General features: G+C 40.9%; 1 protein-coding gene and 1 long non-coding RNA gene across 3 annotated transcripts; one reads left to right on the top strand and one right to left on the bottom strand.

Moving 5' to 3' along the window:
• The first annotated feature begins 25197 nt into the window (after positions 1-25197).
• Positions 25198-61236, top strand: LOC131225834 (superoxide dismutase [Cu-Zn]). 2 transcript variants are annotated; one of them, XM_058221431.1, is made up of 9 exons: positions 25244-25262; positions 25427-25514; positions 47896-47984; positions 49877-49978; positions 50107-50202; positions 50724-50755; positions 50849-50924; positions 60783-60836; positions 60969-61236. In XM_058221431.1, exons 3-9 carry the CDS (start codon positions 47909-47911, stop codon positions 60989-60991), a joined length of 459 nt encoding a protein of 152 aa, XP_058077414.1. In that variant the 5' UTR covers positions 25244-25262; positions 25427-25514; positions 47896-47908; the 3' UTR covers positions 60992-61236. The 2 variants fall into 2 exon arrangements, with proteins under 2 accessions (XP_058077413.1, XP_058077414.1); XM_058221430.1 differs by lacking the exon at positions 25427-25514 and having other exon boundaries at positions 25198-25262.
• On the bottom strand, positions 40034-45987 carry LOC131225835 (uncharacterized). Its single transcript, XR_009161582.1, has 3 exons — positions 45665-45987; positions 40187-40260; positions 40034-40155 (listed from the first exon to the last, which is right to left on the bottom strand). It is a non-coding gene; the product is annotated as an uncharacterized LOC131225835 (long non-coding RNA).
• Positions 61237-72089: the final 10853 nt, after the last annotated feature.

Here is a 72089-nt window from a genome sequence, read left to right as displayed (position 1 = left end):
TGTGTCAGTTAATTGTCTAAAAATAGATAACTCACACACATCATGAGAGTTTGGGAAAAATATTATGATTGTCTATGCACTTTCATACTTGATCAATAATAACATTAGAATGAATCTAAAAAGTAGTGTCCTTGCACAATATACGGTGGTCTGATAGGGGATCCCCTGCTGACTAGTTTTGGAATGTCCTTAGTTTTTTACGATCACCCCGGGAGTACTTTCTTTTCTTGGTCGTTAAAGTGCTTAGCTATGCTATGCTCTCTGCAGCCTTACATGGAATTCTGCTCTCTGTAGCCTTACAAGGAATTCACTAAGTCACCTTGTACTCGATCAAGTTCCTCAGGTATTCAGGGTTACATATGTGTGAGTGACATTTTTCATGCGATCTCCTAATTTTGACTCGTAGGTTACAATTCTTCTTTTCCACCTTTCAAGTGGTTTATTCTGATTAGGACTTGGGCTTATCATTCATTCTTTATATCAAGCATGTCGTACAATCATCTTCACAATGAAGTTTAGGGGACCATATTATGTGCATATGGATTCGGTCACACTGGAAAAACCATAAACCATCGAAGCCTATTTACGTCTCGTGTTGTCCCCCACCCAACGGTATAGAAGACATTTTTAGTACTTTAGATAACTGATGCTTATTTTTTCAAATGCTTTTGGATGGACAGCATGGATAAAACCCATACATCATGGTAGGCCCAGAGAGTCCTACTTGGATGGATTATCGTCCACGACAGGGCTGGTAGCAATTGGCTTCCTACACGAGGTAGGCCTAAGTTATGGGGTATTTTATCAATCAAATAGAAATATTTGAGTCATGTAAGCCATATGGCCATGTGATCCAATGTTAGGCTGTTTGAGTCTTTTGATCAGATGTGGGTCTAATACTTGGAGTGACGATGCAGGGCGGTTTAGCATCCATCAGTGACAACAGTTGGATCTAGCCCATTGATTAGGTAGCTAGCAACGTCAAAACGCCATGTTAAAGATCTAGATGGTATGCTCATCAAGTGAAAATTTCACATCAAATTTTTCATTATTTTGCGGAAGTGCGGACTCGGATTTAGCAGTGACCCCTCCAGTACCACCTAGGCAGTGGTTGGTGTTCGAAAAGGCCCACTGTAATGCGTGTTTTATCCATGCCACCAATCCACTCTCCCCATTTGAGGACATAAGCCAAAAAATAAGGGAGATTCAAATCTCAGATTGACCACGACATAGGAAACAGTGGTAATTGAGCGCAGAATATTATTAAAAACTTCTTCAGGTACATAAAAGTTTTGGGTCAAGATGATGTTTGTATTTCCCTTCATCCAGCTGGTTTTCGTGACCTAATCAACAAGTTAGATAAAAAATGAAATCGGATTGCGTATTAAGTTACTGAGTTAGATAAAAAATGAAATCGGATTGCGTATTGAGTCACTCAGTACGTTTTTTGGTACCGAGTAAACTCAATTGGGCCTACCATTAATGTGTGTGGGTTATCCACACCGTCCATCCGTTTTTCCAGCTCATTTTACTGGTTGAACCGAAAATTGAAGCATGCCCAAAGCTCAACTGGAGCACACCACAGGAAACAGTGGTAATAATGACTTCCACTTTGAAACCTTGGTAGGGCCCACAGTGATGTTTATTTGTCCTCCAACCCGTTCATAAGATCACAAAGACATGGAAAAAAGGAAAAGCAAATATAACAGATTGATCCAGAACTTCTATGGCCCCCGAGGAATTTTACACGGTCTAATTTCAATTCACACTGTTTCCATTGTGAGGTCCACTTGAGATTTGGATATACTTTGTTTTCGGGATAAAGCCCTCAAAGTATATGTTAAAATGGATGGACGGAGTGGATAAAATATGTAAATCACAATGGACCCCACAGAATTTACAATGTACGCAATTTGCATCCATAAAAAAGACACAATACAATGGGCCATAAAAAGTTTTTAATGGTCACCACTATTTCTTGTGATATGGTCCACCTGAGATTTGAATGAAGACACAATACAATGGGCCATAAAAAGTTTTTAATGGTCACCACTATTTCTTGTGATATGGTCCACCTGAGATTTGAATGAAGACACAATACAATGGGCCATAAAAAGTTTTTAATGGTCACCACTATTTCTTGTGATATGGTCCACCTGAGATTTGAATGCCTGGTCTTCTTGCTCATGTCCTAAAATGAGGGGCAAAATGAATGGACGGCATGAATCAAATACAAACTTCATGGCAGGGAGAGCTTTTACAGCACCCACGGGTACCGGCAAAGGCTTCCAGGGGTCACCATGATGCATGGGTTTAATCCGTAACATCCACCCATTCATTTTGCAATATCATTTTAAGGCAGAAGCTCAAAAGAGGCAGATTCAAGGCTCAAGTGGACCACACCACAGGAAGTACCGGTTATAATGATACCTACTATTGAAACTTTCCCAAGGCTCACCATGATCGTTAATTCCCATCTAACCTGCTCATAAGGTCTCATGACCGCTATAAGATATTAGCTGGATCGAAAACTTCTGTGGCTCTCAAAAAGGTTTTCATGGTAGATGTTTTATCCTTACTTTGTGGTCCACTTGAACATTGGATCTTCCTCATTTTCAAGCCTGTATCATAAAATGATATTTCAAAATGAATGGATGGTTTGGATAAAAACCATACACCACAGTGGCCCCTCAAATCCCCTATCAGTTCCTATCTAGGGACAGATGGAGGCAGTAGACTTGGATTCCCATGCTGACCCCTCCAGTACCTAGATCGGTGCTGGTCTGATCAAACGTCTGTGGGCCCACCATGATGCATCTGTTTTATCCCCTCTTCATCCATTTTGACATCTCATTTTAGGGCATCATCTGAGATGAGGCAGATTCAAGGTTCAAGTGGACCATGCCACAAGAAACCTTGGTGATTGAATGCTTACCTTGAAAACGTCCAGTGGGCCACATAATTTTGGATTAAGCTGATTTTTATGGGAAACGGATTATCTTCCTGGTGTGTTGACGTGGTGTGTTGACGTCACCATGTTTTGTGGTCCTCACAATGATATATATATGTTATATCCACACCATTCATCCATTTTAGAATATCATTTTAGGGCATTGTCCAAAAAATGAGGTAGATACAAAGCTCAAGTGGACCACACCACATAAAGCAGTGGAGATTGAATGTCTGCCATTGAAAACTTCACGGGGGTCACAAAAGTTTCGGATCAGTCTGATATTTGTTTTTCCATTTATCCAAGTCTGTGTGGCGTGGTAAACAGGTAGGATGCCTAATAAACATCACATTTGGTCACAGTAAAGTTACAACGAGGGAATCATTGTCTCCACTTTTTCCTGTGGTGTAGTCCACTTGAGCTATGAATCTGTCTAACTTTTAAGCTCATGACCTAAAATGATATTGTCAAATGAATGGATGGCGTGGATATAAGACATTGATCATGGTGGGCCCACGGAACGTGGCGGCATCAACACACCACCAAGATCAGTGGTGGCACACCACGCGATTCACTTTCATTTCTATGTTTTCCTTTCGCCAAGGTTCTCGTGACTACATGATCAGGTTGGATGATATACAAACATTGTGCTGGTCCCAAGAAGTTTTCAATGTGGCATCACTATCCCATTACTTCCTCTATTATGGCCCGCTTGAGCTTTGGATGTACCTCATTTTCCACATATCCTAAAATAAGCCCCTGGCATGAATGGACGGCGTGGATAAAACACATACATCGTGGTAAGATGACAGAGCTTTTTCAATACCCACTTAGTACCAAAGTACGGGCTCGGTACTGGAGGGGTTACTACTGAATCCGAGTCGGATGGTAGTACCCAATCCGGTCCGTCATCTACTTGGTCAGTATACAAGTATTATATTTTTGGTCCCGTAAAACCTGATGAGCGGCCTGGATCTTTGACAAGAATGCCATATGGCACTGGTCTTGTTGAATAAAGGAATAAATAAAGGTGGATTCTAATCTGGTAAACCACGAATCAGTGAGGTGCATGGCATATACATTCACTTTAATTTCAAGTTCTTCCTCTCTTTTTTTCCTCACCGAATCTTCTTCCTGAATCAAAATTCAAGTCTCCATTATATGCATGGTGTAAAAACGACGTATGCTGGTACGATTTGAAGGAATCCAGATATCTTGTTCAATCGGTATACTGTAAGAGATGCGTGTGCACCGAATATTCTTATCAAGGAGGAAATCAAAATATTAAGTAAAATCGCATTTCCAAATCTACGAAATCCGTGTAATGATGAGCACTAGTGAGAATATTTTGTTGGAGGCGGATTGCTGGCCAAAGGTAGGGGTGCATATCGAACCGGTAGAACTATGGAACTGGACCGGAACAGACCAAACGGTCCGGTTTGGTCCGGTTCTAGAGTGCACCGGTTCCGGTTTCAAAAATCAAAGAACCGATTACAACAATTCGGTTCTCGGTTTGGAGGTATGTAGAACTGAACCAAACCGTAAATCGATCCATAAAACCAAACCGTGGATCCAAACAGCGAAACTGAACCGTGGAACCGAACCTAAAACCGAACTTGGAACTGAACCAAGAACACTTTGATTATTTCCATAAATGTATTTTTGCACACCTTATACAATATCTAAACCATTCATCAAATGGATCACAACATGAATGGACATGGGCTAGATTATAAAATAAAATATGCAATTGGGCTGGATTATAAAAAACCCAGAACCGTAGAACCGATACGGAACCGAACTGATTTTAACGGTCCGATTTTGGTTTGGTTTTAGGGTGCTAACCGTCCGGTTTCGGTTCCGAATATCCTAGAACCGTTAGGAATGGTTCGGTTTTGATTTCACCCCAGAACCGAACCGAACCAACCTGTGTGCACCTGTAACGCCCCGGATTTCGAGGGTCGAGCAAAGCTCTACTCTTGAGATCCAACGCATCACTTATGCAACATAGATAATGATGTTTAAATATTGTCCATATTAGTGCATTAAACATGAGAGGGATTATAGTAAAACAGCATGTAATACTCCAAAGATAATGCAATTAAGTAAGCGGAAGACTAAAATGGATATATAAAGTATATACGTGTTTCACAACCTCCAAAGTATGATCATATAACCAGGCTGAAATTTATACATGTACTAGTTCAAACTAAACAAAATATCAAAATATGGAGTATTCAGCTAATCCATGTATCCCTGTAATCCCATCAAAGTAGCACGAGGTCTACATACACCTGCCAGAGAGTTAGACATAAGAGAACTCCTCCTCGTCCAAGAAATCCGGCTCCATCGCGTAAGCATCATCGTCATCTGCCACTAAAATAGAATCTGGTTGGTGTTTTAAAACATCATCCCAAAGTGGGAGTGAGTGATCAATTCAGTGATACTATACGGCAAAGGTTAACATGTTATCAATTCAATCAAGCAGTAATGATAAAGCAATACAACAAGCATTTCCTAACTACTCTAGTTAATGCAAGGATTATATGCAGTAATAATGCATGCCCCTGCCAACACTCCCTCAGCGACTACATCAACCATCGCGCATGGCAAACTCCTTAAACGTGCACTTCTTCGCCAAAGCACATGCAATACCGTGCATGGTCATGTTAGCCAAGTACTTAATTAGACTTATTCATAAGGCAAATTTGGGAAGCTAAAGTACTTCCCTTTATATCATTAACCCAAGCGAAGATCCATTTAGGGTCTTCAATCCTAGTTAATCACATACGATAGGCAAGTTGTAAGGCATCACCCCTAATGAAAGCAGTGGATAGGTAAATTCAAGTGTTTATACTTGAGGTCACTACAAGAGGCTCGTCACCTGAACGTAGGTCGAGAGCTCAAATACAGTGTCTCATACCACCATATTCGACTCACAAGTTTGGGTTGCTTACTGGACACTACAGGGAGGCTCGTCACTCCAGCGTAGGCCGACAGCTCGACCACGGTGTCCCATACCACCATGCACGGCTTATGAGTCTTAGCGGATCGTGGTACCATGGTTGAAATGGGCTTTTCATTGGTAAGTGGTACCTTAGATTCAGGCAGTAGTGTCCATACATGGTAAACACACAATAGGTCAATCGATTTAGTAGACAAGTTCAATTGGTATAAGCACACGCTGAACTAATCAACATGGAGCGCATAAGCACCCCACGTATCCTAACCACTGTCGACAATCGTCATACGGATTAGATTTATCGAATGTATCCAATGTGGCGAGACTAATTTGGCCACTCAATCGAGAACCGTTACCGATTGCCTGGACTACATTGTAGTCCAATCATACTCAAATGCAACATGTAGATACATGTGACAATCATATAAGCATTTAACAACGATCCAAGTACAACATTCATTTGAGCATTTTATTAAACATATTGAACATGTTACTGAACATTACAATTCATCCTTAACTTGCGTAGTTGAAATTAAGGTCACATAGAGGAAATCATACATATAATTAAGGTAATTGAGAATCCTATCTCAACACCCTTATTAAATACAATTCATTAAATAATTTCTCATTCAGACTTTTTATCAAACACTTAGCCTACATATTACCAAATACATAGACTAGATTAGTTATGACATGAACTATAGTAATTTTCTATGCATCATAGGCTATAACGCATATAACAAATATGGATCTTATATTAGATATCATGACAAGCACAAAATCATAATTTCAAGTTCATTCAAACATTTCAACAAACACATGGAATACATATTTGTCCAACATAGTTCATACATGTATAATATATGGAAAATGTCGTAACTAAGATCATATGGCGGCAATCAAGTCAGACATAAATCATTGCCGACAATTGAAAGCCTTGAAAACCATAACCTAAACGTTTATAGTCCGCACCTTTCGTCAGAATACCCGATTTGAACTCGGTTCCAACACAACGTTTTCGAAAATGAAATGACGACACATATACGATGAAATAGGTTAGTTATTTCGTCGATTATTCTATTTGGATTTCTAAATCAGATAAAAGTTAGGATTTCTTACCCAAATCGTAATCGGAGACGATCATGTAGCGAGGTGGGGAGGTGAATTGAGGCGTGGAGTTGTGGGAGAGAATCCCAGCAACGATCTCCCACTCTTTCTCTTCTCTCCTCACACTTTTCTCTTCTTTTCTCTCTTCTCTCTCCGAGGGTTAGAGAATTTCGTATGGAATAGGAATGGGGTGGTTTAAGGTCTTTAAATAGGCCCAGAACTGATGTCAATGGCCTCAGGGCTATAGTATACTTAGGTTATAGCCAAAGGGTACCTGTTTTTTACGAATGGGGCTCATCTGGAGGTCCATTACCTGTCTATGTCACAGAGTAAGTTCCTTGACGATGGATCTACGTCAAGATGCGATTTCAGCGCGTTTGGATAGGCCGATCAACCGTGATGGATCGGTATCAGATCAACGGTTGTTGTCACTCGATCAGGGCCACAAGTATATGGATATGTGCAAGAAAATTTCCTTGATCCATGGGTGAAGTTTAGTCAGAAACTGACAGTCTAAAGTCTTCAATTTTGCTCGCAAGCGAATGGTCCAATTCAATTAAGTTTGGGTTCATTTTCTAAAGATATTCGTGTTTCTCACATACTTTGCTCAGGGCTTAAGTTGTGCGTTTCCTGATACTATTTGGGCTCGATTCCCGCGATGGTTGTCAAGCTCAATAAATCAGTCATAACCCTATAGTTTCATGGTCGTCGACTTTCGACGCGCGGTCCAGGTCCGATACGGAGCTTCAATGTGCTCCCAAGAGCAACTGGGTTTTGGAATTTCCCTGAGGTTTTCAAGTAATGTTGAGTTAGCGATTTTAATGGTTTTGTGTCTTGCAATTTGTATAGATTGTGGTTCAAGCTAATCCACCAATTAATTTAGTTTAGTACTTAATTAATTTTTGTCTAATTTCCACAGTATACGGTCTTTAGGGATTTCTGCCTGAGGTAGTACTCGAGTCTTTGTACGAATTTTTCCGAGACGTTACAGCACCCCTAGCCATAGGATACCCCTGTGGCATGACGTGGATCAAGCTTTGTAACCCTCACCGTAATGTATGTGTTTTATCCCTGTTGTCCATCTGCTTTGATAGCCTAAAATTGATGTAGATCCAGTTCAAGTATACCATGCCAGGGAAAACAATTGGGAATTGAGCGGCCACTGTTGAAAACTTCTTGGGGCTATAAAATAATACTGGTCCTAATCGATCACAATTTACTAAGAAAATGGACGATTTGGAAAAAAAAAAACTATAACAGTCAAAAGTTCAACTTATATATGTGGCTCACTTGGCGAGTGTACCACGCCCTGGTTTTTTCCAAGCGTCCATTACCTGATAAACCGCCATACCGTCGGTAAGTGGGATGCGAATTAGCTACTGACAGGTTGAGTAGCGAGACTGGCTACTAAAGTGACATCACCAAGTTATGTGGGACCCACCATGATGTATGTGTTGTATCCACACCGTCCATCCATTTGGAGTTTTCAATTTATGGGATGATACAAAGAATGAGTCAGATCAAAAACTCGAGTGAACCCCACCACAGAAAATAGTGGAGAGAGTGACGCCCACCATTAAAAATTTCTAAGGTCCACAAAAGTTTTCGATCAAGCTAAAATTTCTGTTTTCCCTTATTTCATGTCTGTCTCAACTTATGAACACATTGGATCTCAGATAAATATTATATTGAACCTTAGGAAGGTTTCGATGGTGGGCGTCACTCTTCCCACTGTTTTCTGTGGTGGGGTCCAATCTAGATTTAGATCTGACTCATTCTTTGTCTCATGCCTTAAAATGATCTCTTCATATGGATGGATGGATGGTGTGGATTCAACACATACATTATGGTGGGTCCCACAAAACTTGGTGATGTAACTTCAGTAGCAAGTCTCGCTACTCAACCTATCAGTATATAATCCGCGTCCTGGTAAGTGTTACATTTGAGGGTGTGAACTAGGGCTGTACATCGATCCGAGTCGAGTCGAGGTGGGCCAAAGCTCGGCTTGACTCGTCCATGCTATACTCGAGTTCGAGCTCAAGCTCGCCCTCGAGCTCAACATTGAAAATTGGCTTATTTGCCAAAGCTTTCGAGTCGAGTTCGAGTCGAGCTAGTGGTTCAAGTCGAGTCAAGTCGAGTTTACCTCAGTAGGGTAAGGGAAAGAAAAAGAGGGAATGGGGACAGGTAGGGTCGGGTAGGGTTTTTTAGTAAAAATTTCTAAGTTTTAACTTCTTTTTTTTTTACTTAAATATATATATATATATATATATATATATATATATTATATATTTAATATTAATATAATATATATTATTAAAATATATTACTCAAGCCGAGTCGAGCTCGAGCTCGAGCTTCTAGTCGAGTTGAAATACACCATGGTCGAACTTGGCTTGAACTCAACTCGAGCTTTAGTAAACAAGCTTGACTTGCCTTGAGTCGGCCTTTCAAGCCGAGTCAATCCGAGCTGAGTCAAGCCGAGTCGAGCGAGCTTGACTCGTGTACAGACCTAGTGTGGACGAGGCCAAGCATGCATGCAGCATTAAAGCAAAGACCAAATACATGGGAATTGACGTAAAGAAAGATAACATGCGAAACCATGCAATGAAGGGAGGCTGAAACCATGCGTATATGAAACGAAGACATTCCAAAAATGTAAAGCGCCTTAATTCAGTCTTCAGATTTTACGTTGTCTGACTGTTTATGTATACATGGCATATTTTGCCTGAGAGTACATTATCCATTCACCTTCTCTCCCATACTAGTATAGAAATCATAGCAATGGCATCTTCTCGGCTTCCCGTTGTTGCTGCATTTCTTCTCTATCTACTCCTTTTCAATGAATTCGGACCCACTGGTTTCTCCTCTTGACATTTTGTTATTTAGGGTCTGTTTGGGTGAATTCTAAATCACAATTAAAGCATCCATAAAAAGATTTTATCCAATCGAACTTGTGATTTGAAGTAGAAATAGGCCTAGCCGTGTCCTGCCTATTTCACAACAGACTCAATCTTACCATCGAAAATATTGAACAACCATCCAAAAACCTTCAAATTTACATGGTGGCTCATATGATTGTTGGATCTACCTGACTTATGGGGCATCCAACCTTAATGGTTGAGTAACCCTATTGAGCAGGTTAGGTCCATTGGATTGGCCATGCCTTACACTTGAAAGATATTCATATTGTAGGAGTCTTTGCAGAGGAGTCACCCTCACTAATCTATCTACAATTTAATATTTAAATTTTCTGAAGTCCATTAAAATGCATATTAAGATATTCTCCTATCTCTTATGATATAAGATGCCATATGAGCTCAACAACAATGGTGGAAATTTGGTAAGAACATGGACAAAAGAGAATTCACAATATTAACACTAATCCTTGAGTTTGACATCTAAACCGTTTATTAAGGGGCCATTATTTTTAGCGTGTGACCATTAACGATGGGCCCGGTAGATGAATAGTCCCAACTTTTGAGTTGTCGATGACTACATAGTAACATTTTGCACTAAGATGATGATATCAGGTATTTACTTTGTTAGCAGATGGATGCAAATGCAGGAAGCGTGGAAGCAGATGACGACTGCAACTACATTAGACCATGCACTGTTAATGCGGATTGCAGCAATCAGCGTGCCAAATGTTGGAATATTTGGTTGAATTAAATAGACTATTAAAATCGAGAACCAAAAAAAGAAAATAAAATTTTAAGAAAGAAGAACTTATTGAATTGAGTTAAGGCGTGACTGAGTTACTCGGCTTGAAATCGAATTTGCTCCCCTTGGACAGCGTCCCAAGTACAACAGGTTTCCAGAGCAATCGACCTCCAGGATACAACGAATCTGATTTAGTCCCAGCGGTGGACTCACTATATGCGAACTCAAACCACTTGCAGTTTAACCCGAAAGTACTGAGTTGACTTAGCGATGAACTCAGCAATCAAAATGCTTAAAACCGAATATCAGAGTGTTTTATAAGAGAAGGATTTTCGTATTTGCAAACATAAATCGGAAGTCTTTATATAGACTCCGAAGTGGTGCATAAGCACCCTTTACAAAGGGTTAAGTCCGTTGGGTTTAAACCCAGCAGGTGCGACCAACTAGAACAGACACATCTCTCTGCTAAAAAACGAAAAGGCACAAATGCGATTACACTCTCACAATTGAAGTCCCGTGAATACCCATACACACATGCGCGAGTACACTCACACCGCACCCGCACCCATGCCCATGCCCAGCCCAGCTCGTCCTGTCCCGTCGCGCACGCGGACACGGACTCGAACTCGTGCGCGCGTGTATGGTCAATGACATATATTAGAGCTATTGTCATAACCCCCCACAGGACCAAATTCACATGTCCCTTGAATGAGGTTCAAGCCCAAGGCAAAAAGCCTATCTTATATACAAGAGAATTTACTTTGTCAAATCTGATGTGGGACAAAACCGACAATCCAAAAACACCAAAACTTTTAAATGTGGAGGGAAACCAAAAATTTGAAAATCAAATTTTTAATAATTATTTTGAAACAAAATGCAACACCAAACAGAACTTTGATCCTCATGGAGCATTATGTGTACATGATCTTCCTCCAAGTACAGGCCTCCGTTGCTGCTGCATCGTACATGGTGCTTAGGAAAGAGGAATGCCATTTGCAGTGGCACATCTGACATAGAAAAAATAAACAAGTTCAGGTGTGACAAATGTATATAAAATAAGCTCTGTCCAGTTAAACAGGTGGACCACACAATAAATGTTCCATAGCTCAATAGTCATGCATCTCCACCCATAGGTGGGTTAAAAGCATAAGGAGACAGACAGTCAAATGAAAGGCCATCCTAGTGTACACAGAAGGTACATCTGCAACTCATATGGCTATTAGCCTACACAGACTGAGGGCCTGCCTGACCAACATGGTCTATATCACCACAACTTAGGTACTTGTTTTGTCACACCAGGGCATCTGCATGTCACAGCTGCAAATGGCAATCTCAACTAGGAAACATTGCTTAATAAAGACATGATCCGTCTACAGCAGCTCTACTTTTTTTTCTTTTTTCTTTTTCTGCGATTGTATTTATGATTTCAAATGGAAAGTAATAATGAAAATATTTTCATTGTTCTTCATGTGCTATTCACTCTAATATGAATTTTTTTTCCTGTCTTTTATAATTTTAAGTCCTCCCTGTGAAGGGAGAGATTCATTTCGTTGATTTTAAATGGCCACTAAGTGTGTCCCTATTGAGTCAACATGCTATTTTGTCAAATGATTTGAACCACATACATGTTCATTTCTATCATGTATAAGATATAGTCCAATGACCATATTTCAGTGTTGATCTTGATCTTTAGGAGCCCCATTTGGATAGCTTATTATGGACTCGATTATATTGTTGGAAATTGAATTTTGAAAAACTATTTAAATTATATAAAATTAAAATAAAAAAGTTAAAAAACTTATCAATTTGTATAAGTTGAGGCGTGACGTAAGTCACTCGACTTGAAATCGAATTTGCTCCCCTTGGACAGCGTCCCAAGTGCAACAGGTTTCCAGAGCAATCGACCTCCAGGATACAACGACTATGACCCGGTCCCAGCGGTGCACTCACTGTACACGGACTCGAACCACTTGTAGTCTTAACCCGAACTAGAAAATACTTGAACACATTTTTAAGAGGAAATCTGATTTTGCTAATCCATTTAAAAACTTAATATTAGAAGTCTATTTATAGACTTTGTGAAAACACCCTTTCACAAAGGGTTGTGACTATTGGGTTTAAACCCAAGTGGTGTGACCCTTAGGTTTCAAAAGACACAACTTTTCAAAACAAAATTTGAAAGGATATAACCTTTTAGTTAAAAGACACATCCGTAGGATATTTTAAAACACTAAATTATTTTAAAATAATTTAAAATACAATAATCCCCCACATGTTTCAAAATTTTTGACATTTCAGGTTAAGATGGAAGAGTTGTGCAATGGTGCCGGTGTTACCATAGACTTGAACCGACATTAGAGTAAACATGACAGGTCTACAGGAATCAGGTGACACCATAGTCTTGAACCTGATTCCTTTTGATGTAGATTGCAAGTACATGTCACTCACACAACTTTTCCGCTATAAGTGATTCTGCGGTTCGGTGTGTTTCGGTCATGCACCATTACCTGGATTTCATGAGTGCTCTAGAGAATTCGCCTAGATTCTCATAGGAAGCGGCCTCCACCTCCACACCCATATAGGTGAATTCCATCAAGTGTATGCAGCAACTGTATATACCACCAAATATATGGCTATGGATTCATTAAGAGTTCTAAAAACTCATCCTTCTGCGTTACTGCTCGCACTGTACATCATAGAAGGGGCTCATTTACATTAGTGCAATCGTCTACCTCGTGTCTTGTTGTTTACCCATTGAACCTATCTAATAGGATCTCTACTCGTATAGGTTGGGTTGCCAACATTGGTAGCTCATATATTAGGCTCAACCCCATTCCCTTCGATGTATCATTGACTAATCTTTTAAATAGTCACTTGGTTAGAGGATTTATGACCCGTAGGCCTTTTACCTCCACCTGTCATTGTTCCATCAGGCTTCCTTCTCATACGAGTTTGGCCATGTCTTAGTCTCATTGTAGCTAATCATCCTTTCAGATCAGTTAGGGATCATCGTATTGGCAAGCTATTGCCTCACCAACTAGCTACTCATAAATGAGCCTCTACCAAGGCTGATTCCTCCTTTTGCTCTTCAATCAAGTCTTCGGTAGTCAGCCGCATCCTCTTTATTAATTCATATCTCAAGTCAACGTGTACATTTCTAACCTCACAGAGTCAACAATTATGACTCCATCAAGTAACAGATACTGAGCATCACTTTTATTATGATAGTTGTTGTATCACCGGCTCTGAATACAACTAACTTTCTTAGCCTTGAATGTACTCTTACAATTCAAGCAACTTCACTAGCCCACCATTCAACTAACTGGTGGTAAAGTCAATCGACCTTATTGTATCTGCAATACAAAGAGGCTGGAGTAATCTGTCATGCATAAACATATGACAACTAAAATAGAGTATAACTTTCATGTAATCATATCGCAACATTATCATGTTATCATATGTTCCCTAACACATGAAAGGTTGGCCAATTTATCAATTAGTGATTAAAATTCAATACAATCAATGGATATTTGGCTACTGAATATGGAGGAGAAATGTTCAAGTTCATTATCAAGTATCTTGATCGATGGATTGAACAATGGGCTCCATAGGTGCATAAATTTGGCCAATAGATACATTTGTTGATGGTAAAATAACATAGTTCATTAAATGAACTTATAGTCTCATATGAATACCAATCCTAAATGTCCAAATCCAGCCTCCAATGAGAATAAAATATAGCCTGAAAATCCCATTGACCCAACAATCATCTTTTGAATTCAAAACACTAACAATTTTCTTTCTGACCATTTATTCGATGGCTACCAATTAGATCATCAAAACATGTAATCAGTTTGATTCCAGATATCTTGTTTCAAAAACCTACATGATGTCAATGTAACACATGTGCATATTGATCCATAACATTCATCATATACCTTTCTTGGTACAAACCTTCATGTCAACCCATTTATCAAATATTTATTGACTAAACTTGTACTCTATGAGTTAAGTGGTTTATCTAAATGCATTCAAGTGCACCCCCACAATTTCAGATTTAGCCTAGATAGATATATCTATGGCCTACCTGATAAACCTATTAACCAAATTTTGAGTTTGAGGATTTCATAGGAACTATCATATGAATTGACTAGATCTAACACATGTGTCCTAGATTGGCATATGATCGGATGAAAATAATATTTTCTTAAAAAGTATTAGATCTTACAATAGAACGATGTTGATGATGGATGTGATTACAAGCTAATTTACTCGTATAAGAAGAAAATGTGACTATTTTTATTTTTATTTTTACTATTCACCTTTTGCCTTCACATGATGCTACTTCCATCAATGACTAGTATTGATGCATCATCTACATGTGTCATGTATCCGCTATAAATACCCCTCCATTTAGGTTATTAAAGGTAAAACCCACTAAATAATATTTTCACTCTTACATGTACCATATGAATATGACTTGATTAAGATTGATATTCTGAATCATGGATTCTATGCATGCAGTAAGCACCCTAGATGACATAAACATGATCTAAAGTTATAATTCCAAATAAGGATGAAATCATGTGACAGATAACTATTCAACAATGAAAAGTGTTATGCCTACTTCACATGACTTGCAACACGTGTGAGAGATCCGATCTAAACAATATATGCATTTGATTATAGACAATGCCCTGTCCCATTTGGCCAATCCACTTATCATATATACTTGTAAGAGAATGCCTTTCTTATCAGTGTTCATGTTTGGCTTTTAGACAGAGCCTGTTTATCTATAGCCCTACTTGGTAGATGGTCGGGATCTCTCACACATGCACCGTACTAACATGAGAACTTTTAGAATCTTTCCCTATTTGAGAGTATTGCATTTCTCAATTAATCAACAAAGAAAATTGTTGAGTTATGAGTAACATCACCCAACTGCATGTTAACATCAACATAACTTAAATTATACTAAATTAAACAGGATGTGCACTACTCATGTAGCAGTTTATAACAACAATACTAGAGATATTGCTTTTAAAGGATTAGCTCCTTCTGCCCACAAAGAGATGATCGTGACCGCTTATTTGGAAATTCTTAGGATAAAAGTTTAATAAACTTTGTGCCTAATATACAGTCTCGGCGAGAATCAACACCGTTTCCTGATCAAGACAGCATTACATTATAAAGATGGAGCATCACCCCAGTGATCCAGATGGTTCATCTAGTGGACTCTTAGGGGTGGACAGTAGAGAATAATTTCAGCCATCGATTGATAAACCTTTTTTTTTACATGAACCGTTTCTTATTATATAGTAACCAGAGATCCAAACATGACATTTTGACCCCATAACATGACATCAAAGAACACATTTGATGTATGTAACGAATATTAAGCATCAAGAATTTTGGTGCATACAAAAGTTCAACAATAAACACAACTAGAGGATAGACATTAGAATAATCCTAACCGTACAGAACCTTGGAGATGAAAATAGAAATGAGAAAATCTTTTATTTTTTCTTTAAAATCTTAGGGCCTTGAAGCCATTAGATCCCCCCACATTCACAACTGTCATCCATTCTCACAACGTTACAAATCTGGAATCCGGGTCAGGATTTATACATACAAACAACAACAACAACAACAAGCCCAAGATGAACAGTTTGGATCATCATGTGTGTTTGGCATAAGCAAGCAACGACTTGAGGGAGGATGACTAGCCAGTTTTATAACATGAAATAATCATGATGTTCTTTACTTCTGGTTTGCACATGTATAATAATGTTCGTGTGTATAGTACCATCATTGGTTCACATGGTTCCCATCATTTATATTTTAAAGATTCTATGTGAAAGTGGCCTCCTTTGTTTATGCATACATGGTGATTGAAAAAGTTCTTAATACTTGTGTCCTACCCTGATATCTTAGTTTTATATACATCGCAGATCAATCCTCATTGTACACAAATGGTGAATATTAGTGGATACCTACTTGGTATGGCATCACATATGACTTGATCTTGTTGTGTGTGATAGACTGGCATTGTCAATGACATAAATATAAAAACAATCAATGGGCTATAACATCAGTGCATAACTTTAAGCCTTTTAGATGATTTACACAGGTGGTCCAAAAAATATGACACCAAATATGTATAAGATCCTAACTATTAGATGGTATATGATGGTTCCAGATTATATAGGTTGATCTTTATTGTATAGGGATGTTAAGATCAGTGTATATCTTACTTAGTCGGTGCATACATTCACTTTTGTACATGTGGTCCAAAGAACTTACAAATAAGTATCTATAAGATCTTGACTATTTATGTGAGATATGACAACTCTAGATTATATGAGTCATGGCCCACAAATCGGGTTAGTGTGGTTTCATTTTGGGCTATTCCAACCAAATAAATGCAACCATAATTCTTAAATAGTTTTCCAAACCAAATTCGATTTCAAGATTGTTGGAAATTGGATTTTAGAAAACTATTTAAATTATATAAAATTAAAATAAGAAAGTTAAAAAACTTATCAATTTGTATAAGTTGAGGCGTGACGTGAGTCACTCGGCTTGAAATCGAATTTGCTCCCCTTGGACAGCGTCCCAAGTACAACAGGTTTCCAGAGCAATCGACCTCCAGGATACAAAGACTATGACCCGGTCCCAGTGGTGCACTCACTGTACACGGACTCGAACCACTTCTAATTTTAACCCGAACTAGAAAATACTTGAACACATTTTTAAGAAGAAATCTGATTTTGCTAATCCATTTAAAAACTTAAAATTAGAAGTCTATTTGTCACGCCCCAAACTCGGAAACCGGGCTCACAAAATTTTCGATCGTCGAATCCAGCGCCGACAGCCTCCGTAGAACCCCATTCTCGACTCCCAGCGCCCATTCACCAGGTTTCGATCCTGGGATGTTATGAGGAGGATTTTTTAACTTCCGTTTGATTCGTAATAAGCATAGCCAAAGGCATAACCCACAACAACAACCAAAAACTCTATCACATTTTCACTATGATAAAAAACTTTACAAGTACAATGAGCATAAAGGGAAATACAATGAAGATGCACAAAAACTCCAAAATGTTCTGCCACGCGCCCAAGCCTCAGCGCTGCTACGATCCAACGTCACCTGCACGTAACGGTTGTGCATAAGCTTATAAAAAGCTTAGAGGGTGGTGAAAGTGTATGCTCAAGATGGTAATGCAGTTATGCAGTATCAGAGTAATGCGGAACATGCTGATGAATGCCGAGAATACCATTAGCCGTACCAAGGCCATGCGGTGTAAAGAATGATGTCGGCCATACCAAGGCCATGCAATGTGAAATGCAACTCAAGCATACAAATCCTCATCTAAGTCCACATCAATACAGCTCAAAATCTGGAATATCATCGGAGTCTAGTACACTCCAAGCCAGATTGCCGCCCCATCGCGCACAATAAGGTGAGTGAAAAAGACCTCATTATCCACCTGCCAATATCGGGCTCGGCTCGTCAATAGCGGACCCATTCCTCGAGCTGGTCAGACTCAGCCTAGCTTTGCCCCCTCCTCTCGGGCGGGTAAGGCCGCACCCCCTTCCAACCGACCACGACACAGTGGAAAGCGCAACCGTCTGGTAATCGGCACTCGGCCCTCATGCACCCACTCGGTCTAGACGTTGGAGCAACCTCTTGGTACCATAAGGGTTTAGGGACTTTCACCCAGGGATATCTATAGCACCCCATGTAGAACAGTATTTTCGGTATCCAATCCTGCCAACCACGATACGTCTGTAGAGGCTACGGCCCTGATGTCGCTAGGGCGTACAGTAACCATATCACACAATGCGAATGCATAAATCACATTATCTAGTCATACAGCAATCCTGCGCGTATCGTGCGCTCATGTAGGGCAACACCCCCTGTACGGGAGCCCCTAAACAATCTGCCCGAAGGCATATGCTATGATCAGTCATTTCTCATATCAAGCATACGTATGATGCATATGATCATGAATCATGGAACTAAACATGTTATATGCGATGGATGATGTTCATAACGAAGATGGGCCTAGACGTCCTACACATTACACGTATGGGCCCTAGGGGAAGTCATAATGCAGACATTTAACCAACACTATACTTGCAATGGGGACGTCAAACCGCCATTGCTCCCAATGTATAGCCCGTCATAAACATCATTACATAAATCATGTTGGGACTGCACATTGCAATGGACCTTAGGTATATCCCATTGGGCCTTCAATACATCAAATGGGCCGTATCATATGGGCCTCATATTCATCAAGTGAGCCACATCAATGAGCCGCACCAATGGGCCTTATGTGCATTGCAATGGGCCATAACCCGTGGGCTTTAGAATGCATCAAATGGGCCTAATCTTATGGGCCTTATGTGTATAAAAGGGGCCTCACCAATTGGGCCTTATATGTACATCAAATGGCCTCAACCCTTAGGCCCCAATACATTTTAATGGGTCTTAACCCATGGGCCCCTAATACATCAAATGGGCCTCGACCCATGTGCCTTACATATATATCAAAGTGGGCCTCAACCATGGGCCACAAGTAAACTGAGATGGGCCTCCCACCACCAGTATACTATATATAGTATAATATATAATATATGTATATATAGTACATACAATATTATATATAATATAATATTATATATATATATATATATATATATAAATATATATACACACACGTACACACCCACACACGCACGCACATGATCACACCCACCGTCCAGGACGGTGGGGTTACAACACATTCACAGTGGGCTCCACCACAGCCCACCATTCGCCTGAACAGTGGCAATAGAACACATAAATCACTGTGGGCTCCATGTGGGGCCCACCATAATGTTTGCTTTCCATCCAACCTGTTGAGAAGGTCACACAAACCTGGATTGAAGTGGAAAAACAAATTTCATATTGATCCTAAACTTCTGTGGACCCAAAAGGGGTTTCAATGGTAGAGTTCACTTCACACTGCTTCCTATAATGTGGGCCACCTGAGTCTTGGATGGACCCGAAATTTGGAGGGTGGTCCACTGCCTTGAGGGCCCACCATATGAATGGATTGGATGACAAATAAACATCAAGGTGGGGCCCACGGCTGGAGCCGTGGGATCCTATCTGCCCGCCCGTCCGAGCGCTGGTGTGCAGGCAGTGCCTGCTACCTTTCTGACACAGCAGCAACAGCTGCTATGATATGAATTTTATTTTTTTTTATTTCAGTATTTTCTTGGTTTTCACAGGTGGGGTCCACATCTAGGCAATCCACTCCATCCAATGGCCCTCCATGGCTCCAGACAAGCAAAACAAGCCCAATATTGGGCATATTTCTTCGTATAAACAATCAGGGAAGGTTTCAATGGTGAAAACCACCATTTGGTATGGTATGACCCGCCAGGACCTCGGGTTGACACCATTTTTTGGTTCAACGCCTAAAAGGAGGTTGGGAACAGAATGGACAGCATGGATTGAAGACATTCATCAAGGTGGGGCCTGCATGAGTGGGCCACCCCAAAGCTTGGGAACAAGCTGATATTTGCGTTTTTCCTTTTGTTCAGCGTTCAGAGACTGGACGCTGGATGGTTTGGTCTGGCACAAGTATTGAGGTGGGCCCTGCTCAGGTGGGCCACCAAATGGGGTATGGTGTGGGTACAATACACACAAAGTGGGCCCCACTTGTAAATGGTTTGGATAGAATACATACCTCGTGGTGGGGTCCATTCAAGTGGGCCACAACCTCATTATCATCACACAAAAAAAAAGGAAAAAGAGAGAGAGAGAGAGAGGGATAGAGAGTGGGACTCGCGTAATGGAGGGACCCCGGCACTATGGGCCCTCCCTTGTACTAAATCATACATCAAGTGGGTCCCATTACACATAGGCCCATTAAATCAAAATCCAACAGTGGAGATCCATTCTCCACTAAATTAGACGGTCTAGGTGACCCTAAATATGCAAGAAAAACAAACATCATGATGGGGTCCATGGAGAATGGCCCCATCATGGAATGATCATGATGATCCAAGTGGGCCATCGACCGCATCTTAGGGTCCAAAGTGAGATCCAAACCATTGATCGGTTGGCCTCACTTGGCCCATCATAAAAACATTAAAAACTATCATATCAAAGCACCCACCGCTTGATCTTCTTGCTCCCTTGGCTTTCTTAGCTCCTTGTGCTTCTCTTTGATGGAGGAATATGAGAAATGAATGGCTAGGATGAGAGATATAGGGATGAAAAAGTGGGCCACACTTGTAGCTTGGAAGAGTTGGAGAGCTCATACGTATGGATTTTTTTCTTGCATTGGAAGAGTTTGAAAATGAGAGAGAGACTTGTAAAGGGAGAGAGAGAGAGAGAGGGAGTGATGGGTGATGGAGTGATGGATGTGGTGGTGATGGGTGTAAGAGGCTTTTTTGACATTTGTGGCAAAAGTTGTAAGAAAAGTATGGCTTGTGCAAGAACTTTTTGACTTTGGGGCTTGCTTGGGAAAGGATGAAAGGTGATGTGTACTTGACATGATGAGATTGATGGGTTGATTGATTAATGTGACATCTTGTAGAGATTCTCTCGGGTTTTACAACGAGCGGCGTTTTCCTTGTACTGAACGCTGGCCCACATCTCCCAACCAGGGTATCGCCTCGGCGCGTGAGTCGCGGCATTGGAACCGCGGCGACGACGCGGTCGCTAAGGTACAAGTCCTGGGTTGAGTCGACTCGGGTTGACGGCATGAGAATCAGGGTCGCACGCAAATACCGGTTAAGGGTCGAAGGTTATCGGAATTCGACTGAGAAGACCGCAGAAGTCTAAGGAACGGTACGGTCTAGGATACGGGGCTTACACTATTTATAGACTTTGTGAAGACACCCTTTCACAAAGGGTTGTGACTATTGGGTTTAAACCCAAGTTGTGTGACCCTTAGGTTTCAAAAGACACAACTTTTCAAAACAAAATTTGAAAGGATATAACTTTTTAGTGAAAAGACACATCCGTAGGATATTTTGAAACACTAAATTATTTTAAAATAATTTAAAATACAACACATATATTGTAAAAATAATGTGTAGTATAATACATTATGCTAATGGAAGAGATTTGGACTGTTAATTATGATTACTAGGGTATGGCATGCATGATGCTATATTCGAGGCTTGTTACATGTGAAGAGAGAAGGGAACAATGGGCAACCCATCCTCACGTTTTCCCTTGTGACCACATGAGCCTTCAACCCACCTTTTTTCTTTTGTTGATATCATGCATGATGCGGATTACAAAAGATATATGGAGTGCATGTCACAAAAATTGCAACATACACCTCATGCCTCATCTTACTGTCTCTCCGATTAGATGCTTCATATGTCTAATTAGGTAAGAGGAAATGTGTGTAGCTACACCAATTAAAGGAAGTGGATGCAATATACGTCGTTCTTTGTATATTACTCTTTAACCATTCTCTACCAAGCAACTACATTTTTAGGAGGACTTTATCCTCTCTTAAACAATGTTATAAGGGCAGATTGTGAAGCAAAAAAATGTCCAAAGCTGTGGACATCACTTGAAGTAAGATATTTTGGACACATTATATATGTTTGCGTTTGAATTACTTTCTTATATTTGAAGAGCCTATTTATATTTATAATCTTAAGATGTTAAAGTTTTAACAATGAATCTCCCAAATTCCAACGTCTCTATTTAAATCTCTCAACTCATCTAACAAACCTTAATCTCATGCGATGTACAGTACAAATCAATGGTTGAATATATTTTTTTGTAATCAAAATTCACCTTTCACTCTCTTGTAGACGATTGGCTAGTCAAGGCGAACAACTATAGTGTCTGTTAAGAGGGATCGGGCAGACTGATATTGAAGAATAACTTCTTCTTTTCTTTTTTTTTTTTTGGATTAAATTAGAGATGAATGGTTCAATTCCATCAATACTGTGGATAACGGTTTGATTAGACCGATGTTGTAGCTAAATGGTCTTGTTCTAACATCACTAAAGATAACTGATTGGACTAATATGAAAGATAAACGACCTAATTTAGGGAGAGTAAAGGATTACACTATAGAATGTAAATTGACTGTTAAATTGAAAGGTAAATTTAGTTTGCTTGGCTTGGTATGAGATAATTTTTCTTATTGAATTTTTTTGCTATTTATAACCTTAATTAGGCTATCCAAATCTTTCTCACGTTTTGATAGTGACTTTAATTATTTAGCACTATTTGACTTCATATGTTTCTCCTCTTGCCACTTATCCTGTAATCACTTACACACGATTGCTTATTTATCAGTTTCTCAAACAACAGAGGACACTGTTTGATATGCTCCAGAGAAATCTGCTCCATACTTGTATACATTCAAATACACCCAACGGATCCGTACAAATAACACCTAATTCTCCCTGGTTGGCTCTAGCAGGGAAAGGGATAATGAGGATAAGCACAATTTAATAATTTTTTTTATATATTGTATATCAAACGTACAAGCTGAGAATCTTGATACGAACGGTTTGAATAATTGGAAGAAGATTGACATTTAAAGGCCGACGTTGGGACGCATCACGTTACAATAGTTTTGGCATGCACATGCGATGCGCGTGGGATGTAAACACAACAAACGCAACTCGAGCGGCCTGACTTCTAGACGCGGATTGCCCGTGCCAGGGGCACATTAAGTTACTGTAATAGGAAGCTACGTGGGACCTCAGAGATTCCAATGAAAAATCCACACTGTTCATCAGTTTGCCAGAGAATAATCCATAGAATTCAAAAAATCAGACGGATCCAAGACTCATGTGTGCCACATGACACGAAGGAGCGTGGTTTGAACGCTCACCATTGGAAACTTTGTGGGGGCCACTGGACTTCTGCGTGAGGATGATATTTATGCCAACAATTTTTCTGACCGATAATGACCCTATGAACAACAGTTTGGAAAGCATATAAACATATGGTCGGCTCCAGAAAGGTTTCAACGATGGAAGTTAAAGTTTCCACTGTTTCGTGTGGTGTCGCCCACATGAGTCTTGGATCAGTCTGATTTTTAGGGTGTGTTTGGCCGGGCGTTGGATGTGGGATTAGGTGGGATTAGGAGGGATGGGATCGGCTATATCCTGGGATCGGGATGACGAGCCAAATAGATCCGGTGAACTTTGTCCCGGGATACGAGCAATCCCATGGATCTCAAGACAATCCACTGACATCACCATCATTACCTTAAAATTGATCATATCCCTTAGTTGGATGGATTGGAAGGTACAATCCCAGGATATGCAGGGCGTGCCAAACAGACCCAGCGAACTTGTTCGGGATCTAAGCAATCCCATTGATCTCAAGACCATCCACTGACACCACCATCATTACCTTATCCCATCCCACCAAATCCCATGGGATTGGTCCGGCCAAACACGCCCTTAGAGTCCTTTATTATTGGGATCTTGCAAAACTGATGGACGAAGTGGATTTGCCACGGACATCTCTGTGGTCTCACACAACTTTTTGACTGCAGGAACTTCCATGTGTGCGGTGGGTCCCACCGGATGGATGGTTGAAATTCTAGCACGCATGTCACATCACCAAATTTGGGGAGCGATTCTAGAAGTCACTACCACTTAAAAGAGGTTTTCTCAAACTCACAGTAGAGAGTAAATGGTGGGTGCGGTGCGTGAATTCATAATTTAATTACATAATCCTTTTCGTCACCGAAAAAACGTATACAGCTGGACAGTGCATGATACCGTACATGCGGGGTCTCCTTCGGTAATTCAAACCGTTGATCTGATAGGTCCCACCTGAGAAAGGATTTCTTTTGAAAATCACTCAGTTCTCACTATTCTTCATACACGAGTAAGGTGAAAATATAGCCATGGTATACACAGAATATAAATAATTGAAAAATGAAGGTTTATAATCTCTAATCAGAGATAATTTCTAATTATTCTCGCATCCAAAATGAGGCCCATCAAATCAATGGTCTGGATGACAGAACTTACCCACGACATGTACATGTAATCCTGCAGGTCACCAAACTGTCCGTTTGCGCAGGATCTTATAATATATCGCGAGTTCGGAATGCGAATTCCACCCGCGTGTGGGAGCCATACACAATTACACGTGGTACCATAAATCATGTATGATATCTGAGCTTTCCATAAGGTGAGATGCACTGTTTAGATCTTCCAAAATAAAAGTCAGACTATTTCATAGCTCAGGTGGGCCACAACATATCTGAAAAAAATGAATTGCTAGAAAGGAAGTTTTAACTTAAATTTATTTTACATGTTTTGGCCCACATAAAAAGTGAAACTGCATCTATGATTTTTTTTTTCGACGTTATGAAATCTCAGATGTCACGTAGTTGTTTAATATTTGCACGTGTTTGCACGTGTGGATGTAGACACGCGCGAGGAATTTGAAGACCGTAGATATAGATGGTCGGTCAGACGAGGGTGGTTGTGTTGTCATTTATACCCTCCAATAGATGAAAGAAGGATCATATTTCAGTCCCAAAACTAGCTTCTCTCTCTCGGAAGGGGTGTTCTGAGGTGACTGATTTTCGTTTCTCTCTTCCCCTTTTTACTTTATTTGTATGAAATAGAGATTTTGAGGTTTAAGGGTCTTATATTGATGCGACATAACTGATGGTTTTGATGTGATTTATGCCATGACTGGGACCATTTCTTGTGCGATCTGACGGTTCTGATCGGAGTTATTTGAGCTGTGTAATCTCGATTGACACTCTATTCGACTGACAAATAGACCCATCTTTTTTAGTATTGGTCGTCCAAATCGTACAGGTTTGTGCTATTTTTCTGACCAAAAGTATAACTATGGGTGTATGTTTCAGTCTATGTGGGTGCAGTTGATAGTTCTTCTTCAGTTGCTGCCATCTTGGTCTTTGATTCTTTGCTTACTGCAGAGATCGAATACCTGGTGCATCGATTATGGCAATCTGGACCTTTCATCCGGTTGGAATAATCGTGGATTGGCCATGATCTTGAGAGCATTTGATTTGGACAATCCTAGCGGTCTTACTGTTGGGCTCATTCCTCTTGAATGCAGATATTCCTTTTTCCGTTCATCTGCTGGTTGTCGATAAGATTGTTTAGGTTGTTTGATTTGATAAGTTTTTGGGCTGTCAGCAGTCCTCAGTGGGTTCCTCTGGATGGATGGTCTAGATTACTGGGTCTGATGTGTCATTGTAGGATTTTTGTGGGAGATCATGGTATGTGATGAAGTGGAGGGTGCGCCAAATAGATAAACTTTCTATGCATTAATTATAGTTGGTTTTCTCTACGAAGTTTTCTGTATTCATTTTATAAGCGCTTCTAGTGTTGAAGATATAATGTGAGAGTGAGATGCCTGTGGAGGTGGTTCAATGTGGGTGAATTTTGTTATTGTTGGATTGTGTTGGGAAGTGGGGCCCCATTGATCCCCTCAGCTTCTAGAAATCAATGAAAGTGGGTCCCATTTCCGATGACTGTCCATTTTCATTGGATGGTGATATATGTGTAGGAAGATTTTATGATTGATCTATATGGGTTTTTTACCCATAGGATCTCCTGATGTAGGACGTGGCAGTGGCATAGATACATTCCTAACATGGCTTGACCAAAAGAAGGCCAATCAGAATTGGAAATAGTCTATTAGATCCGGGCCCAATCTGATGCAGGACATGAAAATTAAATATGATATGCAAGATTTCAGGCTTAAGATCACGTTAGTTCAAAAACAATTACACAAATTCCATATCCCACATGAAAGTCCAAACATTCAATTAAGGGGAATCTATGCGGGTCCATGCCTATACATGATAGGGCTGGATCATAAAAATTATGAACCAAACGATACTCAAAGATAAGAAATAATCATTCACACATGCATGGTAATCAGTCCCTAATCCAAGGGATTCAGAAATTCCAATCCGGGGAACCCTAGGGTAAGAAAAGGGGCATAAAATTGGAGATTTAAATAATTTAGGGTTAGGTTTAAGGATTTTGGGTGAAAGCGGAGTGAAAGAGAGGAGAAAGACGAACCAAAGAAGTATCACACGTGTGGACAACAACAATGGCTAAGACGCACGTGCGTGTGATCCTAGCTGCACATGTGTGGGGACCACTATTCAGAAAAAGGCCACCTTGGCCCTGGTCCGCTGGGGATGAATTCCAAAACCCCCAAATCTCAGCTCGATCCGATGTACGGTTTGTGCGTGGTGCTTCGCCGAAGTTTCAGCCCTCCTGTAGGGCCAAATTCTGAAATTCTGCTATGGGGAGGAGAATTGCTGCAATAGATGATTGATTTGAAGTGTAGATGATGGGGTGAGATGAGAAGAAGGGATGGTAGAAGATGGGTAGTAGAGATGACGATGGATGGGGGCGAATCGGGATAGATGTGGCTTCGCACCATGGTAGTTAACCCTTCGATGAAGGGAGGGCTTCGCACCCAATTAGGCTTCACAACTCAGAGAGTAGGAAAACACATAATTTTTATTAATCTTCAATGAATCAAAAGAGCTACAAGGGGTGCCTATTTATAGGAAAACCCTATACCCCAAAACTCACGCCATATGCGCAACCTATTACTTAGCGATGAAGTAAACTAAAATAAAAATCAAACAAAGAAATCTAAAGCGTTCATGATGTTCTAAATAATATCAATAAGCACGATCTAAAATATGAGATCAATCCGACTAGTGGGCCACGATCATGAGATCCCATGATGAGCTTTACTTGACTATCGGGCCCACCCTTTTGAACCAAACTTCCTCTTCTAACTAGGAGGCCCTCCCTGGACATTGTCATCGAGCCAGATCGACGGTGGGGCCCTCCTTTGTACGTATATGCGTAGGAGGCGGCGTGCATGCGCGTGTGCGCATGATGTCCCCATCAATTTTTCCCGGCTGTAAAGATTTCGCCACTGGCGAAATAAAATTCCTGAACCGCTCCAGGATGTCATGATCAAGTCTCTGAAGCTCCTCCTCAGTGAACCACGTACTGTCTGAAGCTAGGTGTGACTTCCATTTAACTAGGTACTTCTGAAACCCGCCGTCCGATGTTGAACCTATCTGATGGTCCAGGATATCCTCTATTTTCTCCCTGGGTGTGTGAATGTTAGGTATGAGAGGTAGAGGCTGGGAAGAAAGGTCGGAAAAAGTAGGTATGAGAGGTAGAGGCTGGGAAAATGGGTCGGGACGGGTAGTTATGGGATGTACAGGCTGGGAAAATGGGTCGGGAGAGGGCCAAGGGAAAGGTTTGGGGAATCAGGATGATTAGGCGAAAGGCTGGATAATGCATTAATGACCCCTTGAAATGCAACTAGATCTTCCACATAGAATGTGGAACTAATTCCCATAGAGGGTGGAAGATTTGCCACATCCGCATTGAGACCGTTTCGTTTTATAATTTTGAATGATCCAGCGTTATGCATGTGTAATTTTCGAACGGCTCCCTGAGGGTACCGCTCTGGCCTGATGCGAATCATCACAGTCCCTTATATTGAATTCATTGAAACATTTATGTTGGTCTGCAGAAAGTGAGTAATGCTCATTACTAGTCATGGTCTTCTGCCTGATTTCTTGATGCCATGAATGAATGTGATGCGCAAAAGACTCTGCAGGCTCTAACGGCCTATGGGACAGTGACATAGGGACAAGATCAATAGGTTTCCTAGGTTTATAACCAGTAACGACTTCATAGGGACTGAGACCTATGGACCTATCGACAGAACTATTAAACGCAAACTCGGCTGTAGGTATTACGGTGTCACATGTTCCGGTGTGCTCTATATCCCTCCTAGGGGGAGACTCATCCAGTAGATCATCAGGAAAGACATCACGAAACTCATCCACTATCGAAATGGCCTCAGTGGTTAACTTTACACTAGCCTCTGGTGCACTTTCTTTAGCCACGAGGCCGCACATGTTGTACCCTTCAAAATAATGGTCTTGATGTCCCTCATGGGGTGGGGGCACGGGTGCATGCCCATGACTGATTCCTTGGCCACCTCCATTCATTGGTTTATCTTCCTGGCCACCTGCCTAAGATTGACCATCTACCCTAATGGTGGGGTTTGTCCTGAGGGAGGCGTCTATTTGGTCAAGGCGTTAATCTACGCGTTGTTCCAAGCGCTTACCCCAAGACTTGATCTGCTGGGACAGCTTGTTTAGTGACTCTAGCAGTTGTTCTATGTTTAGTGTAGGGTGCTAGCCATGCTAGCCAAAACCATGACCCGTATGTGTGGGCGTACAACTTGCTAACTCCACCTAAGGACTTTCTACGACGACTATATGAGACTAAATGATCTTATGAGACTCTATATGAGGGAAACTACACAGTGCTACTAAAATCCAGCAATATAGTTGTCAAATTAAAGGAATAACAGAAAGTTACAGCAATGTAAATTGCTTAGTTCTTACTAAAAGAAATTTCAACAACTAATATCAGGGACTATGGACTCCTAAAAGCTACATGTGATGAACTGAATGCATGATGGACTCAAACAAACTAACCCTAAACATGTAATGTATTCCCCTATAAGAACCCTAGGCTTTGTTACCAAATTTGATGTAGGACATGAAAATTAAATATGATATGCGAGATTTCAGGCTTAAGATCACGTTAGTTCAGAAACAATTACACAAATTCCATATCTCACATGAAAGTCCAAACATTCAATTAAGGGGAATCTATGCGGGTCCAGGCCTACACATGATAGGGCTGGATCAATAAAAATTATGAACCAAACGATACTCAAAGATAAGAAATAATCATCCACACATGCATAGTAATCAGTTCTTAATCCAAGGGATTCAGAAATTCCAATTCGGGGAATCCTAGGGTAAGAAAAGGGGCATAAAATTGGAGATTTGAGTATTTTAGGGTTAGGTTTAGAGATTTTGGGTGAAAGCGGAGTGAAAGAGAGGAGAGAGACAACCAGAGAAGTACTGCATGCGTGGACAACAACAATGGCCCAGACGCACGTGCGTGTGATCCCGGCCGCACGTGTGTGGGGCCCACTATTCAGAAACCAGGGATGGACTCCAAAACCCCCAAATCTCAACTCGATCTGATGTACGGTTTGTGCGTGGTGCTCCGCCGAAGTTTCAACCCTCCTGTAGGGCCAGATTCGGAAATTCTGCTGTAGGGAGGAGAATTGTTGCAATAGATGATTGATTCGAAGTGTAGATGATGGGGTGAGATGAGAAGAAGGGATGGTAGAAGATGGGTAGTAGAGATGACGATGGATGGGGGCGAATCGGGATAAATGTGGCTTCGCACCACGGTAGTTAACCCTTCGATGAAGGGAGGGCTTCGCACCCAATTAGGCTTCACAACTCAGAGAGTAGGAAAACGCATAATTTTTATTAATCTTCAATGAATCAAAAGAGCTACAAGGGGTGCCTATTTATAGGAAAACCCTATACCTCAAAACTCACGCCATGTGCGCAACCTATTACTTAGCGATGAAGTAAACCAAAATAAAAACTAAATAAAGAAATCTAAAGCGTTCATGATGTTCTAAATAATATTAATAAGCAAGATCTAAAATATGAGATCAATCCAACTAGTGGGCCACAATCATGAGATCCTATGATGGGCTTTACTTGACTATCGGGCCCACTCTTTTGAACCAAACTTCGTTTTCTAACTAGGAGGCCCTCCCTGGACATCGTTATAGAGCCAGATCGACGGTGGGGCCCTCCTTCGAATGTACGTGTGTAGGGGGCGGCGTGTGTCCGTGTGTGCGCATGATGTTCCCATCACAATCTTACATAGGGCATGACATAATTGGGCCCCAGGCACGTCCGGTGCATAGAAATTCAATCCAGATAGGGAGAAATTGCCGTTTGAAATGTGAACCGTAAATCAAACATAACTTTTGATCCGGGTATCGATACAAGACGCATGACTTATCAATCTTTACTGTAACAAGCCATCCGGAGTCAATTGACCGACATGGTAGGTCGTGTCAGTCCGTTTCATGAGAAAATGTATGCTTCCAGTTCAAAAACATAATTTTAGGGAAAATTTACCTTTTAAAATTTCCAATTTTTGTTGAGTTTCCTTATTTTTTAGAGTTTTGGATTTTCATCTTTTTTAGAAATTACTTTTAATCATGCTATGACTCCTCTAGTAAGGTTTATCTGGACTTTTTTTTTGACAAATTAGGCTTTAGATGAGTTTTACTATTTTGGGTAATTTTCAATTGGGGTTAGAATTTTGCTATTTTAGCTAATTTCGAATTAGGGTTTTATTTTTTCTCTACTAATGATATAATCGAGAAATCATACACATTACACAATTATTCAATAAAATATTAGAGTTTTCTCTTATTACTTTTTGTGGATTCAAGGCTTTTACTACTTGAGGAAGACGATGATCTTCCTCTTCACTTTTTCACGCTCTTCCTTACGTTAGTACACTAGTCAAGAGAGGGTGAAGATGTAGATAATCAACATACCTGATGCCATGATGTTGGATTTCAACTGGCAAATCTTGTTTGGGACGGTTGTGATCTTCTCCCTTATCCAAAACATATACTTAACCTTATGATGGGGATGGTGAATTTTCTCTTGTGGCCGAGGGACCAAGACCACATATTTATAGGCTTTCATAACCCACATTCAACCCATCAAAGTAGATAGGTAGAAAGCCAAAAGACAGGCATTTGGAAAGCCGAAAGATAGGTTTCTACATTATTCCATGAACCCCACCTTAACTCATAGCACAAGTAATAAAGTGGTGACCTATGCAGACCCACCTTAAAGAAAACTCTAACAATCTCTCACTTGAGCCACATGGGTCACTCTTGAATTAGACACTATAAACTTTGTGAGCTCAATACATTTATTGTTGGAATCATGAGCAACATCTCTAAACAATCTAGTCCATTAAGAAATATTGAATCATGACAACCGTTACCAACTTTCATCGTGGTAGGACCAATTCATGGTTATTAACATTAGTAATCTCAATGACATAGATCAAGTGTGGTTCATGTAGCATGGAAATTACATGATCAATCATGCCTCTTTCCAATTAGTCCACTTTATATCTAAAAAAAGACCTAGAAATTGCGCAAGAAATTGAAAGCAATAGTACTAATCACTCCTAAGGAAAATACATCTCAAGGACTAATCACTCCTATACGAGTCTCATGTTCCTTCAATGACTTTTTGGTAAGGCTTTAGTTAGCGGATCCGCAATCATGAGTTATGTGTTGATATGTTCGATAGATGCTTAACGATCCTGAACTCTCTCCTTAACAATAAGAAACTTCATGTCAATGTCTTAATTTAGTTGAACTCTTGTCGTTATTTGAGAAAAATATTGTAGCCTTATTATCGCAATAGATCCTCAGTGGCCTCAGAACCAAGTTTATGATTGGAAGCCCTAAAATAAAATTTTGCAGCCATTTCGCCTGATTTGATGCCTCATTATAGGCGATGAACTCCGCTTCCATGGTAGATGAAGCTATGAGTTGTTGTTTATCACTTTTTCAAGATATAGCTTCACTGGCCAACATAAAGCATGACTTGAGAATCGAGACGGATCTTTTGTTGTCGAGGCAACCAAACATAATAAGAATTTGAGTATCCAATCAAATCTAAACCATCAGATATCCGATAGATGAGCATGAAATCTTTTGTTCTTTGCAAATACTGCATCACCTTTTTAACTGCTCTCTAATGATCCATACCTGGGTTATTTAAATATCTGCGAAGCATTCCAACTGTGTATGCTATATTCGGACGTGTACGAACTTGAGCATACATTATTGCTGATGCATAAATGGTCTTCTTCATTTCATTCCTTGGTAGATCATTCTGTGAGCATTGGAGTTGGTGCTTCACCTGGTGTATCATTTTGCATGCCATATCTACTAAGCACTCTATTAATATAAGCCTTTTGTGATAGACTAAGAAGATCATGGGATCTGTCATGCTGAATCTAAATACTGATCACAAAGCATGCATCACCAAGGTTCTTCATTTCAAATTTCTTTGACAAAAAAAATCTTGGTTTCATGCAATAATCATGTGTTACTACTTGCTAGTGGTACGAACTTACTCACAATGATTTTGATGTAAATGTGACTATCATCAGCATTATGTTTGAAGCTGAATGATGTGATTACCTAATCAAACTTTATATACCATTGACGGGATGCTTGTTTTAACTCATAGATGGACTACTTCAATTTGCATATCAAATGTTTAGGTTATTGAATTTCAAAACCCTCTGGTTGCACCATATACACATTCTCTTTGATGCCACCATTTAGAAACGCGGTGTTTACGTCCATTTGTTGTAGCTCTAGATCATGAGCTATGTAATTATTCTAAAAGAGTTATTCAATGATACTGGAGAGAGTCTCTTTATAGTCAATGCCTTCCTTTTGAGTAAAGCCTTTAGTGAAAAGTCTTGCATTATATCCCTCTTCATTGCCTTTTGTCATCCTTTTTGGTTTTAAATACCCATTACAATCAACCAGTTTTATCCCTTTAGGCAATTCGATGAGATTTGAAACATGATTGTCACTCATAGAGTTTAGCTCTTCTTACATGGCACTTATCCATTCCGAGGAGTGAGCACTTTATTTGGCTTGATTAATAGATACATGGTCATCCTCCATTCCTATATCAAACTCATGCTCCTATAAATAGATGAAATAATCGCTTGGTATAGCTGATCTTTTTTACCTTTGTGATCTCCTTAATGGCACATCTGTATGAGGGTGATAAGGCTCTTCAACATATTAGTTAGAGACAACTGAGGAATATCGTGGTGATCCGTAACTGCATCTAGCTCAACAATAGGTGTGGCCATCATGTCACTTCGAATAGTTAGCATAGGAATGTCAACTTGTTCTTCCTCGGACATTTCTTGGGTGGTGTATTCTCACTATTTTTGCCATCTTAAAAAAACCTGGCATTGTTTATTTCAGGTATGGCATTGCCTTTAGAAGGGCAATAAAATTGATAACCAATTGATCTTTCTGAATACGCTTGTGGTTTTGGGGTCAAGTTTTCTTTCATTAGGGTCATAGAATCTCGCCTCTATTGGACAACCTCGAACATAGAATACCCTCATATTGGGTTTTCTTCCAACTGTAATGAGAAAGGGGTTTCAGCAATGGCCTTACCAAATGTTTTAAATAGCGTGTAGTGTTTGGCCCTCTATAGCATGTAGCACTAGTTACACGCTACACGATACTTAATATTTTTAATTAAAATAATAGAAAATATGATAAATTTTACAAAATTCATAATTCCTATTAGTTCTCGACTGTGAATTTGAATCGTCAACCACATATATCCATGCAAAACTCTGTCTCTTTGCCTTTAGAGTTTAAACATCTCTAAGTGTGACCTTATATATATATATTATTGAAACATAAAAAATTCACGATATTAACCACAATTTGGATGCTCCAGATTGATCTAGATTAGTGCCACATGTGATGGTGATGAGTCACCACCATTTTAAAATAAGTGTAACATAGAAGAAACACTTAAAAACTGAGATTCAAGTTGTGTAAGCTACTTGCGCTACAACACATGTTGTAGCTTACACTACCACGGAGCTACGCTACCTGCATACTCTATGTAGCGTTACTAAAAACACTAGCCTTTCTTTGAACCCGATTAAGGATATAAGCTTCACCCCACAAGGACTGGTAGGGTTGAATCGCTAATTATACTCCTTACCATATCCTTTGGGGTATGGTTTTGTCTCTTAACTACACCATTTTTTTGTGGTGTTCCTAGCATTGTGTATTGAGCTACGAGCCTACATTCCTGTAAGTATTTGGGAAATACCTTGGATGTTGTTTGGATCCGTCATATCTACCATAGTATTCACCACCACGGTTAGATCTGACGACCTTCATTTTCTCATTATGTTGATTTTTAACTTCAACCTTATAAATCTTAAACACATCCAGAGCTTGTGACTCTTCATGAATCAAGTATATGTACCTGTAACGAGAGTAGTCATATATAAAAGTCATAAAATACTTTTGTTCATTGTAGGAAGCCATTGGAAACAGGCCACAAATATCTATAGATATCACCTCCACGACACCCAAACTCCTCCTAGCACAACTTTTTTTTATTCTTGTTTGCTTCCCCTTTATACAGTCAACACAAACTTTACAGTTTGTAAATCAAGGGGGCCAAGACTTCCATCTTTCACAAGCCTTTTGATTCTCTCCATAGAGATGTGTCCTAGGTTCTTGTGTCCCGACATGGATGAGCTCTCATTCATTAATCTTTGCTTAATACCATTATTACTCACATTCAGGGACATTATTTATGTGTGAGAAATCTAAGTTTAAATTGTACAGTTTGTGAATTAAATAGACAGTGCCAACAATATTTGAACCACTAATGACATAAAAATTTCCTTTTCTAAACGAAAGAGTGTATCGCATCTATCCCAACATGAAGCAGAAATTAAATTACGCCTTAAAGAGGGTACAAAAACAGTCATAGTTAGGTCCAAATAAAATCCCAACTCTAACTTCAACCTACAGACTCCAACTGCCTCAACGCTAACCTTATCATCATTGCCCAAATATATAAACGTTTCAGGATCATTAGGCCGCAACTCTTTAGAAATCCCTGCATGTTGTTATTAACGTGACTTGTGGCTCCCGAATCTATCCACCAAGTATTTGATGGTACTTCAACTAGGTTAATTTTAGTACAAATAAGATCATAGTCATTACCTTTCTTTTCGAGCCACTTTTTGTATTTTAGACAATCCCTTTTCACATGGCCTACTAATGCAGGGGCATTTTCACACCGGGCTTGAATGGGGTAGCCTGTGGGATGTGGGGACACACTCGGGGTGGGTGACCGATGTGATTCGGGGCCCACGGGGGAGGTCTCGTGTTCGAGACTCCTCATCGGGGGTGATTAATGCGCATTTCACACCGGGCTCGAGTGGGGTAGCCTGTGAGATGCGGGGATACACTCGAGGTGGGCGGCCCGTATGAGGCATTACCCATGTGATTTGGGGCCCATGAGGGGGGTTCGGCCGAGGTCCTAATCCATGCGATGTGGGGCTTGAGCTATGAGATAAAGTGATTAATTCGTCATACTCTAACAGTTTGAGCTTTTAAAGCAAGTGGTTAATTGTCCTGCATCAAATTGGTATAAGAGCACAAGGTTTTTTATAGGGGAATGCATTGCATGTTTAGGGTTTAGTTTATTTGCGTCCATTATGCATCAAATGTCATCATATAGAGTTGTTTAGAGGTCCATAATTTCTGATATGAGCTGCTGAATTTTCTGCTATCAGAAAATCCCTATATCTCTTTGCTGGATTTTCCGTTGACAGATTCTTTGGGCAGATAAATTGCTGGAAATTTAGTATTGTGTTGTTTTCCCCATATAGTCTTATAGGAGCATTTAGTCTCATCTAAGCACATGACTGTATTAGAAGGTCCTTAAGTTGAGTTAGTAATTGTATACCCACACGTACGGGTTGTGGTTTTGGCTTGCACCCTACATTAAACATGGAGCAATTGCAAGAGTCAATGAACAAGCTGACCCAACAGTTTGAGTCTTTGGGTCAACGCTTGGAACAACGTATTGACCAACGCTTCGAGCAGCTTGATATGCGCATTACCCAACTAGAGACCTCCGCCAAGGAAAACCCCACCATTGGGGAAGATGCCCAAATCTCAGGCAGGTGGTCAGGAGGATAGACCAAGGAATGAAGGTGGCCAAGGAATCGGTTATGGGCGCGCACCCGTGCACCCATCCCATGAGGGACATCAAGACCACTATGACCCTAATACGCAACTTCTCAAAGGAGTTAGAGTAGATGCCCCCACGTTTGATGGCCACTTGGATTCTAAAGCTTTTCTAGATTGGTTGGCAGACATGGACCACTATTTTGAGTGGTACAACATGTACGGCCTTGAGGCTAGAGAGAGTGCACTAGAGGCTAGTGTAGAGTTACCCACTGAGGCCATTCCGGTAGTGGATGAGTTTCGTGATGTCTTTCCTGATGATTTATTGCATGAGTTTCCCCCTATGAGGGATATACAGCACACCAGGACGTGGGACATCATACTACCTATAACCGAGTTTGCATTTAATAGTTCTGTCAATAGGTCCACAAGTCCTTTTGAAGTCGTTACTAGTTATAAACCTGGGAAACCTATTGATCTTGTCCCTATATCTCCGTCCCATAGGCCATCAGAGTCTGCAGAGTCTTTTGCGCATCACATCCACTCATTGCATCAAGAAATCAGGCGAAAGATTACTACTAGTAATGAACATTATAAAATTTCTGCAGACCAACATAAACGATTCAAGGAATTCAATGTAGGGGACTGTGATGGTCCGCATCAGGCCAGAGCGGTACCCTTATAGAGTCGTTCGTAAATTACACGCGCTTAGCGCTGGACCATTCAAAATTATAAAACGAAACGGTCTCAAGATCTTCCACCTTCCATGGAAATTAGTTCCACATTCAATGTGTATGATCTAGTTGCATTTCAGGGGATCACTGATACATTGTCCGGCCTTTCACCTAACCATCCTGATTCTCCACACATTTCCTTTGATCCATGGCCCCCTCCCGACTCATCTTCCCAGCCTCTACCTCTCATACCTACCCTTATCACACCCAGAGATGAGATAGAAGATATTCTGGACCATTAGATAGTATCTATATCGAACGACGAATTTCAAAAGTTCTTGGCTCGCTAAGGAGAAGCTTTAGAGACTTGATCCTGACATCTCGGAACGGTTTAGGAGTTTTGTTTCGCCAGTGGCGGAACCTTCGCAGCCGGGGAAAATTGATGGGGACATTACGCGCACACGCATACCCCCTACGCACGTACGCAAGGAGGAAGAGAGCCCCACCATTGATCTGGATTGATGACGACGTCTAGGGAGGGCGTCCTAGTTAGAGGATTGTGTTTTGGTTCGTTGGAGTGGATCCGATAGTTATGTGAATCCCACTATGGGTTCTCATGATCGTGATCCACTATTCTAAATAATCTAGTACTTTGAGTTTTGCTTATTATTGTTATCAGGAATATCATGGACGGTTTAGACTGCTTTAATTAGTTGTTATTTTTGATTACTTCATCTCTAAGTAATAGGTTGCGCACATGGCGCGAATTTTTGGGTATAGGGCTTTATTATAAATAGGCACCCCTTGTAGTCTTTTTTTCTAATGGAAGATTAATAAAATTTATGCGTTTTTCTACTTTAAATTCTTGAGTTGTGGAGATTCAATTGGGCGTGAAACCCTCCCTTCCTCGAAGGGCTGACTATCGTGGTGCGAAGCCACACCTATCCCGATTCGCCCCCACCTTCTACTATCCATATTTCTTCTCCTACAATCATCTACGCTTCAAATTCATCCTCTATTGCAGCCGTCTTTCTCTCTACAGCAGATTTCCAGAATCTGGCCCTGCAGGAGGATGAAACTTCGGCGGAACACCACGCACAAACCGTGCATCGGATCGAGCTGATATTTGGGGGTTTTAGAGTCCACCCCTGGCCGACCAGGGCTAAGCTGGCTTTTTTCTAAATAGTGGGCCCTACACACGTGCGGCCGGGATCGCACGCACTTGCGTCTAGGCCATTGCTGCTGTCCACACGTGCGGTACTTCTCTGGTTCGTTTCTCTCCTCTCTTTCACTCCTCTTTCACTTAAAATCCCTAAATCTAATCCTAAATTATTTAAATCCTCAAATTTTTGTCCTTTCTTCAACCTTAGGGTTCCCCGAATTAAAATTTCTGAATCCTTTGGATTGGGGGAATTATTTCTGTGCATGTGTGGATGAATTTACCATCCTTTGATTCTTGTTTGGTCTATAATTTTGATTGATCCGGCCCTATCCTGTGTAGGCCTGAATCAGCATAAGATTCCCCTTGATTGAGTGTTTGAACTTTTGTGTGGGATGTGGAATTTTGTGTAATTGTTTCTGAACTAGTGTGATCTAAAGCCTGAAAATCTTGCACATCATACTTGAATTTCATGTCCTGCATCACCTACCTTTTTACAAAAGAAACAAGAAATTGCTTTACCATGTTTTTGATGTCTTTGTGCTTGCAAAGTCTCGCCATCCAAAGTTTCTTTACCTTTACTACCAGAACCTTTTTTCCTCTTCTTAGTGCCCTTATTGCCTTGAGCGAAGGCTGGCAAATGAGCATTTTTTTATCCTTTCTTGCTTCATCATTTCCTCCTCTTGCACACATTGAGCGATAAGCTCATGTAGATTCCATTTCTCCCTTAGTATTGTAATGTATCTTCAAGGGAACTGTGTAGGGAGTGAATGCAAGACGACATGTACTAGGACGTCATCAGAGCATTCCACCTTTAGTGCCCTTATTTCAGAAGCAAGATTGGACATTTTCATTATGTGCTCCCTTGTATTTCCTTGACCATTACCTCATGGTGACAGGTTTGCCCAAAAGCGTACTTGTCTCTGCTTTATCTGATCCAATGAATCTGTTTGCTATTTCAGTCAGGAATTTCTCAACACTCTCTTTGTTAGGCATTGCACATCAAATAGTGTCAAAGAAAGAATGGCGCATGATCATAAGACTCATTTGATTTGAGCGGTCTCACTTTTCATACAATGCCTTCTCATAAGCCGAACTAGACTTGGTGGGTTCCTCAGGCTCGTCAACCCGAAGTGCGAAATCGAGGTCCATACACCCAAGAACAATCTTGCATGCTCTTTCTATTTCAAGTAATTTGACCCATTTAGGATTGGAGTATTGTTCAAATTGACAGATATAGATGTATGAACTGAAAGAACATAACAAAAAACATGCACATATGAGTAAATGAATCCCATCGACTTAAATGCATAGATGAAATGTTAAAGATCATGTGTTTTACAGCATGCAATCTTGATCTAATTGATGGGGCAAATGATCTGATCATCCGGAGTTATAGGTGCCACAAAATCAACTCTCGTGAGAAAACTAATGCATCATCGCGATCTAACCCTTTTTGGACTTATATAACGACATGCAGGTGGTCTTCTCAATCATCAGGCTACATATGAGTAAACAAGTCCCATCAACAACTTAAACGCTTAGATGAATGTTAAAGATGAAGTGTTTTTCATCATCCAATCTTGATCTAATTGATGGGGCAAATGCTCTGATCATCCAGAGTTACAGGTGCCATAAAATCAACTCTTGTGAGTAGCCTAATGCATCATTGTGATCTAAACCCTTTTTGGACTTAGATAATGACATGCAGGTGGTCTTCTCAATCATGAGGTTAACCAATGCAAATATAACAAATCTTTGTTGATCCAGCACCTTCTAGCGAGAAGTTTCATTCCTAAATTTGCTAATTGCACCAATCACCTATCACCATCTGGGCCCCGCCAAAGCACCAACCTACTTCTGTCCGATCATTACTCACTATGGTATGGGCCCAAATGCAACCTTATGCAATTCGCATGGGCCCAAATGCAACCTTATGCAATTCGCATGATAGACATGAAGTATCTTTGACTCTTATACCCAAGTGATCTTCATAACCGTGGCCACCTTTTTTTTGAAAAGTCACTGAATATATTGATAAGAAGAAAGGGGAGAAGAACGGGGGAAAACAAAAACAAGAGGGAATGGGAGTTGCCGAGTAGGCAAAGACAAGCCATTACACCCTGAGAAACAGAAAATCAACTTGGTTAAAACCTACAGCATAGACCATCCATTCAATCAGGAGACACTTTGCTTTATTGACTATAGCCACGACGGGATTAGAGATATCCCTAAAACACCTATTGTTTCTTTCTTCCCAAACCGACCACCAGATCACTATGATCGCCATACGCCAGATCCTTGTCTTCTTCTTCCCCAAATTGACCCCGTGCTAGGCTTTGATAAGGAGGGAGACCGAACCGGGAAAACACCACTTCAAGTTGAAGCACTTGAGGAAATCTGTCCAAATTTCTGAGATGAATGGACAGGATAGTAAGAGGTGATCAATGCTTTCTTCATTCTTCATACAACATAGACAGATGCTGACAATAGACATGCCTCTTTTCCACAAATTGTCCATCGTGAGGATTCTTTTGGACCCTACTAACCAGGCGAAGGCGGCATGCTTGGGGGGAACCGAGTACTTCCAAAACTTGAAAGGATGGTGGACCTCGAAGAGGATCGAGCGTTAGTCCAGGTGTTGATAAAAGGATTTGACTGAGAAAGTGCTGGATGATTTATCCGGCTTCCAAATTAGCTTGTCCTGGCTCAAAGGATCTGGCGTGCTTGAATCTATGCGCTGAAGAAGACCCGCCAGCTCGTCAATCTCCCAATCCTGAAGCTTCCTCCTGCAATCGATGATCCAGTCTACCTTGTTGTCCAAATATGTGTAGCATTCGGCTACAAAGGACTTGGGGTTAGAGGCGAGGCGATGGATATTCGGAAAATCGACTTTCAAGGGGGCTTCACCCACCCAAATGACTTCCCAAAATTGGATTTTGGCCCCATTTCCCAGACTGAAGCCGAAAACTGGAAGAACTGCCTTTTTTACAGACACAATTCCCTTCCAAATGGGCGAGGCCCTGTATCGAGAAGAGTCGTTTGACCACCAGCCACCAATCGATTATCCGTATTTTCCTTTGATTATCTTGTTCCACATGCTGTCGTCCTCTAAACTGAGTCTCCAAAACCACTTACCTAACTGGGCTTTGTTCATCTTCTTCAGATCTTTTATACCTGCACCCCCACGCTCGGTCCGCTGACATACTTGAGGCCAGTTAACCAGGTGAAACTTTATGGAATCTTCCTTGCCGTTCCATAGAAAATCACGCTTGAGTTTTTCAAGCCTAGAGAGAACCGCTGCTAGGCATTTTAGGAGAGACATGAAGTATGTCGGGAGATTGGAGAGGGCTGCCTTGATGAGAGTGATGCGGCTTCCCAACAATAGATATCTGCATTTCCATATGGCCAGATATTTTTCGAACTTGATGATGACCTTATCCCATATGGATATAGGAGGCGTCCCCAAACATAGCGGGAGACCAACAAAAGAAGTTGGAAGGGAGGTGGAGGAACACCCAAACGAGAGGGTGAAGGAGCTGACCTCTTTGTCCTTAAGATTAACCCCAAACATTTTGGATTTGGTCAGATTGATTCTAAGGCACGAGACTGCTTCGAAGCACCTAATCGTAGTGCGGATATTGTTGATTTTAACCGGGTCCGCCTTGCTGAAAATGAGGGTGTCATCAGCGAAAAGAATGTGGGAGAGCGGGGTTGACAGACATCTCATTTTGATACCGCTAAGAATGCCCACTGATTGCCTTGCCTGGATCATGCTGGAAAGAGCTTCTCCAACGATGAGAAATAGGAAAGGGGATAGGGGATCGCCTTGTCGAATACCTCTAGAGCTTTTGAAGAATCCCTTTGGGGAGCTGTTGAGGAGGATAGAAAAATGGGCCAACCCTAAGCACTCTCCGATCCATCTACATCATTTGTCGGGGAAACCCATTCGCCTCATCATGTACTGGAGGAATTTCCAATCAACATGGTCGTAGGCCTTTTTGATATCAAGCTTGCAGCAGATAGATTTTCGACTGTCTTTAAAACTGGAATGAAGACATTCATTAGCTATCAATGCACAATCTGTGATTTGTCTGCCCGAGAGGAAAGCACTTTTTTTTTTTTTGGGGGGGGGGGGGGATGGATATGATCTTGCCGAGAGAATACTTCAGATGAGAGGCCAAGACGCCAAGATTTTGTAGGGATCCCCGATCAGGCTTATTGGCCTAAATTCTGAAAAAGAACTTGCACCCTGGACTTTAAGGATAAGCGTGATGAAGGAAGATCCAATACCTTCAGACAGGATTCCTCTATCATGGAATTCATTGAGGAATAACATGATGTCTACTTTGATCAGATCCCAGAAGAAGATGAAGAAGCAGGGAGGGAAGCCATTAGGGCCTGGGGCCTTGTCACTGCCGAGAGAATTCAGAGCCGCCTTCACTTCATCCTCAAAAAAGGGAGCAACAAGGGAATCAGCCTCGAGAGAACTAAGACTATTAAACTGGAGAGAATCGAGGCCCGATCTGATCCATTTATCCTCGCTGAGGAGGGAGCTAAAATAGAGAATTGCTTCCTTAGCTATTTCATCTTTATCCTCGATACAGTGACCGTTGGCGTGGATGATGCTTATTCTGTTGTACCTGGAGTGCATGTTGGCTACCGAATGGAAGAAGTTGGAGTTCTTATCCCCTTCTTTCAACCATTTAGCTCAGGATCTTTGTTTCCACACTATTTCTTTATCCAGAGCCCTTGCTGAGAAACACCGAATGACCTGAATCCTTTTGGATAAACTGTCCATAGACATATGGCCTTTTTCCGCTTCAACGTCGATCACTTGAACTGCCACCTTGATGGATTCCGTTTCGTCTTCCCTCTTGGAGAAAACTTCTTTATTCCATCTTCTAAGCTCTGTCTTCAGCATTCTGAGTTTGGTGCAGAGTTTGAAACTTGCGTAGCCCTCAACTTGGAAATTACCCCACCAGTCTGATACCAGCTGAAAGAAACCGTCAAAGTTAAGCCAAGCATATTCAAAACGAAAGGGCTTAGGGCCCCAATTAAGATCAACTGAAGAAAGCATAACCGGACAGTGGCCCAAAGTAGATCTAGGAAGCGCGATCTGAGAGTCGGAGGGGTAGTCCTCCAACCAGTCTGGAGATAGGAGAAATCGATCTAATCTGGATAGAGAGGCCTTCAATCTGCAGTTGGACCGGGTGAACCTTGCATCGAGGAGAGGAGGGTCAACGAGTTCAAGGTCGTCGATCCAATTGGAGAAAGAACGCATAGCAGGGGTAACATTGCGGCCATGGGATTTTTCTTCAGGGTACCTTGTGATGTTGAAATCACTGACGAAACAGCAGGGGCCTTGGAACTTCCTCCTAGAGGAACTCACCTCAGACCAGAGCATCTCTTCTAGAATCGAGAGTGGGGCCGTAGACTGAGGAGAGCAAACGACTCTGATTGGAGGAAATATCGGTCAGAATGACCGATTTAGAGAAAGACCCGAACCAAGAATCTTCCAGCTTCCATTTGGAAGATTTCCACGCAATCAGGATGCCACTCGAAGAACCTGAAGCGTCCAGAGATACCCACTGAGCATCTGAAGCCTTCCACAGGGATCTCATCAGACTGGCATTGAACGACTGAGTTTTAATTTCCTGCAAACATAGAATGTTGGGGTTGCGGGAGCTAACAGACTCTTTGATCAGACTCCTTTTTTGCTTGGAGCCGACGCCTCTGACATTCCAGGAGATTATCCTCATTGGGGAAACCCTCTGCCCCGAGAGACCTGACGAGTTGGATCGTTGATAGGATCCAAACCCATGTCGAGAGAGGAGGAGAGGCACTGCAACTCTCTGTTGCTGCAAGATTTGGAGAGGCGGGGCTTTGGGGATTTGGAGGAAGAAAGGGGTCTTCCGCGAGATTCAACACATTGGAATAGCGCAATGAAATCCTCACGGCAGTCCTCGAACGATAATCCGACAGCTCTACCGACGTGCTCGATCGCATCTCTGATCCACTTCTTCTTGATGTCATTGATGAGTTTCTTCCTACTCTCATTTTCAAGCGAATTCATTTCTAGCAAGGTTCCTTGCTCCATAGAGGGACCGATTCAGATTTGAAGAGGTGTAGCATCGATGATTCAATCCTTGATCTCTTCCCGAAAAAGGGATATAAGGACATGCTCTGGGATCGAGGAGAGGGAGGCAGTGGGCGAGGGAGCAGGGGAGGCTAGAGAGGATGGGTTGTCGGAGTTGAAGGATAGATGGCCTGTATCTCCCAGGCCTTCACTCAAAGGGAGGGGAAGATCGGTGAAAGGGGTGTGGTTCCCAGATGACCTTGAGAAAGGGTGGCCCATCTGATCTGGCTGTCGGTTCGAGAAGAAGAGGTGTTTTTGCAGAAGAGTATCAAAGCTGGGGAGTCTGTTGGTGGTAGGAAGGGGTCAAGGGTCTGAGATACATGAGTTATGGAGGTGTAGGTTGGTTGATGGGGATAGGTTAAGGTTAAGAGCCATGCTCGAGTCAGAGCCCGAATCCGACCTGAGCTCGAGATTGACACGTGAGTAGAAGTCACGAGAAGGCTCGACTCGTGGGTTAACGTCACGAGAGGGCACGACACGTGGGTTGAAATCCCGAGAGGGCTCAAGTAAAGAATCATGCGCCAAGGATGGGGCCGGACCGAGTATGCTTGGCGGAGGATGAAGGGGACGCATGGCGCCATCTGGAAGGGATCTGTGGATGAGGTCAATTGAGGCTGCGGGCGATCTCTCGCCATGTGTCTCTTCAAGTGTTTGGATACGTGCTGGGAACGGGACCGAAAACTTCTCGCACACACCAGGAGCACGAGTCGACGGATGGGGGTGTCCACGTGGCACGGGTTTTGCCCGAGGCCTTCCCGACTCATCATGATGGGCGGCTAGGCTGCTGTCCCCGTAGTGTGGTCCATGGGAGCACGTCGCTGTGTGGGATACCATTTCTTCTTCGGCGCCGCCGTGGGTGGGATGCCGTTCCTTCAGGTTTCACAAGTCTCCCCAACTGGGCAGCGCGACATTCGGGGTCTCGATTTGGATCGGCAGGGAAAGCTTCCGGTTGTCTACGGACACAGCGATATGGGATGGGAGGCTTTCTCCTTTTCTTCTCTGAACCCGGATCCTGAGAACCTGAGAACCGCCATTTCTTCACCACATTTAGATTTAGGGTCCAACTCTATGAAAGAGCCCACCATGGAGGCCACAGACTGGAAAAACTCTTCGTGCCAAAGCTCTAAGGGAATCGCCCATATGAGGATCCAGACATCCTTTGTACCGAAGAAAGAGAACTTGTCCCATCTCAAAATGTTCTGAACAGGGCCGTCTTTGTGAAGAGTCCCTTGCAACCAATTGGATCCCTTCAGGTTCAGAGTCCGTGGCCACTTTTGCAACCTATACAACCAATTGGATCCCTTCAGGTTCAGAGTCTGGATTATGATTGGATATACGCCCCTTGTAAATCATCATTCACTCATTTTATTATCTAAGCATGCACTAATCTTGATCAAATTAAAAGTTAAAACATGCATCATATACATCATTAAAAGAAATGCCTGATGTGATGCTCAATTAAGGCAATTGTGTGTGTGCAATGGAAGGATATATGTGACTTGTTGGGTTAACTATATACATATACAAAAGGTTAAGTCATTTAGTGGCCCATTTATCAGGTCCAAAATTGCCCCAAGCAAGTCCCAACTGATTCTCACTTATGGCCCAAAAATACGCTTTTGAAAAGAACTTTAATCAACCTTTTAAGGGCCAAATTGGCCCCTGAAACTGTTCCTGACCAGACTCTTGGCCCAAACCAGATCCAGTTTTGGGCCTTGGACCAGATCTAGGCCTGGGCCAAAGGTGTCGGTCTATCGGGCGGTCTATCGGGCTAGGCTTGGGTCTGGGTGTTTGGCATAACCTTTGTTTTTTTGCCACCATCTTGTACCATGACGCCAATAAGGATGGTTTATCAGCCCACTAAATCCCTGTTTATATAGGCACCAATCTGAAAAATCAAGATTGTTCATGCTTAAATAAATAGAATACCTCATGGATTATGGAATCTCTTAATTTCTTCCTCAGATGACTGATGTAAGGAGGCTCTGATACTAATTGTAGGAAGATTTTATGAATGATCTATATGGTTTTTACCCATAGGATCTCTAGACACCAGTCAAGAGAGGGTGAAGAAGTAGATAATCAACGTACCTGATGCCACGAGGTTGGAATTCGACTGACAGATTTTGTTTGGGGCGGTTGTGATCTTCTTCCTCATTCACACCGTATGCTTCACCTTATGATGGGAACGGTGAATTTTCTCTTATGGCAAAGGAGGGACCACAACAACATATTTATGGGCTCTCACAATCCACATTCAACCCCTCGAAGTAGGTAGGCAGAAAGCCAAAAGATAGGCACTTGGGAAGCTAAAAGACAGGCTTGTACACCATTCCATGAACCCCACCTTCACTCATAAGCACAAGATCCCACCGGCAGCATCTAAAGTGGTGACCTATGTAGGCTGACCTTAACATGTCATGAGTTTTCTCTATAGGTATTGCCCACCTTATACCTCCCTGTTGATGTATTGTGAAAATTTATTTTGAGTGAGATTTGCCAATAGCTTTCCTTTTATAGATCAGCATATGAAATCAGGTATTGCTCTCTGTCTTGATTCCTTTTTAATTTTTAATTTTTTTAATTAAATCAGGTATGAAATCTTATTATAAGTTTTTTTTTTTTTTTTCTCTTTTATCTTTTTTGAAGGCAATTTTCCCAAAAGTGGTTTGCTAGCTAGGTTTGCAAACCTAGTTAGGGATGTATGCTCCATTGTGCACATGGCCCACGTCAAGTGTGATGGGGTTGATGATCTGACTGGCCCCTTTGTGATCAAAAGTCAAAACATAGCTTGAAAATTGAATGATTGGAATCCTGGCTGTCCGATTGGTGCAGTTATTCCCATATAATGTGGGCCCGTAGTCATATATTTACTCATAAAGGTTTATGAAGTGCCAGTCGCAGGTTGCTTATGGAATCATGACGCATTGAAATGGCAAAGCCACAATTTAATTCAGTATGCTTGTCAATTTATGAAAATGAACTATAGTTTGGGTTGAAATTTCTGCCTGTTTTGGGTGTGTTGGTGCATTTTGGGTTGTTTTAGTTTGTCTCAGCCAGAATGTCTTGAGCACAATTTCCTTTTGATTTTTTTTTTTTTTTTCTAATTCTTAGCATTTCAGGCTGAATTTTTTGATGCCTATGGTTGCTTTTTTGCCAAAAAGAACCCACCAATCAAATGGGAGGATTATGAAATATGAAACTAGCATCTCCCATTTTCCTTTGTTTTTAAAAAACTTATGTCTATCTTTCTGAAAAGGAGTACTGAAATGGCGAAAACCCCAAACATTCCATTCTGGTGGGAAAAGCAAAATTACCTTAGGCAAATAATTGGCAACTAAGAGAGTGAAAATCACACTCCCTTTCCACCTGTTTCCTCCACTAAGCTTTGGTTATTATTTTTTGTCTCATACTTCACAGTCACTTTTTTCTTTTTTTTTTCCTTTTCCTTTTTTCTATTTAATCTTTCCTTTTATTTATATATGTCTTACTTTGTGCTTTAGATCACATATAACAATGGTGAAGGCTGTTGCTGTTCTTAATAGCAATGAGGGAGTTAGTGGCACTGTGTACTTCACTCAAGAAGGACATGGTAATTTAATTTGAACTAAATTATTTGGATGGAATTTCAGTTACCTATCTTTGTAATTTTTCCTTAGAATAAATACTTCAAATCCTTCTTGAGGTTTGCTAGCATGGCCATCTGCTCGTCCCCTAAAAAATGTGACTCATTCCTGATCTTATCATCCATTTGAAGTAAACTAGAACCAATGAAAAAAAAAATTGTTTCTAAATTACCTGTTTATGGACAATGAGGATCTCCATTCTGTGGGACTTTTTCCATGTGGAACATATAACATTGGACCGATGTAGACCCAAGGCACACCACAGGGTCTAGTATGTGCTAGATTTTGGGCCATATGTTGCTAGTTTTGGGGGCTAAATTTCAGAGGCCATCATTTACTGTTTTTGGAAGATAGGGATTCTAATTTGGAAGATATGGTTGTTGATTTTGATGATTCTCTAGAGTGTTTTTGGGATAATTTTTGGATTTTCTTTTACAATTTTTAGGTAATTACAAGTTAGCCAAATTAGGCAAGTAGAGTGGTTGCTATCTTAGATAAATCAATCTAATAGTGTAGTTGGAAAAATATTAATTAAAGATTCATAAAGATTTTAGGGTGTGTCGTTTAAGATCTACAGAAGGGGTTGTTATAGAAGGTAGACTGGTAGATGCACTCTTATGAGTTACAATTGGTAAGAAGTTTCACTTTTGATAAAGTTGTTTATCCCTCTCTATTACAACACACATATTTGAGAGTAGAGGAGCTTTAGTCAAAAGAACACCCAAAAGTAACAAAAACGAACACCCTCACCAGGCCTAGGCCCAGGGGAAAAGGCCAACCACAAACAAACAATGTCTCCAAGATGAGAAGCCAATCCCATATCTAAGGCACACTTGTCTCCAGACTTTTACCGAAAGGACATCCAATGGTGCACCGGATTTTGCAAGAAAACCAATGGGTAATTTGCATCCTATTTATCTTAGCAAAGGATACCATGAGCTGGTGCACAGATCCCATACTTCCTTCCATCGAATCTGCTATCTTCCACAGGCACAACTTAGATTGGGCCATGAGAAGGGACTACACAAGTCACCTTAAAAAATGACTGGAAAAAGATCAAGATATACCTTTAAAAATGACTGGAAAAAGATAAAGATGCACAGCAAGCTTGACAACCTTCAACAGAGAACCAACCTCAGCCCAATTTGAGTATTTAATGCCAATAGGGCCAATGAACTCAGCAACCACAAAACACAGCTGTACCAGACCACTCCACCCACCCCTGCAGCCTAGGGTTGCAGAAAGAGCACCCATCCACATTAAATTCAAACCAACCAGAGGGGCTGGCACCTCCTATCGCGCTGAATTGTGTCCTCCCATGAAGCAGTGAGCAGTAGTGATCTAGAGACACTGTTGGATCTGCAGCCACCCATAGCCCAATTTTTGATAACCTGAAAGTCTTTGACAACACTGCTGAATTTCTCCCCTCAAAAATGCTTTTTTCTTTCTAAACACAATAGCACAAGACCGCAAAAGGCACCAACTGCCACGGAGGTATCCCAACCGAGCCCCACCCCGCCATTGATCGCCTTGCAGCCAAATCAGAAACCGTGTTTGGGAATATCATCCCACACACCCCTCGCAGAGCTGCAGTGAATAAACTGATGAGTGACAGTTTCCTGAGCCAAGAGACACAGAGCACCTGATCGAATAGAGATGTCGAGTGTTCTTTTTCATTCTTGCGATTTGGGTATCACTCATTGATTCCATAACCAGATTGCATCATTTACCTACTTGATGAATGGTCTGGATCATCACTTGGTGGGGCAAAGGGGGTGAGCAAATTGGGAAAGCCTTGCTTGCAAACTTCATGTCTCTTCCTTACTAATTTATTTACGTGAATTCGTGTTTCTATCAGGTCTAACTACAGTGACCGGAAGCCTCTCTGGTCTTAAACCTGGCCTCCATGGCTTCCATGTCCATGCTCTTGGTGACACAACAAATGGCTGTTTGTCGACTGGTATCATGCATCTTTTCTAGATCCTATTCTATATCACATTATTTAACAGGAAAGAGAAAAAAAAGGAGGACAAAATATTGAGTTCTGCATGGTGATTCTTTTAATGTTCTTTATTGTTTGATTTGTAGGTCCACATTTTAATCCTGCTGGCAAAGAGCATGGTGCTCCCGAGGATGATAATCGCCATGCGGGTGATCTTGGGAATGTCACAGTTGGGGAGGATGGTATCTATTCCCTCTTGTCCTTCTTTATTCTGTTATTATCTCAATTTATCATTTTAGTTTTTGTAGAGTTTTCCTTATCCAACACACACCTATCTATGTGGCCACATGTGTGAACCTGGCATGTATGTGAAAAATCTAAGACATGCACCAGGCAATCTGCTCTTCAGGTTGGTCATGTGGACATGTATGTGAGTGGACTGGCCTTTGGCCAGGTCATCCAAGACATGTATGTGAATGGACTAGACTTTGGCCTTGTCATCCACTGTGCGGCCCACCTAATTGCAAATCTTAGCCTCAGATATAGCTCACACATGTGAGGTTTGCATATGCCACATTGACGCATGTGGCCACATGTAGAGTTGTGTGTGAACTTGGCAAAACTACATTTTACAATGAAGAAGTTAGCATTACCATGCTGTGACATGAGTGAAAGGGACTTATTTTGTTTCTTTCCTTGGTCGAACTGTGCTTTGTGAATGCCCTCTTGCCTTTAATTTCTTATGGTGGGCTGTATTTTACAGGTACTGCTACTTTCACCGTTGTAGACAGTCAGGTTATTATACCCATTCTATGTTTTCTTCATTCACTTGTAATCTCAGTCTTTTCTGCCTCATATGTCTTCTGAGCATCTTTTTTGTGTTTGCAGATTCCTCTCACTGGGCCAAATTCCATTGTTGGAAGGGCTGTTGTTGTCCATGGTGATCCTGATGATCTTGGAAAGGGTAATGTTAAGTTTTCTTTTCCGTAAATGCTGTATCCTCAACATTACTGGCTTACATCTGTAGTATCAGTCCAAATGGAACCATATTTATCAGGAAACTTTTTTTGGTCTTCGTAATCCCCGCTTCCTAACCTGAACAGAGAACATGTTTCCTGAAGTTAGGAAAATGGTTTCCATAAATAAGAGCCTACCTCTCCATCCGGTAACGATGTGCTAACCAGCCCCAAGCCTGGGTAGAGGAGGTTTGATGGTAGGTAGGCAGCCGAGTGTTGAACCTCCTGAAGCAATTGTTAGAAGTGGACCCCAATAGCTGGCATAAGGCTATGATAATGATTCCAACAACAATGAAATAGGAACCTACTATCGATTGAATTTTAATTGAGAATCCTATGCTAATAGCCTTTATACTGTTAGAATTTTGTTTTGGAACGTTTTCTGATAGAAACATAGAGGAATTTTGAATTTCAACTACAACTAGAAAGTATGTTCGTAAATATCATCACCTTTCTATTCCTTGAAGCCATGTATCTTTTTATCTAAAGTTTTGCTAGCAGAAACTGTTATCTATATAATTTCATCTTTGTTATCAACTTCCTAAAATCCTAACTTCTTATTCATTAGTTGCTCTTAGCTAGATTTGGTCCTCGTTTCTTGAATGATCTATGATCTGCTGGACTTTAGTAAGTCCCTTGGTGATGTGTTATTGGATTGGCACGGTGGTCTGTTCAAGGGCCAATTGGATATCCTTTGGAAGATAATCTTGTTTGCCAGCCTTTAGGGGTGGTACAAGGAGAGGAATAGAAGAATCTTAGAAAACAAGGCCATTATATAGTCTCTCTTGAAAGAAGAATCTTGCTCATGATCATTAATTGGGCGCTGCTTAGAAAAGAGTTCCGGTGTGATCATCTGCAGATCTGATAGGATGCTGGTCTTGGGTGAGGGATAGTGATGGGGACATCACGCGCGCACGCACACGCACGCCGCCCCCCTACCTACGTACGCAAGGAGGGCCCCACCGTCGATCTGGATCGATGACGACATCCAGGGAGAGCCTCCTAGTTAGAAGACAGAGTTTTGGTTCGTTGGAGTGGGCCCGATAGTCAAGTAAAGCCCGTCATGGGATCTCATGATCGTGGCTCACTAGTCTGATTAATATTATACTTTAGGTTTTCTTTATTAATGTTATTCAGAATATCATGGACGCTTTAGATTTCTTTGATTAGTTTTTATTTTCGTTTACTTCATCACCAAGTAATAGGTTGCGCACATGGCACGAGTTTTGGGGTATAAGGTTTTCTTATAAATAGGCACCCCTTGTAGCTTTTTGGATTGATTGAAGATTAATAAAATTTCTGCATTTTCATGCTCCTTTCCGAGTTATGAAAACCTAATTGGGTGCGAAGCCCTCCCTTCTTCGAAGGGCTAATTACCGTGGTGCGAAACCACATCTATCCCGATTCGCCCTCGCTTTCTACCATCCATATTTCTCTTTTCCTACAAGTATTCCATTTACAAATCCATCAATATTTGCAGGCGTTTCCCCATCTACAGTAGATTTCTGGAATCTAGCCATACAGGAGGGCCGAAACTTCGGCGGAGCACCACGCACAAACTGTGCATCGTATCGAGCTGAGATTTGGGGGTTTTGGAGTCCATCCCTTGCCGACCAGGGCCAATGTGACCTTTTTCTGAATAGTGGGCCCCACACACGTGCGGCCGATATCACACGCACGTGCGTCTGGGCCATTTTTGTTGTCCACGCCTGTGGTACGTTTCTGGTTCGTCTCTCCTCTCTTTCACTCCGCTTTCACTCAAAATCCCTAAACTTAACCCTAAATTACTCGAATCTCCAATTTTATGCCCTTTCTTTAACCTTAGAGTTCTCCGAATTGAAATTTCTGAATCCCCTGGATTGGGGGAATTATTTTTGTGCATGTGTGGATGAGTTTTACTTCCCTTTGAGTATCGTTTGGTTCATAATTTTTATTGATCCAGCCCTAACATGTGTAGGCCTGGACCCGCACAGATTCCCCTTGCTCGAATGTTTGAATTTTTGTGTGGAATGTGGAAATTTTACGTGAATGTTTCTGAATTAGTTTGATCTAAAGCCCGAGATCTTGCATATCATAGTTAATTTTCATGTCCTGCATCAAGTTTGGTATCAGAGCTTAGGGTTCTTATTGGGGAATGCATTACATGTTTAGGGTTTAGTTGTTTATGTCCATTAAGCATCAATTCTCATCATATATGGCTGTTTAGAGGTCCATTAAACCCTGACATAAGCTACTGAAATTTTCTGTTATCCCCTTATTTGAATTATTTTAGAAATTAACTTAGCTTTCTCTTTCTAAGTTTAGAAACTTTCATTTTCTATTTTTAGAAACTAGTTTTTTAGAAACTTTTTTAATCTGTTTTTAGAAACTAATTTCCTTTCCTTTTTTTTTTTTTTTTTTTAGAAACTAGTTTACTTTCCTTTTTCTTTTATAGAAACCAACTTACTTTCTATATTTAGAAACTTTCCTTTTTCTTTTTTAGAAACTAGGTTGCCTTTTTAGAAACTTTCCTAATTTGTTTTTTAGAAACTTTCCTAATTTGTTTTTAGAAACTTTCCTTTTTTGTTTTTCCTAATTTGTTTTTTTAGAAACTTTCCTAATTTGTTTTTAGAAACTTTCCTTTTTCGTTTTTAGAAATTAGGTTGCTTCTTTTTATTTAAAAAAAAAAACAAAAAACTTTCTTATATTTTGACAACTATATTGTGAGATTTTGGTAGCGTTGTGTAGTTTTCCTCATATAGAGTCTCATAGGATCATTTAGTCTCATTTAGTCGCATATAGTCGTAGTAGAAGGTCCTTAGGTTGAGTTGGCAGTTGTATGCCCACACGTACGGGTCGTGGTTTTAGTTTGCATCCTACACTAAACATGGAACAATTGCAAGAGTCACTAAACAAGTTGTCCCAGCAGTTTGAGTCTTTGGGTAAGCGCCGGGAACAACATATAGACCAATGCTTTGAACAACTTGATATGCGTGTTACCCAACTAGGGACCTCCGCTAGGACAAACCCCACTATTGGGGAAGATGCCCAATCTCAAGCAGGTGGGCAGGATGATAGACCAATGAATGGAGGTGGCCAAGGAATCAGTCATGGGTGTGCACCCGTGCACCCACCCCATGAGGGACATCAAGACCACTATTTTGAGTGGTACAACATGTTCGGCCATGTGGCTAGAGAGAGTGCACCAGAGGCTAGTGTAGAGTTACCCATTGAGGTCATTCCGATAGTGGATGAGTTTCGTGACGTCTTTCCTGATAATCTACCCGATGAGTTTCCCCCTATGAGGGATATAGGGCACACCAGAACATGGGACACCATACTACCTATAGCCGAGTTTGCGTTTAATAGTTCTGTCGATAGGTCCACATGTCTAAGTCATTGTAAAGTTGTTACTGGTTATAAACCTAGGAAACCTATTGATCTTGTCCCTATGTCGCTGTCCCATAGGCCGTTAGAATTTGTAGAGTCTTTTACGCATCACTTGCATTCATGGCATCAAGAAATCAGGCAGGAGATCATGACTGGTAATGAATGTTACATACTTTCTGCAGGCCAACATAAACGTTTCAAGGAATTCAATATAAGAGACTCCGTGATGGTCCGCATTAGGCCAGAGTGGTACCCTCAGGGAGCCATTTGTAGATTACACACACGTAGCGCTGGACCATTCAAAATTATAAAACGAAATGGTTTTAATGCGTATGTGGTAGATCTTCCACCTTCCATGGGAATTAGTTCCACATTCAATGTGGAAGATCTAGTTGCATTTCAGGGGACCACTGATATATTGTCCAGCCTATCACCTAACCATCCTGATTCCCCAGACCTTTCCCTTGATCCATGGCCCCCTCCCAACCCATCTTCCCAGCCTCTACGTCCCATATCTACCCGTCCTGACCCATCTTTCCAGTTATTACGTCACATACCTATCCTTCCCGACCCATTTTCTCAGCCTTTACTTACCATACCTACCCGTCCCGACCCATCTTTCCAGTCTCTACCTCCCATACCTACCCTTCTCACACCTAGAGAGGAAATAGAGGATATTCTGGATCATCAGATAATATCAACGTCGGACGGTGGGTTTCAGAAGTACCTTGTTAAATGAAAGTCACGCCCAGCTTCAGACAGCACGTGGCTCACTGAGGAGCTTCAAAGACTTGATCTTGACATCTTGGAGCAGTTCAGGAGTTTTATTTCGTCAACGGCGAAATCTTCGCAGCCGGGGAGAGTTGATGGGGACATCACATGCGTGCGCACACGCACATGCACGCCCCCTACGTACGTACGCAAGGAGGAGGAGGGCCCCACCGTCGATCTGGATCGATAACGACATCCAGGGAGGGCCTCCTAGTTAGAAGAAGGAGTTTTGGTTCGTTGGAGTGGGCCCGATAGTCAAGTAAAGCCCATCATGGGATCTCATGATTATGACCCACTAGTCTAATTAATATCATATTTTAGGTTTTGCATATTAATGTTATTTAGAATATCATGGACACTTTAGATTTCTTTGATTAGTTTTTATTTTGGTTTACTTCATCACCAAGTAATAGGTTGTGCACATGGTGCGAGTTTTGGGGTATAGGGTTTTCTTATAAATAGGCACCCCTTGTAGCTTTTTGGATTGATTGAAGATTAATAAAATTTCTGCGTTTTTCTGCTCCTTTTCGAGTTATGAAAACCTAATTGGGTGCGAAGCCCTCCATTCTTCGAAGGGCTAACTACCGTGGTGCGAAGCCACATCTATCCCGATTCGCCCTCGCTTTCTACGATCTATATTTTTCTTTTCCTACAAGCATTTCATCTACAAATCCATCAATATTTGCAGGCGTTTCCCCATCTGCAGCAGATTTCTGGAATCCGGCTTTGCAGGAGGGCTGAAACTTTGGCGGAGCACCATGCACAAACTGTGCATCATATCGAGCTGAGATTTGAGGATTTTGGAGTCCATCCCTGGTCGACCAGGGCCAAGGTGACCCTTTTATGAATAGTGGGCCCCACACACATGCGGCCGGGATCATACGCATGTGCGTCTGGGCCATTTTTTATGTCCACGCCTGCGGTACTTCTCTGGTTCATCTCTCTCCTCTCTTTCACTCCGCTTTCACCCAAAATCCCTAAACCTAACTCTAAATTACTCAAATCTCCAATTTTATGCCCTTTCTTCAACCTTAGGGTTCTCCGAATTGAAATTTAAGAATCCCTTGGATTGGGGGAATTATTTCTATGCATTTGTGGATGAGTTTTACTTCCCTTTGAGTGTCGTTAGGTTCATAATTTTTATTAATCTAGCCCTAACATGTGTAGGCCTGGACCCGGACAGATTCCCCTTGCTTGAATGTTTGAACTTTTGTGTGGGATGTGGAAATTTTACGTGAATGTTTCTGAATTAGTTTGATCTAAAGCCTAAGATCTTGCATATCATAGTTAATTTTCATGTCCTGCATCAAATAGTTGATGTTGTAGTTGCATTTTTTGCTGGTGACGAGGGGCTATCCTTTGTTGTTCTTTTTCTGTTGCTTTCCTTTTGTTTTGGCATGTTAACAGACTTGTGGCACTTGCTGTTTTGGACCTATGCTAGCATGGAGTGTCCAACTCATCGGAGTCAAATTCTTTCCAACCCAAGGGGGATGATGTAGGCCCATGGCCCACTGTAGAGCCTGGCATGTGCTAAGTTTGGACTGTTTGTGGTAAGATTTATGGCCTAAATGTTAGAGATCCCATTTGTTATTTGTGGAAGATAGGAGGGCTAATGTGGAAGACATGATTGGAAATTTGGGGGGTGATTAGTAGATTTTGGGGCTCATTTCTCATTTTGATCAGATGAGCCATGTTAGGTGCTATTCAAAAATTCAACTGGCAGTTATTTTCTTGACAGCCTGCACTAAGTCTACCATATAGCTTATGCTAGCCGCATGACCATTGCTTGAGTCAAATGTTGATGTCCTTTGGATGTCTCTTAACAACGGGATATGATTGGGATTTTCGGTGTCCTGATCCATGCCTGGTTGGAGTCTGTCCTTTCGGAGATTGCTCATGTTTTGGGAAGGTGGCAAACATTGACTTAATTACTTCAAGCAAAAATTCCTGCCATGCTCTTGTTGAAGTTCCACCTTGCACTTGCTTCTTTGGTGGGCTCCTTGATTGATTTGGAGGTGGGAGGGCTGTCGTTCCCAGTCTTCATTGTCTTAGAATCTCCAAGAGTTTCCTACGTTGTTGACCTTGCCAAAGGGCAGAGCCAAGCATTTTTTACTGGCGAATTCTCCTCTGGTAGTTGGTGACCAACTTGCCACAGTCATTTGTGGGTCAATTGATGGTCGTCTTATTCCTCAATCCCTACTCTTCAAGGCTAGTGAAGGCTCATGTGGCAGAGGGGGATTAGTTTGGAGTTTGGATGATGCAAATAGAAGTGGCAACTGATCATCAGGCTATGGTAGGACTAAGATGCTTCCGGAGCCCAAGGTATGACACTGCAGTTGGCAACTGCTAGGAGGGTCTGGAGGACGCTTTGGGCAGTCCTGAGATGTCAATGCCAAGCTTGATGTGGCAACACGTGATGCATGGTAGGTGATTGGAGAGTTTATATGGGGTTCTAGACGCGATAATGCTATCAATGCAATGAAGGGATTGAAGGGACAACACATGGCTCCTAACATGATTACATTGTTGCGAGTGGGTTAATCACCAGTGTGCCAAGCATCCATCAGTCAAAACCTGCATCCCTAACTTCAAAAGCTTCAAATCTGTAGAAAGATCCTCCTATCAAGGACTCATATCTGCATGTCCTTTCACATTTTACATGGCTCGACTGATCACCATGGATCCACCTGCAACATCTGATTCCAACTCATGTTGTCTTGTTGATCAATCAGTGTTCATCTGATAGTCATGCTGTTGTAACCCCGAATCCACCTCACTAGTTTCCCTCAAATGCTTTTCTCAGTCCAACGGGCACTACATTGGCTGTCTATACTATGATCATCCCTTGAAACATTTTGGGTAAGGGTCATCATCCTGGAGAGCTGCCCTTTTGCAGGAAATCGAACAATACCAGGCATAGATTTAGGGCATCAGAATGGAGACATTGAGAGTAGCCATCTGTTCAAGGTTTTGAATAACGTATCTGTGGATGTTTTGGCTAGGCCAAAAAATGATACAATACGAGGTGTATTGGAGTGTACTGAACCATATGGGCCCATATGGTGAAATTTTAGCACAAAATCTCAGAAAAAAATAATTAGAAAATATAAAAAATGTAAAACTTCTTAATCTATGTTTCAATGTTTTTAACATGTATTTACTAGTGTATCAAACCATTCTTTGATAAAGATTTTTGTGTATTAGCTTGGCCTGTTGAAAGTCAACCAAATAGGTCCTAATTGAACATATATCAAAGATGATTTGGTGGATTAGGGCCCCTTACGTACACAGTTCTTAATATTGATATCGGGAGGCGTATTGGCCCAATTGAAAAACGGTATGATATGGGCATCACTTATTGGTATCGACTTGCATTGGTGAATTTTTATTATTATTATTATTATTATTATTATTATTATTTTAAGGCAAAGTATAAGGAAAATACCAGAAAAGGGAAAAATGAGATATTCAAGAATTGATCTCTCTCTCTCTCTCTCTCTCTCTCTCTCTCTCCCTTTTAGACATGCATATAATGGTGCATCAGAGCATTCTTTGGTAAGAATGTTGTTTGTCAGCTTGACCTGTTGAAAGTTAACCAAATGAACCTTAATTGAACACAAATCATGTGATTTGGTGAATTAAGGGCCATTTCATTGAAATACAGAGAGAGAGAGAGAGAGAGAGAGAGAGAGAGAGAGAGAGAGAGAGAGAGAGAGAGAGAGAGAGAGAGAGAGAGAGAGAGAGAGAGAGAGAGAGAGAGAGAGAGAGAGAGAGAGAGAGAGAGAGAGAGAGAGAGAGAGAGAGAGAGAGAGAGAGAGAGAGAGAGAGAGGGTTTATCTTTCTTTCTTTTTTCCATTATGGTTTATTTTTGTCAAAACTTGTGTTTTGATCCTTAAAATAAGCCTAGATCTAGTCTAAATTTAGTTTTTAAGCCTCTTTCATGGTTGAAATGAAAAAAGAAGTGGAAAAACAAGAGAAATTTTGATGGAGGTTGGCCTTGCTAGCTGCACTTTGGGAAATCTGGAGGGAAGGAAACAAGCGTTGAACAGAGTTTTTCTTCTTCTTTGGGACTGGGCGACGCGTCTTGATGTCTTTTGACTATGTTAGTGGGTGGACTATTTGTTGTTGTATCTTTAGTTTCTTCTTAGGTTTCTGTAGGTTCTTCTAGGTTTTTTGTTTTCCTTTTCCTTTCCTTTTCCCTTTCCTTTGTTGGTTTCCCCCGTGTTTTTGTTTTCTTTTGTTTTGGCTGTTGCCTAATAAATTTCATCTTTCAAAAAAAAAAAAAAAGAATGAGAGAATTTTAAAATGTGGCATTATGGATGTATCGGTTTGTGTCAGTCTTAACAACACTATCGGAAGCAATGTTCTAAATATCGGTGATATTATTGATAATATTGTCTATATTATCTGTATCACCAGGTTAGTGATACGAAACTACCGACATTTTAAATTTTTTGAAATATTGCTGATATTTTCGATAATGTTGGCGATATTACCTATGTTAGTTATATTTTGAGAAGAATCCTTTATAAAAGTTCCATGGTATTGGCGTGATACCATTGATAATATCCCCGGTACCAGGGAAACATCTGTAAATAGTTGAAAATCGACAAAAACTGGGGAGTTTTTTTTTTTTTTTTTTGTTCCTAAAGTGATTTTGGTCACTCTTAGTTTTTATTGAATCAAAATTCGGATTTGGGGAGACATCTAGACTCATAGCGGAGGTGGGTTGGATCTCAAAGGTGACGAAAAAGCCATAAAAACTTCATTTTTTTTTTCCTCCAAATGTTAGCTTAGATTGCAATGGAATCTATGTCTATACACGATTCTCATGCATTGACATAGTTTTGTAGACAATCAAAATTGGCTACAAAATTTATATATTTATTTGTACTGATTTTTTTCAACAACACATGGTTTAGGCTCATATAAAATAAGACTTATTATGCATCATCGTGTTTTATTATTATTATTATTTTGATTCCTAAATGTGTAATATGTGTCTTTCAACATCTCCTGAAATTTCACTGAAAAATTCCTCCTTTTTCCCAACGTTTCCCTAATGTTTCCCGCAGACAACTGTATTTTCCAAGTATCAGCGATAATATTGGTACATTTTTTTGTATCCCCGGTCATGGATACATGTAACAATACCAATACTTTGAACATTACCAGGAAAGCACCTTAGTCAAGAAGATTTTCAACCTTATTGTGGTCATGTAACCAGGTAAAAATGTTAAAAGGTTATATTTCATTCTGACTGGGATAGGTTGATCATCTGCAGTAGGCTCCTCTGTTTCGGGGGGAACCTTAGCCCTCACCAATGTGTCTATTTGGAGGGATCCTTAATTTATCCTCTGTTTTGTGGAGATGCCACTTCTTTTACTCTGCGGGGATGATGTCCACTGCTTGGCCTGGGCTTTCGATTTCTTGTTTTTCTTCTTCTTGTTCTTGTTCTTCTCCTTTTTCTTCCAACCTGAAATTGCTGGGAGAATGGCTTAGACGATGATGGTGGTTCATTTGGGAATGAAAGTTTAGGAGGCAAATGTCTATTACACAAAGTTCCCTGTGTCCAACATCTCATGTCTATTTCCATGACAAACACTAGCCGACGGCCAAGTTACATAGAGTAGGTAAAAGCTTTAACAATGCCTGTGTTTTCTCAGGTGGACATGAACTAAGCAAGAGCACAGGAAATGCTGGTGGCCGAGTGGCCTGCGGTAAGCACCTTCACTCAGTTTGCTCTTTCAATTCATATAAAATGCTCCCATCTCTTCTCTTAGTGTTGGTAGGGGTAGGCCAGATTGGTCTCAGTTCGGATTTTATTTATTTATTATTATTTTTTTTTGCAGGCATTATCGGCCTCCAGGCATGATCTGCTATCTTAAGTTGATTTGTGTTGGAAACATGTTTGAGCAGAACTTCATGGTTGTTCTCTTTCTTCGGGTGTTTCTTTCATTTTGGTGGTATTTGGTGTTGCTGAAACTGCCTTTCCTCTTTCATGTTTGTATTATGCTATACTTCAAATTTCCACTGGCTAGAACGACCCAAATTGCCAGCTTGTTTAATAATAATACAAGAAAGAAACACCAAGATATGGTTTAGTATCGAAGAATGAAATGTACTGGTTTTAGTATGGTTTTTGCTTAAAATGCAGCTATATATATGTGTGTGCACGCACGTGTGTAATCGGAATATATAAAAGATATATTAGGACCCATTTAGTTGTCATCAAGAAATGGACTTAATAAAGAATTTTCCTCAACAGGGGGGATTTTAGTTGTCAGCGTCTCTTTTTGGGGTTTTATCTCAACAGTTCAAGGTTCATGTGAATGCCACGGTCCTCTGGCAATGGTTGTGAAATTTTGACAGCATGGATCACCAAACTACTGTACAAACGATGGTTAAGATGGAGTCAAGACCTTCAGTTATAATCATTGTGGACTCTAATGAAAGCGACTCTGACCAAACACAAAGGGCCTGTGTGGATTGAAGCTAAACTAGGGGAATGCAAGGGAAAAAGCCATCACCTGACATAACAAGGAGGTAAACGTCAAGTGTCTGTTTGGATTGAAGCTAAACTAGGGGAATACAAGGGAAAAAGCCAACAACTGACATAACCAGGGGGTAAACTGACATTAGCGCTAGGGGGAAGTAAAGCCTCTGCACCTCTGTTTTGCTGGAAAGAGTACTGGAAAATGCTTTTTTTTTTTTCCTTTTTTTTTTACCCTTGGCATTTGCAATTGCTTGGATTGCAATCTCCAAGAAAAAAGAAAACACACACACACACACACACACACACACACACACTAAAGGCAATTTCTCTCTCCATACTTTTTGAACCAAACACTTCTTTGCAACATTCGTTGGTTTCCAAACATGTCTGGTTGAAGCAATCTGGTTGCATTGCCCAGTTTTCATTCTATCCAATCAAACCATAAATCTTAAAATCTTAAGAAACTAGAAAACACCAAGGCCGTGTTTGGTTGCACCAAACATCCCGAAATTCCGTGATATACTGTCCTGAATTAGACTCCGATTAATCATTAAATATCACAAATAATATTTGATGCAACTGAACTCAACATACAATAAAACATACAAAACTAAAATCATATAAAATGATTTTAACAAGGAAATCCAAAGCATAGTTACCTGAATCCTAGTTCCAACCAATTTGAGTTCGAATGCGTTATTGGTACTTTTAGAAATGACTTAGTTCATTGGGGTGGGTTTGCCTGAGTCGCAGTTGAAGGGTACAAAAATTCCACACCTGGGATGGTTGTACAGATATTCTTATTGTCCAAATTTTGTAGCCCATTGCATATTGAGTGTAACAAAATAAATAAATAAATCTGCATTTAATGTTTGTAACTATCCGATTTTGCTTATGGAATTTGGACCAATAATCATTTAGTGTTAACCGTCAATTTTATGACTATCAAATGTATTATTTGGATCATTCTATCTTGCAGTTTTTGAGCAACATGCTGTTTATAGTGGACCCACAATTTGGGCGGGTCCTGAATCATGTAAGTATACAGTCGATGGAAATTCATAAATTAAGTGGATGATGGTAAACTGTCAATTAAATTTCAGAGTTTTGCTCAGCCTCTCTACGCAGCCCCATAAGAAAGCCCAACTTCAGGCGAATGCATGTGCCAACTTGGCATATATGTTCAAGATCTAAGCTGTCCATTATTGATTGGCACCCTATAAATGGCCCGTGCAGCTGGAACAACTATAAGGTGGGCCACAATGATCAAACTGAAAATATAGCTGCAACAAAAATTGCCCAGTTTTGATAAGCCTTTCTCATATTTTTGAACTGTGACTTACTAATGACATGTTTTCAGGTGGCTAGCATGTTAGATGGGATGTCTTGTACATGTATAGGGTTGAATACTTTTGTGGCAGGGATTCTATGGATTTTTATTATTATTTTTTTTAATAAAAAGACTTTTTGTTTCCTCCAAAAAAGCATGTGGTGGATCCACACCCCCGGCTAGAGAGAAAAAAAAGAAAATAGAAAAATAGAAAGCCCACACCTCGGCTAAAGAGAGAAGAACCCACACGCCGAGCCGGGGAGAGATAGAAAGAAAAAAAGCACTCACAGCCTTTGTTTGGAGTTGGTTCACTACAACTACGAACCAACTCAATATAGACTTCCAAGCCATTAATCAAATTGGACGAAACAAATTCAATCCAGTCCATTGAATTAGCAATAATCAAACTGCAAATTCGTTAGAAAGAACTAGTTCACAGTTGGAGGCCAGGGATCGAATTAGCTATGATCCAAACGCAACTGAACTAATTGAAAAGAATTCCATAAAAAAAGAATAATAATAATAATTAATTAGGAAATAATAAAAGTGATTTTGTAAAAGTGGTGAACTGTCTTCAATCAAAGTGATTCTAACCAAACACTGCAATTTTTGTAAAAGTTAATTAGAAAATAATAAAATAAAATGCACTATAATGTTAAAATATTAAATTAAAATTATACAAAATAATGTCAACAAGGCATCCAAAAGCAATTTTAAGTGAATAAATTCTAGAAAATAAACAGAGAAAAACAAAAGATACTCTAAAAAATTTTTTTTTTTTTTATAAGCTAATATTCAAATTTAACTAATGAATGACTTTTTCTTGTGCCCGCATTTTTCTAGTTTTATTTAAATATCCATACCTGCAGCCACCTCTCATTTGCAATTTATAACCATTTTTTTGGTAGGCCAGGTCAGGAAAATTTATTTCTCACTTGCTACATACTTCATGTTTGAGCCATCAAGATTTAAAGGCTTGTGTTCTATTAAAAGGTACTTTAATAAATCATTAATTTCATACATGAATTATGATTTGTTTTTTGTGCTAAGTTTGCTTAATTAGGGTTTCTCCTCTTAGTCCTTTATTTACATAAATCACAACCATAATAGGCTAATGGGCTGGGCCCCACAAGTGAACTAAGATGGCTTGTGTGTCTACACTACATCACACTAAAACGTCCCCAAAGCTGAAGCTGTTGAAGTGATAAAGTCCCTTGATATACATTGATACACCACACTTTGACAGCTTAAGCTTTTGGAGTAAATGATTGTTTGACATGGTATCAGAGTGGAAGGTCCTATGTTCGAATCTCGAAAGTAGTAAATATGCCTCGCTAATATATTATTCTCCCACGAGGGGTCAGGAAAATCAGGTCCGGCCCAGATGGTGTGAGTGTCCCTCCACCTTCGTCAAAATGTTCCCGTGCGGAGTTCCCACCTTAAGCTTTTGGAGTAAATGGTTGTTTGACAGAAGCATAGATGGGATGGAAATGGGTCCATGGTAGTTTTGAATTATATTACTATTTTTTTCCTTTTTAGTTCATCCCAGTGGGAATGACCTTATGATAATGGTGGACGGTAGAAAGGTTTCAATGGTGGACATTTCCCTTATTGTTTCCTTCTGTGTGGACCACTTGAGTTTTGAATTTGCCTGTTGGGCTCACTCTCTAACACGAGCTAGCAAAATGAATAGATAGGGTGGATTTCTCCGAAACATCACGATGAGCCACACCTATACACATGGGTTGCAAGGAAGCTAGCGTATGGTCAATGAGAGTTAGTGTTATTTTCATCAATGCAAAAATCTTCAGTTAAATTGTTCATAACTAACGGCGCAAAGTCAGACGGTTTTATTAAAGCACTGCCGTATACTCTAAAACTATACTGATTGATTGATCCTAACCATCTAATTAGTGGCCCATTAAACGAATGACTAAAAATGAAATGGTCATCATTAGGAGTGACAATGGGCGGGTTTTGAGTTGGGCCAACCCCCCAACCCAAAAAAAAAAAAACTTATGTCCCACTTGAATGCTCCTAACCGTTCCGTTGATTAAGTAGGCCATGGGTGCACAAAGAAATAGACGGATGTGGATTGCCGACTGAAGCTGCCAGCAGCAGGGTGGCTACTGGTCAGTGCTATGTGTGCTCTACCATATTGTGTGTTTTATCCATGTTGTTCGTCCATTTTTCCAGAACATTCTAAAGCATGAGTGCAAAAAGAAGGTGGATGGAAATCTCCTGTGATTGAACATCCACCGTTAAAAACTTCATAGGTCCCACTGTAATGCTTATTTGCCATCGAACTTGTTAGATAAAGTCACAGAGACCTTTAAGTAGAAAAAACATAAACATTGACATGATCCAAAACTTCTATGGCTCCAAAGAAGTTTTTAATGGTGTGCATTCAACCACCACTGTTTTCCTATGGTGTGGTCCATCCGACATTTAGAACTATCTCATTTTTCGTTTGGTACTATAAAATAATCTAGAAAAATGTATGAACAGCATGGGTATCATGGTAGGGCCCACAGAGCACCGTCCACTAGCTAATGCATAGGTAGGCAATCCGCCTCCAAAATAGACAGTTATAAGAATGAAACTATCGACCGACGTTGATGGATTGGAAATAAGAATACAGATCCTCTGTTTGCGTCAAGCAGTAAAATTGTGGGCAGTAAAATTGTGGTTGTTGCAATCTAACTGGACCCTGTGATTGTGTAACTGCATCGGTGATCGAGATGGAAAAGCAGGAAAGTCTGCTTTTGGCAAACAGAAGATCCGGACTCTGGAAATAAAGGTGCAAATTAGGCATGTGGGGTCCCTTTGAGGGTCAACCTGAGGCTGACCGGACCTCAAGACGACCTAACCTGCAACCCAAACTGACCCACCCAACCCCAAATACATATAACTATTCCTAACCCAGCCAAACCCATCGCCGCCTTAGCTTAAATTTCAAATTGGAATGGAGTTTCCCAAGACTAAGCCAAACCCATCGCCGCCTTAGCTTAAATTTCAAATTGGAATGGAGTTTCCCAAGACTAAGTTAACCCAAGAACTATAGCAACCGAACATGAACCCAGGTCGAACCCCTGTCATTGCCACTCCTAGTCATGGTCTAAACTCAGCAGTCGTTATCAGATGATTAAGATGGTCAGATGAAAGTGATTTTAGTGAATGGTCCATCCTCCCTGGTGCACATGATTTGGACAGTCATACTGAGATGCGTGATGTCACGTGTCAGTGTAGATGGATAGAGGAGCAGGCTTAGAAAGTAGGGAGAAGTAGAAGGGTTTCCCGGTATTCTTGTGAGAGCCCGTGAGTTGTGATTTGATGCTTGTGTCCTTTCACTACTTCTACACCGTGAATGGAGACCAAACAAAAGATTCATGGACGATAGGCCAAAAGCCAAAATCCATAGCCTTCTCTTCTTATTAAATAACCCTTCCTTTTCAAGAAAATTACAAATTTGCACCAACCTTTCCTAGTTTACAGACGGGAGTTGCGTAAGGAATCGGATTCGGGCACCGACTCTGTACTGCTCCAGTGCTGTGGGCCCCACGATTATATATGTGTTTTTATTGAGCCGGTCCATCTATTTTGCCAGCTCATTTAGTGTGTTAGCATAAAAATTAAGCACGTCCAAATCTCAGATGGACAAATCTATTTAGAGCCCCTGGGATTAGAAGGGATTGGGTGGGATGGAATTGCATCTGGTCCCGTGCCAATTCCACTCCATGTTTGGGGAGGATGGAAAAGCTGTCGACGGAATTGCATTGGGTCCGATGCCAATTTCACTCAATGTTAGCAAGTTGTCTAGGTCCCACTATGATGTGTAGGTTAGATCCACACCGTCCACCCATTTTTTGAGATTATTTTAGAGCATGGGCCAAAAAGTCAGGTTAATCTAAAGCTCAGGTGGACCCCACCATAGAAAGCAACGGGGATTGAATACTTACCGTTGAAAACTTCATTGGGGCTATATAAGTTTTGGATCTACCTCATTTTTAGGCCCATGCCATAAAATGAGGTTACAAAACAAATGAACGGTCTAGATATAACATATGTGTGTTATTCTTAATAACTTCGAATGATGATTAATATATCCATTCAATGTACCACCGGATTACCAACAAAGCATGGAATTATTCTTATCCCATGGCAAAAGGGTAATTACGTTTTTTGAATCCCATCCCACCGAATTCCTTTCAATCCCAACGCCCAAACACGCCCTAAAAGTATGCGTGTCCTTCTCAACAGGTTAGATGGCAATTAAGTTTCGTGTGTTATGGTCCACCTGAGATTTTGGACCTATCTCATTTTTAGGCTCATAAATGAATTTACGGATGGATAAAACATTTACATCATACTCGGCCTAACAGGACCGACAGTTACCGAAATCTCGGCAATGAAGGGATAACTACCCAACGCGTGCCCGTTGCATGCGGACGCGGTTTAACCAGTGACATGTGGTTAGTGGTCGCTGCTATGTGGACCTCGCCATGATATATGTGTTTTATCTACGCCGTCCATCCTTTTAAAAAAAAAATAAGTAAATAAAATTTCTTATATGGTTTGAAACGAAAAATGAGGTAGATCTAAATCTCTGGTGGACCACACAATAGGAATACAGTAGTCACTGAATGTCCCCATTAAAAACATCCTAGGGCTAACTGTAATGTTTATTTAATATCTAACCTGTTTATTAGGTTATACAGGCGTGGATGAAAGAAAGAAAGAAAGAAAAGAAAAAAGAAAAATTAGCTTGATCCAAAACTTTTGTGCCCTAGTAAGTTTTTAACGGTGGGCTTTCAATCAACAACACTGTTTCCTGTGATGTTGTCTACTTGAGGTTTCAATCTAATTCATTTTTGGGATTGCACCATAAAATCATCTAAAGAAATAGATGGACGGCGTGGATGAAACACATACACCAACCCGCGTCCGTTGCATGATACTCAGCCAGCGTACGAAGATTTGACACGTAGATACACTGAAATAAGTTGTGAAACCCACTTTGGCTAAGTGAGTCCTAAAATTAGATTTATCGAATAATCCTGACCTTTGATTCTCGAATACTTGTCTGTTGAAATATGAACGCTGGATTTTTACTTTTGTTTTTTGCCGTCCAATAAATGTCTGCCAATCGGATCGAGATGACCAAATAAGCACAATTTTAGTCCAATATACATCGAAATTGGGATCCATAATTTGGACAGTTTAATTTAACTTTGTCTTACGCGCGCGCGCAATGTCTTATTAATTTTGTAAGTACCGGCGTATCATCCATCACACTCTCCCAGAGTATCGAAGTTTTCCTCGTACACCGTTTGGGTTAACCGAAGCGGACTGCATGCTAAATAACTCTGGTACGCTTTAGTGCACTAAGCAAACCATGTGGGGCCTACCGTGATGTATGTGTTTTATCCATGCCGTCCATCCATTTTAGAAACTCATTTTAGTGCATGATTTCAAAAATTGAAGCATCTACAAAGCTCGAGTGCATCCAACCACAGAAAACAATGTGAATTAAATGCCTACCATTGAAAACTTCTTGAGGGCCACAAAAGTTTTGAATCGATCTGATATTTGTGTTTTCCATTCCTCCATATATCTGTGACATTATGAATAGGTTGGATTATAATTAGTCTTCAATGTGGGCCCTAGGAAGGTTTCAACGGGGACGTCATATCCGAATGGTCTACTTGATACGAACACTCCACAGGTTTCGACGGTGGAAGTCATTATCCTCACGTTTTTTCTATTATGCAGTACACTTGAGCTTTGGATGCTCTTTTATTTTTTTGGACTCAAACCCTAAAATAGTAATTAAAAACTTATGGACGGTGTGGATAAGACACAACATCCACGCTGGTCCCCATAGAATTTACTCCGTACGTCATAGCCCGTAGCGTCCTGAGTTACTCAGTGCACAATAGGCTCCCTTCGTTCGGAAGTGAATTGATTGCATGTGACCCCTGGCACAGATATATTCTGTGTGGGGCCTACTGAGATGGTCTGTGATAAATCCACTCCGTTCATATGTTTTGAAATACCATATTAAGATAGTATTATAAAAATCAGATGGATCAAAAACTCATTTGAGCCACACCAACGAAACAGTGGGAACAGAAATTTCCACAGTTGAAACCTTCCTAGAGCTTACCATCATGTTTATATGCCATCCAAACCGTTCATAGAATTATTACCACTCAGATAAACTGTAGGAACAAATATCATCCTAATACAAAACTAAAATCACCCCAGGCATTCAATCCCCACTGTTTCGTGTGGTATGACCCACGTGTGAGTAACGATTGCCTACAATCCCTTTGTAAAGTGTGAGAGAGCTATCCTGCATGCACGTGGGATACATGTGCGACAATCCAGACGCTTCAAATAGAGGGAACCAGTATGGATGGAGTATACCTTTAATATCACACTGATACACTGATACAATGATCCTAACCACTCATTAGCGTCCATCAGATGGACTGCCAAAAATGAATCTACCAGGTCCAAATTCAACGGACAAAACCAGATCCAATGAAGATTATTCCACCAGTACACTATGCCACGTGTACAGTGGATCAGTCACCACCAGCTGGAATTTCGTACCAATTTTATAATAATTTATAATGGTTTTGGAACATGGTGAAATGTGGTTAGACAGCTTATCACTCTCTCCACTCCATCCATTGAGAAAGACAAAACCATATTGGATTTTTCTCTGGTGGTATTTGATCATTGGTCTTTCTTATAACATGCTCACATGTACTTTTTTTGAATGTTTTTCTTTATTATTGTACATGTGACGACTGTGCGAGATCTGGGTCACTCATCGGTACCGAAGGGCATCGAGAATATGCTCTGTCCTTTATCCATATGGTGGGCCACACATGTATCTTGCTCATCTTTTTTGTATTCGGTTTTTTTTTTTAATTAATTAATTTATATTTATATTTATATTTTTATATCATACATGCGAGGTTCACCTGATGAGAGGGGATGAGCCTGATTTTAGGATAGGTAAAGTTCACGGTGGGCCACTTGATGAATGGTTCGGATCTCACGCATATATGCCAGGTCGATGCACAGGCTTGGTGTAGAAATTGCATTGGATGGGAAATGATGGTATCAGTGCATGATACTTGGTCAGAACCTTGTGATTGGTCCACCTGCATGACATGATCTAACGGTTCATCTGGTGGGCCTTTCCATGCATCAGACGCAGACCAATAATCTTTCTGATTAGATAGTGTTAATTATTCTACTAACTGCATGCAAACAGACGGTTGGAAATGGATGAAGCAATGGCCCAAGTTCAGTGGGAAAATGTCTCCAATCAGATGATTACGATCAAAGGGAGCCCGCTGAATGGATGGTTCAGATTATGCTTTCATCCTGTGGGTGGGCCTTCTCAATGATTTCTTCTAATGGACTCGGATTGGGTACTCTAGAACACCACCGAGGTTGGTATTGTGTTGGCGTGGCAAAGCTCTGTGGGCCCACCATGATGTATGTGTTGCATCCACACCGTCCATTCATTTTGATAAAGCCTTTTAAGGCAGGAAAAAAAAACATGAGGCACATCCAAATCTCAATGGACCACACCGCAGGAAACAGTGGGGATTGAACACCCACCGCTGAAAACTTCTTGAGAGGTCACAGTAGCTTTTGATCAAGCTGATATCTGTGTTTTCCATTATCCAGGTCTGTGTTATCTCAGGTTGAACGGCAAATAAATATTGTGGTGGCCCTGGGAAGGTTTCAACGGTCGGCGTCATTGTTCCCACTCTTTATGTGGTGTGGTCCACTTAAGCTTTGGATCTGCCTATTTTTTGGCTCATGCCCCCAAAGTGATCCAGCAGATGGACAGTGGGGATATAATACATACATTATGGTGGGGCCAAGGAACTTTGCCACGTCAGCATAGTACATCTCGGTGATGTGTCCTACACGACGGAATCCCAGTCCTCTTCCAATCAAAATGTCTTGCAGTCACGTGCTCAGAGTCACGTTCTCTGTAGGATTCGTGTCCGGCATCTATGCTCAATTATGACAAGTGGGCCTATAGGTCAGTAATCCACACCGTTTATCTGTTGTATCCAAACCGTAGAAGGAGTATGGTTCAAATATCTCCTTGATAGGGCAATCTTAACCTTTCGATTCGTATCCTACAACGGACGGATAAGAAGAGAAATAATAATTAAAAAAAATTGTCCACGCACAAGTCGCTGGCATCGTCCAACATAGGAGAACTTTGGGGCATTCTCCATCCATCCACCTGTCCTGATCGTGGAACTACATGTATACTGTGCATAGATTCGGGCCTTTTACCATAGTAGACTTTGAGGCCAACGAATCTAATAATGGGACCCATCAACTGGACAGCTGAGATCTCGTATCTTTTTGCACAGGTGAATGTGATCCATTGACTTGGAACTTTATGTCTAGCCATCGGATGTGTCTAAGTTGTCCAGCTTATTAGGGGACATTGAAAAGCATGTAACGAGGATAGGTATCACATCAGGTCATGTCTAATAATTTTTTTGAACCATAAAACTACGAGAAATTTACCACTGTACGACCCATTTATGACCCATTTACCCGCTTACGCCCGGTCCTTTTTACCTCACCAGAACAAGCGCTGGCTGTACGGACGACTTGCCAAAAGGTCGAAAATGCCCCCTGCTTTTACCTTCAAGCGGATCGGCTGGTGCTCGAAGACGAGCGCTGCCACTCCTCCAACTGCGAGTTGTACGAACGGTTCAGAAGAGATCAGCGTTTCATGGGAAACAGGTTTGTATTTATTATATCCACAATGTTCATCCATATTTCGAGATCATTTCGGAGCATTATCCAAAAAAAAAAATAAAATCATATCCAAAGATCAACTGGACCTCACCACAGAGCAGCGGGAAAATTGATTTTCACCGTTAAAAATTTTGTAGGGCCCACCATAACATTTATTTTCCATCCAATCTATCCACGAGGTAACAAACACCTTGGTGGAGAGGAAAAACAAATTTCATAATGATCTAAAACTTCTGCAACCCCTAAAAGGGTTTCAATGGTAGACGTTCAATTTCCCATTCTTTTACAGTGTGGTCAACTTGATAGTTGGATCTGTCTTATTTTTCTTCT

This window comes from Magnolia sinica, chromosome 14 (genome assembly GCF_029962835.1).
Source record: "Magnolia sinica isolate HGM2019 chromosome 14, MsV1, whole genome shotgun sequence".
Lineage (NCBI taxonomy): Eukaryota > Viridiplantae > Streptophyta > Magnoliopsida > Magnoliales > Magnoliaceae > Magnolia > Magnolia sinica.
The sequence above is the reverse complement of the archived record's forward strand: the minus strand, read 5'-3'. Positions and strand labels throughout refer to the sequence as shown.

Coding starts and splice junctions, on each gene's coding strand:
- LOC131225834 (XM_058221430.1), top strand. CDS start 47,909: ATGGTGAAGGCTGTTGCTGTTCTTAATAGCAATGAGGGAGTTAGTGGC. Junction 49,979..50,106: donor AAATGGCTGTTTGTCGACTG/GTATCATGCATC, acceptor TTTGATTTGTAG/GTCCACATTTTAATCCTGCT. Junction 50,203..50,723: donor TGTCACAGTTGGGGAGGATG/GTATCTATTCCC, acceptor TGTATTTTACAG/GTACTGCTACTTTCACCGTT.